Genomic DNA, 72089 nt, shown 5'->3' on the forward strand with positions numbered 1-72089 from the left:
TCGTTCTTTATACTTATTCCTATTTTACTTTATGGGTAAGGAAGAAGCTCGATTTTTAATCACGTTAAAGCGGTGTGTTTTGAGTTCTTTCAGTTAAAACAGAAAACGAAAGGAAGTAGCGATTGTTTCTCACTATTATTACTGACCCAGGCAACGCCGGGTATTTTTGCTAGTAAACAAATAAATGAATAAAATGTAATTATTATGTGGGACAAAATGAACAAGTGAATAAAATAGTGAATTAATGAATAAAACAGGGAATTATTAAATGAAGGGATGTAAATAAATTAATTAATAAACGAATATGTAAGTGATTTAATAAATGATTGATTAAGTAAACAAATAAACAATTTCCCTTTGCCCCGCGCGCACTTAACTAATTGTGCAAATTTTTTTAAATGAAAATAACCTTAATCTTTACTAAAAATAAAGCTGAAAGTCTCTCTGTCCGGAGGATGTCTAGATGTCTGGATGTCTGTAGGATGTCTGTGACGCGCATAGCGCCTAAACCGTTCGGCCGATTTTCATGAAATTTGGCACTAAGTTAGTATGTAGCATGGGGGTGTGCACCTCAAAGCGATTTTTCGAAAGTTCGATGTGGTTCTTTTTCTATTCCAATTTTAAGAAAAAAAATATCATAAGAGGGACGAGTAAATTTCGAAATTATCATAACGTGGAACCGTAACATGGGCACAAGCCAATTGGCGAGATACGAAATTATCATAACGTGGAACCGTAAGATGGGTACAAGCCAACTGGCGAGAAAATTCACCATACATTATTTGTAAATATACAGGCGAACCAAAAGACCTTTTGATTTTTCTATTACGGGCAAAGCCGAGCGCGTATCACTAGTATTAAATAAATAAATACTGCAGCGAATACTTGTAGGCTTCAATTAATATTAAAAATGTTAGTAACAAGAACTTTTATCATTTTAAAGTAACAAAAATAATTTTTTACTTACTACAGAATGTTGCAAATATTAGTTATCTTAGTTTTATAAATAATATTAGTTTTTTTTTTTAATTGCTTGTATTTTCATATGCTTTGATCTTAAGAGATTACTTTTCCTAACTATAATGCACTACATGTGGTACTATTGGTTAAAATATTACCTGATACGTGGCGCTAGAGACAGAGTAAAAATTTCTCCCTTTCACTTTGCCCCTCATTCCATTATATCGCTTGCATCTCGGTGCACTATAAATCGTATTTTATGTTGCCTCTTTCTTTTCAACAATATAAAACAAAATTTTTAAACGCAAGCTAACAAATTTTTATGTATTTTGAAAATAATAGCAGATAAAAACGAATTGAATCTTAGTAATGCCTTTAGTATGCTTAAAAGAAAACAATAGAAATTATTTCATGCGAGAAAAATGAAAGATAAAAGAATGAAAAAGAAAATTACCTCTTTGAGATCTTTCTTCGCTAAATATGATAAAAATCTTTGTCGTTAAATTGCTTTATGATTAAAACCTGTAATTTAATCCATTGAAGCAATCACTTTAAAAGCTTCCTCAATGTCGTTGCCAACAGTTTCGTGAAGGGAAGAAATATCTCCTCCCTGTTTTGTTTATTCTTTCTTGCTGGCATAAACATTCGAAATAATTATCTGATACAATTTTAAAAAGCAAATATGAAATAAAAAAACACGTACATTATAATTTTTTATGGTTATCACACTAATGCCGTTAATCGATAAAAAAACGTTTTAAAGAAATAACAATCAATTTCATTTTTCATCAAATTTCTGCTTAATTTGTTTTTAATTTCATTTCACAATGTCACGTCAATTCAATTTGAAAACCGTAAGGCACAAATGCGTCAACAAGTTCAAATTTATTTAATCACAACAAATCAATTTTAAATGAAACGTTTTTATTAAACGATAATTGGTAATTAAATCAGTTTTATTGAAATTGATTTCACAGAAAGTTGTCTTTTAATTCATAAAAGTCGGCTTAAAGTGTATGTGAAGATTAAAAGAAGCTATTTAGAAAAGCTTTTAAAGCTCAAATTCTTAATGTGTTTTATCACATAATTTTTTTCGAAGTTATTACTTTGCAAAAATTATTGTATGAAAAGATATATTTTGCAAAAAGTATGTTGAAAGGATAAATTTCAGCTGAAAAAAAATTGTACTCTTTTATGAACCACGAATGCTAAAAAAAAAAAAAAATGGTTTAGGGTGATACTTTTTCATTATCGGTATATCACGTATAATTTTCAGCAGTTTTCACCAAACTAGCCAAAATAAGATGTTTAGTGGATGGTCAATCGTTCCCTAAATCAATGTTGCTGAAACTTTTAATTTGTCAATTGCAATCTTTTAAATTGTAATCTTTTAAATAAGACAAATAGTTACATTGAAATGGAAAAATTCCACCCTAAAAAATGAGCTAAGCCATTAAATATGTGAAATTTGGATGATTCAGAAGGTCTATGTAATTGATGTACTTTCGATTTATTCTCTTTGTTGCATTCATTTTATTTAATATTTATTTATTTATTTATTTATTTTTATATATTTATTTATTTATTTATTTTTGAGCAATCACGAATTGCTTATTACTCTCACTTGACAGCAGTTGACGATGGTTTGATTGTTCAGATTACCACGACGTCGGGAATAAGTTTAGCTCGTTGCTTTTGATATTTGTTAAGAGGAATTCGGAACTCCAGCGCTCGAATACGCTACCTTGCGGTGATTTACAAAACTGCCGATGAAACTAAAACATTGCCACGTTGCGTTCCACGTGTGTCTGTTGACGCAAACACAGGCAGTTTGTTCTGAGTATTTATTAACGCAATCGATGAGTCTTAGTTTACTTTCAGCTACAGAAATTAATTCGTCCCTTAGTAGTATTCTCGAGCTTCTCAAAATAATGTTAGTTTTCCTTATTTCCTTCTAAAATATGAGTTGATTGAAAATGGTGAAAGCGAAAACTGGATTAACAAACTTGGATAACGTTATACAAGGTAAAATTTTTTATTGTTTTGTATGAATTTGTAAGAATATGAGTTTTTTTTAATCTTAAATTAATTTAACTAACCATCTTTTACAGCAGCATTTAGTTCGAAGGAGGGTATGCAAAATATTTTCTTGGATATATTATCGTAGAACAAAATGAAAAATGTTTCACCGAGAAAGAATTTACTTTATTCCTTTTATTCTCAGCTGAAAGGTTTCGCCAAATTTGTTTAGGGTTATAGTTTTAGTATTGTGCGAGCAAAGTAGCCTTGGCGAGATTTCGCGTTTTTAGTTAAACCATTTTTAATTTTTATCATGAGTGGAATTTAATGGTAGTAAGATTACAGAATTCGATAAGTAAAAAGAAATAATGGTCAATCAACTGAATAGAAAACTACCACCATATATCCGTACGAATTTTGCTGATGATTTCCATAGCATGACATAATTAAATCATAACTCAGAAATTAGAAACATCGAAACAGAAAAGTTTTTAATTAACCGATTCGGGAATTCGAGAGAAATAACTCAGCAACAAATGCAAAACAATAAGCGCTAGCCAAGCAAGGCAAAGAAGTATCATCTTCTTTCGATAATAATTTGTAATGTCATATTGAATTTTCTAGCATTAATTGTTGTTCTTGTCAGGCCACAATTATTATTTAGTTTTATCAAGAATTGATAAATATCGAATTCAACATCGTGGAAATAGCTGCTTAGAACTACGAACTACGTAGTTTGCATTAATCTTTGACGTTTAGTAATGCTTCTTGAATTCTCATTTCTTTCTACGTGGGCCAGAATATCCACAAGACTTTGAAAATTAATTTGAAAAGAATAAAGCGAAAAATATCATACATATGAACAAAAATCACAACACTTTTAGCATTTTCTTCGTTACCACATGCGTTTGTTTTAGTTTTTAAGTCGGCCATTAGACAGTGACTGCAGTGCCCCCTATAGTTCGTTGGAGTTGCGAATAATTTTCATCACTATGATTACAAATCATTCGTTCATTCATTTTTTTTACCAAGGCTTAACTCAAGCAGATTTTGCATTAGAAAACGGGAAAAGGGGGGTTTAGGTGCAAAATTATGTTTTTTCAGGAGAAACATCTATAAAGCTGAATTTAAATGGCCGAACTTCATGTATATATACTTTATTTCCAGTTTACTAACTCCTATCATTTCAGATTAATAAGAGCAATAAAATATCATAACGGTTACGCGTTAAATATAATCTTTATGATAAGTGTACGAGTGAAAATTGGCAGTAACAACTATATCTTAATTACCGTCTCCTAATTACTGTTTCTTTTTTAGGGACGTGCATCGTATCATCTAATCTAGAAAATCACCAGTCATAACATAACGGGTGCGAATTTCTTCTACATTTCCATTCCATTTGCAGATACAAGAAACACAATGAGTAGGGGCCTATCGCATTTCGTGATTGCAGAAAACATAATTTGAATTCAAGACGTTAAATTCAAATGATTTTTTTTTCTTTTCTTTTTCTAATTTTCGTAACAACGAGAGCTGTTGCTGCATTGTTAAAATTAATTTCTCAAGACTGCTTTTGAATAACTAGATTTATTTTAGGTGAATTCCAGGAAAAAGGAGACATGACACTTGAATTTTAAAAATTTATCTTCTGCCACTTGTCGTATACCATTCGATTCAGAAATAAATGAATTTCTTGAACCTTAACCTGTTTTTCCCAAACAGTTTGATGGCTTTCAGAAAATCAAGAGCAAAATCAAGTTTTCTCTTTATGTTTTTACAGAGCAAAAAATTTGTTTCGTTACATACTGTAATTGAATAACCTTATTATTAGCAAATAATATTTAGGTTAACATTTATCTTTGAAAGTCTAGTTGAACTTTTAGGTAAGAAAGTTCAAATTTCTTTTATTTCAACTGCGAAATACTAGGTCCATTTCTGAGGTGACAATTTGATGTCTTTCCGTTACGGAAATACTACGTCTCAATTAGTTCACCAAGAACCTATGGCGTATAGATACTAATGTTTTTTAATGCAAAGCAGAATTTTGTCCCTTGTCAAGGAGTTATAGTTAAAATTTTAATAGATATTTAATTCATATGGTTTTTAATAGTAACGGAAGGACAAAAAAATACGGTAACGAAGGACATTTATCTATAAGCTGATACAGGGTAATATTTAACAATGCTAGTAGAAAACAAACTATTGTTTAAAGTTAATAGTCACATTTAAAACATATATAAGTAATATTTGAACAAAAATTACAAGTGCCTTTATTTAAAAAATAAACTTTTATTTAAACTTTTTAAAAAATGTTTTGTGATTTTATTTCTTCTATTTTATGTGATGAAAATCACGAAAACTACCCTTAAAAATTCCGTAGCATGTGAAAATTATTTTGGTATGACATGTTTGTGATATGACAAGCCAATTCAAGCAGAAACATTTGCTTACAAACTTGAAATTTATATTGGAACAATACAATATTTGAAACTGCATTCAGATTTGTTGCCACAAGTCACAGTTAATGGCTGTTGAGAGCACTGGTTTAACTGTTAAAAGTACTACGAAGAGATCAGTAAATTTAAAGATCAACTTTCACAAAGATGGATTAATATTCATTCTTATCCTGAAACACAAAATATGCACTATTTGAACTCTGTAACAAGTTATGTTATAGAATATAGTAAGTACTTCAACAAATCTACTTCAACAAATCGAAGATTTTACTTCAAAGTCAACAGACTGAGGACAGTTATAAAAAAAAGAAAGAAAATTAATTTGAATTCTGAAATTTTGATTCCAAATTATGTTTTTCGCAATCACGAACTGAGACAGGACCCTACTCATTGGAGTGATTGTTTCTAGAAACGGCTCCTGTCTCCCCCAAGCCTGCCTCTGCTCCTGGGCGGTTACGTGTGCACGCATGCATAGTTGTGTGTGTGTGTGTAAACCTGTGTGTATGCACGTAGGTGTGTGTGTGTATGTGTGTGAACGTGCGTGTGTGTAGGACATGGACGCTTCCGATCAGGAGATCGGATAGCTCAAAACCGGAGCAGCCGCGCCGCGCCGCCAGCAGAGGACGGTGGACGGTGGTGCTGCAGGGCTTCTGGTCCAAGTTGAAAAAGGCACGGACGCCAAAAACGGTCAAATGATAACAATAAGCAATCGTGATTGCTCAATAATGTTAAAAATGAAATTGAGTCAAAAAACACTAAATCATAAAGAATATGCCAAATGATTCATTGACTTTTGGACAAGTTTTGTTAGTTGGATGGAGGGGAACGAAACTATCAAAGATTTATATTGGACTGGTACTTCATATAGAAGATAAAGGAATAGAAATAGCTTGTTTGAGAACGCATAATAATGTGGGAATAATCTTTGCATGTCCTGAGAAAGAAAATGAATGTTCTATGGATTCTGATAGAATTATTGAGTATTTAAAGAATTTAGAATTGTAACAGATGGCTCATTCATTAGATATCATTGTTTCAGACTGCTGTATTAGCTGAATAAATGTTTTTTAGTTGAAATTTACCAAGTTTCATTGTTTTGGACTTCTTGTCCTTCCGTTACCCTTAACAATTGCATAGTTTATACGCTTAAAATAATTATTTTTTAAAACTAGAGGTGAAATTGTGATGATTGAACACTCCCGTATATGCTCTAATTTTTATAAAATTTTCCCTTTTATAGTTTAGCTGAACTTTTGGGGAGAACATGATAGCGTGAAAATCATGTCCCAAAAATGTCCTTCCGTTACCATTTTTTAAACTTGATTTTTTTAAAAATTTACCAACGAAAAATTCTTGGCATTGACTTTTTTAGCAACTTACTATGGATGTCTATAAAAGTTTATGCATCAGTTTTAGAAAACAATATGTATTTTGATGTGCTCACACACAGAAATCCGTCGATTTTTTTGTAAACACCGGCGGTCCTTCCGTTACCGGTGGAATTCACCTTTATCCTTAAGGTTTCAGAGACATTCGCAAAACCTATGAGTAGAGGGTAACTACGTCAGAGTTCAGGGATAAGCCACAATGTTTTTGAAAAAAAAAGGTGGAATCATAACCTTAAAAACAATAAACACACTTTAATCGTGATTGCTATTCCACACATTAATAATGAAATTTCATTGCAAACATTATCATAAACTTCAACGTATGAACTAGAGTGTAAATATTTGTTTATTTGTGCACATTTTTCCAATAATCAATTGCAAGTTCTCCATAAATTAACAAAAATGTCATAAAACTTAAAACAAAGACCAACGAGTATAAACAATAACCGAAATAATAGGAGAAACAATCTAGAGCGTATAAAAAGACGAAAGTACGCACAGGGAATTGAAGAAGAAAGATATTCTGGTAGAAGGAAAAAATTATTTAATGTTAAATTTTTATTTTTACCTCCCCTAAGTCTTTTTTTATTGCAAACGTAAATTTAATTTTTTTCACCATAAAGACTTTACAAACGTTTCTTGTTGCGTCTTTTTTCTTTTCTCTCTCCCCTTCCCCTTCCCGAGTACCTTTATTTATATTTTTTGGTTTTAATTATTATTGTTATATTTTTTTTCGGAAATAATAAATTTCTCAAGCTTTGCTTACCTTGATTCTCTAAAAAAAAACCGTTCTTTGTTCTTATCTCTTAGGCAATTTATCATTCTCTTAGGCAATTTGTTTTTAAGAGAAGCCGTGGGTGTTAGACAAAAAGGAATTTCATTTTTTAGCTTTCATATCATATAGATTTTATATAAGAAGCTGTAGGAATCTGTCCCCTCTCCCACAACAGAAATCTTGAAATCCTATACAGAGATGAAAACGAGGATTTTATCCAATGAGTAATCATTTAAAATTACCACAGTATCTGTTTGCCGCAGAGAATGTAGAAGCCCCACAAGCAGCTAATTAGTTAAGTGGTGCGCATTGGATGTTACTAATAATACTTTATCTTCCATTTCCTAAACTCGTAGGACCAAATAGAGCTATTTTTGTTGCTCTGGTTAAACCATACACTTCCTTTTTCTTTTTTACATTGTATTAACTTTTTTGGCCGCTTAGAGTAGATAATTACTAATCCGTTTTTTTCCCCTACATTTATTAAAATTTTGATATTGTACAATTGATTTTACTCAATGGAAATTAAATCTTGTAGCAAATTTGTACTAAAAATAATATTTTTTTTGTACTAAATTTTATTTTTAGTATAAAACATTACAAATACATTTAACTTTTGTATTCTTTTTTGTACTTTTTATTATTTGTACTAATATATATATATATATATATATATATATATATATATATATATATATATATATATATATATATATATATATATATATATATATATATATATATATATATATATATATATATATATATATATATATATATATATATATATATATATATATAATAGCGAATGATCGAGTAACGCTGACGTCATCAACAATGAAACTCGCGCCACAACATGATAATTTGATAATATTTTTTGTTAAAATTTGACATGCAGGGAAATGATTTATTTTGACAGGACTGAACTGGATCCGGTAACTTGACTGTTTTACTGGTAAGACTGTCATTTTAGGATATTGAAGAAGCGTAAAAAAAGTTCAACAATGAACGCTATATACTGGATTTTAGGGTTAATCGACTAAAGCTAGGTTTAAGATGTCAACTATCAAAATATCACTAAACAGGCTGTTGCTTCGTTTAAATGTAGAAGCAATTTTCACCTGTCAAACCATGACGGGCGATTTTCTAGTATTAAATAACCATTCATTTTTTAGTGCTGATTCAGCTATAAAGATGCCTAAATGCAGCCTATAGTAACAGTGAAATTAAAGTGATTATTACTGGTGTTCAGGTTTATAAAAACTCTTTTATTAAACAAAATTACATGAAATTAATCAAAACAATCTTTATTTTCGTTTCATAGAGTTTCTTGGGTTTAAAATAAATATTTCAATATCGTATCTCCGTCAAATTTTCCGTATCAATAACCCATGAATAAAGAAAATAAAAATTAATTCATATTTTGTCACGAATAATATTTCTTTTTTATCAAATTTTAGTACAAATTTGCGTTTCAGATATTACATAAAACTCGCACTAAATTTCGTTCATAAAATATTCCCTTTAAATGAAATATAGACTATACATTTTTAATCGAAAAATTAAGATTTAATTTCCATTGAGAAAAATCAATTGTACAATATCAAAATTTTAATAAATGTAAGAAAAAAAACCTTTATGTGTAAAAACAAATGAAGGAATATACAGTGGCTTCCACAAGTGTTCGTACACCTACGACTTTCAATGAAATAGACCTCTATCCATTGGTTAAAACTAATATTTCGGAAAAGGTATTTAATTATAAGATCTGTGATCTATTTTTAACAAAACTACATGAAAAATTTTAATAACACATTAACACTTATTTTTTAAAAAATCAAAAACCAAAAAGTGCCGGAAATTTTATTTCACAAAAGTCTTCGTACACTTTAAAAAATGTCTATAATATTATTGAACGATCTAACTTTTTATTAAGTTATTATTTAGTAGAATGTCATTCAACATTCACAACAACATTTGTACGGCTGCAAATTTCAATGTTTTGTTTTCTTTTTTTTTGTGCAATTTCTGAGTAAGTGTTCAACCACACTTCGAGTCTTACTGTTTCTAGCTCTCTTTTCGTTTCAAAGCCGTATTTTTGTAATCTAGCCTCCGGATATCTCTAAATATGTTACATTAAGCTTAAATCTAGGGATTGAGGATATATTTCTAAGCTTAAGAACAATTTTTGAGGCACCAGAAACAACCTTTGAAAACCGTGTTCTTCTTACCGTTATCTTGACAAAAAAAAGTTGCTTCCGATAAATAAATTTTGGGCTAATAGTTTAAAATTGTTTTTTTTTTTAATATTTAAATGAACAGCGTGATTCATTATTTTATCAAAAAATTCCAAACTACCAAGTCCTGATGCTGAGATGCACTCTCACACCAGAACACCTTCACAGTCCTGATTAACTGATCCAACTAAGTTCTTAAGATTAAATTTCTCATTTTTTCTTATGTTTGCAATTATACAACAATTTAACCAAAAATGTTGAATTTGTTTTCGTGTGTAAGTAAGACGTTATTCCAAAACGTTTTGAGCTTATTTTTCATTGATTTTGCGACGAAAAGCGAAAGCTTTGTTTTTCGCACGAACAAGAAAATTTCTGCGGGAGGAGGTCCCATGTAATACAGCTAATCAGAGAACTTGGAGAACAATTTTAGGTAAAAATTAAACGTAAAATGTTTCAATAAATTCTGCAAAAAAATTTACAGCACTGAAATGTGTATTTTTCATAATTGTTTAAACTATAAATCTCCGATCACGATTTGTTAACTATGCCGGTTGACCTTTTCTTACCTTGTTTTCGATCCGATTCCTTTGTTTAAAGCATTTTATGAAGCTCTTCACCATAGAATGGTATAAATTAACTAATTTAGAGACATTTCAAATCAATTTATCGCTACTGTGAGAAAATAAAATCAAATTTCGAATGTTGTTTGTTGTTTTTTACGAATAACAGCCATTTAAAAATAATAAGCAGATGATTAGTATATAAATAAACAAAAAATTCAAGTTAAATGACTTTGCGGTGTCAACACAATGCAAAAATAATAAAAAAAGACATGTGAAAATTTTAACCATGAATTTATACGAAAATATTTCACTGAACGATGAATTTTGTGGCGTATTTTTTCTGTCACTTCGTTTTTTGACAATTTTTTTTTCAATGTTTTGAAAAAAAAAAACAAAAACTACTGAGTTGTATTAAGAATGGCATAGGAATGATGGGGAAAAAATTAGACTGTGTATTCGAATTTAGTTTTTCTACAAAATTTCAAGGTGTACGAACACTTTTAGGAGCCACTGTATATCCGTGAGAATTTTGTTGATGATTTGCATAGCATGACAGAGTTAAATCATAATTCAGAAAGTAGAAACATGCGAAACAGAAAAATTTTTAATTAACCAATTCGGCAATTTGAGAAAAATAACTTAGCTACAAATGCAAAACAATTAGTGCTAGCCAAGCAAGGCAGAAAAGTATCATCTTCTTCTTTTGATAATAATTCGTAATGTCATATAATTAAATTATCCAGCATAAATTGTTATTCTTGTCAGTCTTATGGCCACAATGAAAATGTATAGTTCCTTCAAGAATTGATAAATATCGTATTCAAATGGTTCAATCGAATTCAAATGGTTGCTTAGAACTACGAATTACGTAATTTCTGACGTTTAGTAATACTTCTTGAATTCTCATTTCTTTCTATGTGGGCCAGAATATCCACAAAACTTTAAAAATTAATTTAAAAAGAATAAAGCAAAAAAAAAAAAAATCATGCATAGAAACAAAATATACTAGGTTTATTAGCATTTTCTTCTCTGCGGCATACGTTTGTTTTACCTTTTTCATCCGCCATTAGACATTGACTGCAGTGCCCCCTATAGTCTGATGGAGTTGCGAATTGGAAAAGGGGCCTTCTTTGTAAATACAAAGCACATGTATTCAATAATTGGCAACCTTCATGCTTTATTAAAAGTTTTTTTTTTTTTTTCTTGAAAAGTTATTTTCTGCGCAAGGTCTTTTTTTCTTGTATTTTGCAGATTTTGTCCTCCGCTAAGTTCTTCTTTTAGTTTAGTGCAAAGATTTTAGCAAAACTAAAAAATAAGACTGAATTTGCAAAATATACATTAAAGTAAAAATATAACTTATGAGATAAACCCAGGGAGGTCAAAACTTGTTTAAACGTTAAAGGATTATAGCTCTTTCAATGGTATTGTAAATATTTAAAAATGCAGAGCATAAAAATAAGTAACCATTAGACAGTGACAGTACCGTGACTGATAATGCTGACGACAAAACATTAGAGACAGTAAAAATAATTGTTTGTTCTAAATTACAAAAAAAAAAAAAAAAATCCAAAGCAATTAAACACAGTCATAAAATTATAAAAAAATGTTGTTATGTGCGACGGAATTTACGTATTGTTTCTAATTTTGAACCACGTTAAAGTCTGCAAATAATGCGCCATGTGCTGAATCTACAAAGTCTGTATGATAATTAAAACACTTGGAATAACTGTTTCTAACGAAACGAAAATGAAAAGGTTCAACTCGAATCGCCTTAAACCATTAATGGATCTATGGAGCAATCCAAAAAAGAAAAAGAAACTGAATGTTCCTTTTCCTGTCAATGAGTAATATTATGTGCTTAATCATGTAAACAAATATGTTGCCTTTTAACTACTCTGTGAGGCGGAGCCTTATTGTAAAATCTTGCATTGTTAATATTTGTAAGCCCGTTTTAAAATTTAAAGGATTATCTACTCAAAGATCCAACATTCTCACCAACCATATAAATTATGGGTAATTATGTTATACCTATGATCAATCTTTTAGGTTTACTCCTTGCTTCGCCGAATATAAAATTTCTTTACCACTTTTCAAAAAAATTGAATGAGAAAAGCTTAAAAGGTAAGGTGACTGATGGGAAAAAATAAGTGGGAGGGAAGTCTAACGTAGGCGAAACGGCGGGGCTAACATCTTTTAAGCTTCTTTGAAACACTTTTGCGAGTTTGTATTTCGGATGGCGGCGGTGATGATTTTTTTTTTTTTCACACCTATGTAGATTGAATTCCTTCTTCAAATTACCTACAGATATCTGGTACTAAGATAATTAAAAATACATGAAGAGTCGATTTTATTTATTCATTCATTCATTTTAAAAACATTTTGCTGTTTTGTGTTTAGAATTCGGTAAATGCTAAATCAGAGATATTCGTAGTTTGTGATTTATTCTGAACCACCGCGTTAATGATTCAGGACCTTTGTTTAGAAAAGCAGCAGACGAAGCATTTTCTCACAGCAAACGATCAAAGATAATAAAAATGTTTGGTGACTTATTTGTGACGCGTCAAGCTTTCTAATCTACTCCAAGCGTTCTCTGCTTGCTCGAATGAACAACTTAAAGGAATACAGCACGCGGACTACTAAACCCTTTTATTATCGAGTGTTTCTGGCCGCTTCCGATAAATGTGCTCAGGGTTCGTTAAGGATATCCTATTGAGTGCCCTCAAACCTTATCAAGCACTATATCACTTCGCTTCGGCCCTCCGTTTGCAGCGGCTACATTCCTCAGCCGGGCTGTACTCAGGTCGTATCGTAACTAAACGGCTCAAATGACCGAGTGCAAAGAAATTCTTCTTCCCTATCTTTCGGCCTATCCGAAAAGTGATGAGGGAAGGGGTTGCCATGAAGGATATAGCAGCGCCGTTTGGAGATAATTTTTAGGAGGAAAAATTCTGAGTGATCATGAAATAAATTGAATTTATGAAATCGACTTTATAAAGATTTACATGAAAATAGTTTCAAAATTACTTTTTTTGATCTTAATAAAAACAAAACTGATCTTTTTCACATTTTTGAAACATATTTACTCCTTTTTAAAAGAAATAAATAAAAATAAAAAGAAAATTAATTTGAATTCTGAAATTTTGAATCCAAATTATGTTTTTCGCAATCACAAACTGCGACAGGACCCTACTCATTGGAGTTATTGTTTCTAGAAACGGCTCCTGTCCCCCCCTCCCAAGCTTGCCCCTCCTCCTGGGCGGTTACGTGTGCATAACTGTGTGTGTATGTAGGTTTGTGTGTGTGTAGGCTTGTGTGTATACGTAGACCTGTGTGTATGCACGCAGGCGTGTGTGAGTGTATGTATGTGAAGTCCTGTGTTTGTATATGTGTGAGCGTGCGTGTGTGTAGGACATGGACGTCTCCGACCAGGAGAAGCGGATAGCTCAGAACCGGGGGACAGCCGCGCCTGCAGAGGACGGTGGGCGGTGGTGCTGCAGAGGACCCTGATCCAAGATGAAAAAGGAACCACAACATCAAGGACGGTCAAATGAAAGCAATAAGCAATCGTGATTGCTCAGTAATAGAATTTTAAGTGCATTTGATTTTCGTTGAAAAGAAAGGAGTTATGTCTTATAAAGGTTCTATTCATTATTACTTTTTATTTTTCAAAAGTAAAATAACTTAAAAGTTTGTTGTGAATTAGTTAAAAGTAGTAAAAATAATGCTCATTTAGAATCACTAGAAAAAAAGATTAATGCATTTCAAATATTATATTAATTATATTTCAGAATAGAAAAATTGCGTAACATTAACTTCTAATCTAATGAGGTTGATGTTCTGGAAATTCGCTGTTTCTCTATTGATTCTGTTTAAACTGTAAAATTCATTTATTCTCTGATGCTTGTCCAAAAATAAAGAAGCTGGTGTAGAACCCTCAAACAATGCAATAAACGAACTGTTACCTTCACACACGTGGCCAAAGTGAACTTCACAGAAAACGACCATGAAATGTGAAGAATAGAAAGTTTTGTGAAAGTTTCTGTTCCATGAGCAAAAATGAAACGAATCAGTTAGGGAAATGTGTTTAACGCTGCTTCGAGGCGATTTTTGTTAATGTTAATTCGCTCCTTATTAACGGTGTCCTTTTATGCTTTTAAAGCTAGTCAAATTTATATGATAAAGTTTGATGAAACAAAATAATTTTTCTTACAAGTGCGGATACATGGCGGGGGGGGGGACAATGGGGAAAAGTATCACCCTCTGAAAGTCATGTTAATAAAGATTATACGAATAATTAGAAAATAGTTTATAAATTTCCTACATCAGGACGAATCTTCCAGGAGATAGCTAAAATCATAATTAAATTGCCCCACCTTAGTAAAACCCTGTATTCACCCTTAAGCGATTTTTTTTTTTTTTTTTTTTGTACCAAGTGAGCAAAGATTTAAAAAAAATTATAACCTCCTAAAAAATAAACCACACCGGAAATGACCATTCTCTTCGAACAAACCACATTTACAGCACCTGATCCATATTCACCTATCGACAGAGTATTAAAATACAGCTTATGAAATATCCTCCCCTGTTCTGAGTCATAAACTTGGCACTCCTTGGAGTGACAAAAGACGCGGCTCAGTCTGGCAACCCGTCTCTGTCCTCCGCTTCACACTCAGCCGCGTATCAGCGTCCGGCGGAGCACGTCAATAAGCCGACTTTATGACGTCCTAAATCGGCGTTTACGAGTCACGGTGTCAACCGGACAACGCTGCTTTATGACGTCCGAGGACCGGCCACGCTTGGACGGTCTCTTTCTGGGCAATATTTACATCGCCCGAGTTGGGGTACGGTTGGATGGAGTTTTGGAAAAAGGAAGATTCTTCGAATTTCATAGGAGCAATGGAGAATCGAATGTTTTTGTTGGGGCGAGGCATGTAGCTTAATTTCGGGGAAGTTTATATGTCCAGTCGTTTTATGCGGTGCAAAAGAATGACACATTGTTACGAAACAGATAATCGAGAAAGAGGAAGTATTAGCTCTATGCACTAGCGCAGCCAGAAGGGTTTTTTTTTTGATCAAAAATACATTCTGGAAAGGGTTTTGATCAAAGAAATTGTCTACTGTTGGTTTTTTTGATCAAAAATACCTTCTTAAGGGAGTTTCATGATTATAAAAGTTCTTTCATATGATTTAACTACTGTATTAGAATACGCATTTATGTTAAAGCTAATGCCTCTGGAGGGTGCTTTTACCCCTGAAATCCCCCCCCCTCGCAGCGCCACTGGCTGCACTAATCCAATTTAAGAACGTAAAAAATTATAACTCAATCACGAAAGAAATGTGAAACACACAAAGAAGTTTCAATTGATTAACTTAAGTTTTCCTAAATTAAAAATTATCTCAAATACTATTTCTATAAAACTACATTTCTCAACTTAGGCGAAACATATATTTTGCAATATTTTTCCCCCTCGAATTGGGGCAGCGTTCTAACGCTTATTAAGACTTTAGCAGACCTAGTGCGATTCCCCGATACGGCATCCAGTCTTTCATGGGCCACCATTAAGGCGCAGGATGTCAATGGCACGGAAAATTTGGATGCCCAGTTTTCACCAGATGGAGGCACCTGGACTCTTTTTTGATGCGAAATTGCATTAGGATTTTCATTCAGCCGAGGGATATTCTAAGCCAAACGAATACCCAAGGGGTCTTTTAGATGCCGCATAATCACACGACATGGGGGCTGATGATTTTCTGCCTCTCGAAAATCCACCGACTGGCTACCCTAGATCAGAACATGGATCCACAGGAGTAGAAGGACAGGGCCTAACCATCACGCCACCAACCGGGCTATTTTGCAATATTTGGCAAGTGCTAATTTTTTTTTGGAACGCACTTTTAACTTTTGCGCATGTGAGTGATGTGCGGAAACTAACCAATAAAAATCGATACTCTATGCTTGCTTATCACACAATATCATTTTTTTTTTTTTTTTGCAGTAAGTTACCGTCCTATAGTCAGGGCATGGGCAGAAATACAAGAAATACGCCGCCAGCTCAGTCATTCCTGCCGAGGACTGCTGTTTCATGCTTATTAGCACTCATCAGCCCGGCATAGGAAGTGACTGAGCTGGAAGTGGAAAAACCTCTTAAGAAAACCAAAAATTCCAAACAAACTGGTATAACAGTGCTAACATATAGAGACACACACTGACCAGACGAGTGACCGAAGCAATGGTTCGGTTAAACTCGAAGATTGAAGGCAAGGTTTGGATGGTGTTTTCAGTAAGTTGCCGCTCTATAGACAGGCCTAAAACAGAAATAAAAGAAATACACCGCCAGCTCATTCATTCTAGCCGAGGACTGCAGTTTCGTGCTTATTAGCACTCATCAGCCCGACTTAGGGAAGTGACTGAGCTGGAGGTGGAAAACCTCTTAAAGAAGCCAAGAATGCCAAACAAATATGGAATATATAAGTTTCGGAACCCCTGTTTTATACTTTGTGTGCGGAACTGATATTTAATCTGTGAAGTAACTTATGCTGTACAAAGGGTCATACACCAACGAAAGCAAAACAAAACACAAAATCGAAAGAACAAATAAGCAGTTTTACGCCGAACGGTAAGAGTCAACAACAAATGAAAGAAAAGTTTTTCAAGTTAATCTTAAAGTATTTATGAACAAGAGAAAACTTTGAAATTACCTATTTATTGCTCGCGCATTTTAAAAATAAATTTCTTGTACAATGTGATCACATTACCAACAACTTCAAACTAAGCACTAACGAGATTTTACTCTGTAAAATACGTTTTGTTGTGCAAAGAGCCTTACGGCAGCGAAAACAACACAAAGTGCTAAACCGATAGGGTGAATATTAACTCCACGCGGAACAGTTAGTATCGACGGAGCTCTGTTCACAAGAGAAAGACATGTTTTTCAAATTGGTCTTACGATCTTTGTAAATGAGAGAAAGTTTGAACATATCTATATTCATTGCTTGCGCATATGTAAAATTCATTTCTTGTAAAATTTTCGTGTATTTCTTCAACAACGTGTACAAGTCAGCATTCTGAGATTTTTTTTTTCTACAATGCAGTGTCAAGGGTTTTAAGCAGCGAATACAGAGAGCACTTAGCCCCTATAACACTGATTTTTAACCGTTGAGTCCGACGGACCTGCACCGACCCGTTTAAAAATTTGACCCGCCCTCAGAGATTTTTGTTCGTTTTAGTTAAAATCCTTACTCAATAAAAATAATTATTAATGACAGAAACAACAACAACAAGAATAATATGAGCATTCTGAGCCAGATGTTTTATGTGAATTTTGTTATTAATTTTTGCGATTTTCTGTGAATTTTCTCAAATGTTTATTTATTTACTTATAATTAATACAATACTTACTTATCTTTACATTTAAATATCCTTTAGAACGAAGTAAAGTTTTATTTATTCATTAATTTATTATCATTACTTTTTTTTCCAAAAAGAAAAAAATGAAAATAAAGAAATCCTCACTGGTCTTCGGATTTTTTTCACACGAGTTTCAAAGTGTCCGAGAGCCAAAAGGTTTCTTTCTTTCTTTTCTGTTTTCCCATTTTTGTTTCTTTCTTTCTTTCTTTTTTTCCCCTTTTTCTTTCTTTCTTTCTTTTTTTTTTTTGGAAAAAAACCCTCTAGAAAAAAAAAAGAAAAAAAGGGTGGGTGAAATCTCCCGAGTTTACTTTCTAAATCGGATTTTTCTTTCAAAAGTTTTATTTGCCCCTGCAAATATCCCGTTAATGCCGAATATTCGATCCCGTAATTTCTATAAATAAAATAAAACTTTAAAATTATCTACTTATTGTTTGCACACTTTAGAACTTAATATCTTGCTCTATACTCTATATAACGTACTTCTTTAATTTTGTATCCTGAAATTTACTCTGTAAAGTAAGTCATGCTGTGTAAAGAGTTTTGCTGCAGCGAAAAAAACATTAAGCCGCGGTAGTTAAACTATGAATTTTATGACGATTGGTATGTCCTTAAAATGCAATATAATATATAGTACTATATTAAAAACATCGTTTTTAGGAGCGGAGTAGAAAAACAAAAACAAAGTGGTTGACATTTCTTTACTAATCATAAAGCTGAAAGTCTCTCTGTCTGGATGTCAGGATGTCTGGATGCCTGGACCTCTGTGACGCGCATAGCGCCTAGACCGTTCGGCCGATTTTCATGAAATTTGGCACAAAGTTAGTTTGTAGCATGGGGGTGTGCACCTCGAAACGATTTTTCTAAAATTCGATGTGGTTCATTTTCTATTCCAAATTTAAGAAAAAAACTGATCATAAGATGGACGAGTAAATTACGAAATTATCATAACGTGGAACCGCAACATGGGCACAGACCACTTGGCGAGAAAATTCACCATACATTACTTGTAAATATACAGGCGAACAAAAGACCTTTTAATTTTTCTATTACGTGCAAAGCCGTGCGGGTACCACTAGTATAATATATAGTACTATATTAAAAACATCGTTTTTAGGAGCGGAGTAGAAAAACAAGAACAAAGTGGTTGACATTTTAAAAATAAACGGCTTGGTAATAACTAAAGGTATTTAATTTATAACGTGTGAGAAAGAAATTGGTGATGCATAATTTTCAAACAAAATTCATGCAAGAAATATACATTTTAATTATTCCCTGGTTAATAGACACAGACTGAAATTTATTTCAAAAATACTTTCTCAGTATTCTCGTGAAATTTACGTCACGTGCAAAGAAATTGATAAATTGTAAAAGATGGAAATAAGAAACCAAACACTATCGTGTAACTCCACACTCAAACTTATAATTAATGTTTTTTTCATCCATGGTCAAAAAGCACCGAAACTCAAACAGCAGCGTCTGAAAGATAATACCCACCGAAATAGCATCGCTCTTAAATTAATTGATTAGCACGGATTTTCTACGCTTAAAGTCATCAAGCTGTGGAGTTAAAAAGCAGTCCAGGGGAAGTTCAAATAATTTCATTACGTTTTACCCCGCTTTTAGTAACTTAATCTTGAATTAGGGCCGGATGCAATTAACAACTAATTACAGTTTAATTTATGCGCCTCCAAAAGGGTTAACTGTAAATATTCCGGGGTATTTGTTTCACAGTTTTTGCGCGGGATGAACTCAATCGCTTGAGTTGTGTTTTCCTTTGTTCCTACCTTATGAAAGTGAAGGTAACGTCATATCTTGTTTCACTCTTAAGTCCTGCTTTTGCTTCCGTTCTTTTTGATTTTGTTCTACAATTTTGTTGATGTATATCCGATTACATTACATATTTAGAATACAGTAGCAGCTGATTAACCGACGTATCGGGGCCAAACCTGCTCTGGTAATTCGAAAATTTCTTATGAAAGGGAATCCTTTAAAATGGCAAGTCAAGAGACCGCAGAAACTTTAACGTTTTATATCAAGAGTAGTGCGTCTACAAACAAGCAAAGGACAGTTGCTTAGACCGATTCAGAGGATTTTTCTGTTGGAAATTTCGCCAAATTGTGATGAGTTTAGAAAGGGCAACTGTTTGATGAAGGATGATGCCAAATTTTCAAGTTTCGGAAGACTGATAAAACCTCCTGAGCGACTTAATTTGTGATAACTTAATTATTTCTTAATTAATACTATAGTATTAACTGAATAAGTAGGAAAATGTGGGGTAAAGTGAAATAACGGAGAAAAGTGAAATGGTGAAATATTTACTCTGATCTTAGCACTACCTATCTGGTAATATTTTAACTATGTAGTAGCACACGAAATCTCTTCCAGTCAGGCAAAAAATACCGCCGAGGATTAAAGCATATAATAATACAATTGATTTTCAAAAAATGATGCCTTATTGTAATATTTAACGCAAATCACAAACTATTTTTGATGTAATAAAATAATAAAGTTCTCGTTAATAACATTTTAAATATTAATTGAGACCTTCTAATGTTCGGTGCATTTATTTACTTCGTTAATATTAAGCAATAAACGTGGTTAAGTTGTTTTTAATATTTTTTACAATGATTCAAAAGTATGTGGAGAAAACTGGATGGGGAAAAGTCAAATAACTCTTGCTTCGTTTACTCACTCAATCATTTACTAAATTTCTTACGTATTCATTTATTGATGAATTCATTTACATTCCTTCTTTTAGTAATTTCCTTATTTATTCATTCATTCACTAATTTTCTTATTCATTCGTTCTTTTACTCACTTTATTACTTCTCTTCATCTATTTATTAATTTATTTATTTAACTATTCGTTTATCGTTTCATTACCTTTTTATTTATTTATTCAGCCTTTTTACTGATTCATTTGATCAAAAATATTTTTTTAATCGAGTAAAACATTTTTCATTGGAAAAGTATTTTATTTTTCACTTTGCCCCATTAAAAAATAAAGTGATTTTTTTGGAGCAATCACGATTGCATATTGCTTTCATTTGACTGTTTTAATGTGCTATCATTTTATTTTCCCACCAGCACCCTCTGCCAGCATCACCGTCGACCGGCTCCTCACGATGCTGCTCCTATAGAGAAAGCCGTCTCCAGGTTGGATCCATGTCCTACACACACGCGCATACATACACAACTACAAACACACACATACGCATACACACACATACACACACATACACACACGTACACCTACACACATACACAAACACATACACACACAAACACATACAAACACAAACACATACAAACACAAACACATACAAACACAAACACATACACACACACACACAAACACACATACACACAACTACCACACATTCAGGCATGCACACAGACACAAACACACATACACACAACTACCACACATTCATGCATGCACACAGACACAAACACATATTCCTACACACTTATGCCTTCACACAGACACAAACACACATCCTTACGCACACATACGCATACCCCCTACACACAAACAGACATACCCCCACACACAAACACACACGCTTACATACACACACTCGTGAATGCGAAAAACATAATTTCAATTCAAGAGGTCAAAATTCAAATTATTTTTTTTTTCTTTTTTTCCCCTCTTTTTTTTTCACATTACCCCACTGCACTGAACATCAGCAGATCTAAAATGTTAATTACGAAAACGTGATCACTTTACAATATCAAAAGCTATTTTCGATAACTCACAAAATATTACAATATGCGTGGAAATTTTTGAAAAAGAGTTGTATATTTATATACCTTGCTCTGTAAAAGAGTTTATTGTTTGATTGGAACCAACTTTATGTTTCAGAACATACATTGCTAGATAGGTCGGTGCCGCAAACTAAGAAAATATTTTAAAATTTCATTCTCCTACATTCTCTTACTTTACTGAATAAAATATGGATTTTTTTTAAACAAAACCAAAATGTCTTAAAACCTCACCTCAAAAAGTTGATACTCTGCTTCAATTTTCGAATTTGTAAAATTTAAAGGGCATTCTTTTTCAGCCATAGGAGGAGGAACAATCGATTTTTTTCAAAGCAATTACGAATTGTTTATTCTCCCCTTCTAACAATTTTTGATGCTATTTTTTAATTTTTTAGATTGCCATGACGGCCAGAATAAGTCTACTTGTTTTTAATATTTATTTAGAGCAGTAATGCCCAATCTTTTTAAACCGCGGGTCTCACTCCATATTAAAGTGAATATCCTGGGCAAGAACCCAGAACCCATAAAATTGGAAGTTATTTTTTTCGATGACATGGAAAACGACAAAAACTTAAATCAAGAATTGCTGATATCATTATTTGCTGGGGTTTTTTAAATAAAAAGTTTATCCTGGGTAACGTAAAAACGGCGTAAAATTAAACCAAAAATTGCTGATATCATTATTTGATGGCTATTTTATTAGCTAAACACTTATATCTGTTTTCGAGAAAACAATTTCTGAGAACTTGACTACAAATTTGTAACATTTTAGCAAATCACATGTAACAAGGAAACCAAACTGCAGGTGAGAAAAAAGTTTAGTGGCGGTTTAGTGGAAAAGTAATTTTATTGAGCAGAGCTCTGCGGGGGTTGCTGTCTGATTATTTCGCAGTTCTTTGGATACTTCCGCAGAAAGTGTTTCTTGATTCTGAACATGGAACAAAACAACTTGCTGCATAGGTCCACTTCACGGGCCACATATGGTCCGAGGGATGTAGAATGAACATCAGTGATATAAATGGATTCGTGGTGAAGACTACGAATCGTCTACGTTCATTTCAACTTAACTCAAGCAGATTTTACAATAAAAGACGGGGGAGGAGGACGTAAAATTATATGCTTTCATGAAAACGATCTAAATAGATGAACTTAATAACAGAACTTCATCTAAATACAAAATTTCCAGATTACTAATTCCCATTATTTAAGATTGATAAGAAATTAAAATACCATAACGGTATACGCTGTAAATATAGTTTTTATCTATTCCTATTCCTATTCAGAGTCACAACTAACTACAACTGATCTAAAATGTTAATTACGAAAACGTGATCACTTTACAATATCAAAAGTTATTTTCGATAACTCACAAAATATTACAATATGCGTGGAAATTTTTGAAAAGGAGTTGTATATTTATATACCTTGCTCTGTAAAAGAGTTTATTGTTTGATTGGAACCAACTTTATGTTTCAGAACATACATTGCTAGATAGGTCGGTGCCGCAAACTAAGAAAATATTTTAAAATTTCATTCTCCTACATTCTCTTACTTTACTGAATAAAATATGGATTTTTTTTAAACAAAACCAAAATGTCTTAAAACCTCACCTCAAAAAGTTGATACTCTGCTTCAATTTTCGAATTTGTAAAATTTAAAGGGCATTCTTTTTCAGCCATAGGAGGAGGAACAATCGATTTTTTTCAAAGCAATTACGAATTGTTTATTCTCCCCTTCTAACAATTTTTGATGCTATTTTTTAATTTTTTAGATTGCCATGACGGCCAGAATAAGTCTACTTGTTTTTAATATTTATTTAGAGCAGTAATGCCCAATCTTTTTAAACCGCGGGTCTCACTCCATATTAAAGTGAATATCCTGGGCAAGAACCCAGAACCCATAAAATTGGAAGTTATTTTTTTCGATGACATGGAAAACGACAAAAACTTAAATCAAGAATTGCTGATATCATTATTTGCTGGGGTTTTTTAAATAAAAAGTTTATCCTGGGTAACGTAAAAACGGCGTAAAATTAAACCAAAAATTGCTGATATCATTATTTGATGGCTATTTTATTAGCTAAACACTTATATCTGTTTTCGAGAAAACAATTTCTGAGAACTTGACTACAAATTTGTAACATTTTAGCAAATCACATGTAACAAGGAAACCAAACTGCAGGTGAGAAAAAAGTTTAGTGGCGGTTTAGTGGAAAAGTAATTTTATTGAGCAGAGCTCTGCGGGGGTTGCTGTCTGATTATTTCGCAGTTCTTTGGATACTTCCGCAGAAAGTGTTTCTTGATTCTGAACATGGAACAAAACAACTTGCTGCATAGGTCCACTTCACGGGCCACATATGGTCCGAGGGATGTAGAATGAACATCAGTGATATAAATGGATTCGTGGTGAAGACTACGAATCGTCTACGTTCATTTCAACTTAACTCAAGCAGATTTTACAATAAAAGACGGGGGAGGAGGACGTAAAATTATATGCTTTCATGAAAACGATCTAAATAGATGAACTTAATAACAGAACTTCATCTAAATACAAAATTTCCAGATTACTAATTCCCATTATTTAAGATTGATAAGAAATTAAAATACCATAACGGTATACGCTGTAAATATAGGTTTTACCTATTCCTATTCCTATTCAGAGTCACAACTAACTACAACTGTATTTATGTCAAGGACTGCATACTAAGTGCCTTGCCTCCACTATTTTATCTACCGATAGATGGCAGCACCATCACCGGATCGAACAGTTAATGAGAATTTAGAACTAGTCCAGGTACTAATAGCTACCTGGTGCTAGCACCTCCAGAGGTATCGTTTCACTTGGAGGACATTGAGACCACGAACATATTTAACGTCGCCCAGTCCCCTTTAATGACGATGGTGGGTCTTCGACCATCGAGGTTCGAACTCAGGACCCTCCGGCCCCGAATCCTACGCTCTACCGATCGGGCTACCACGGCCCCTAGTTTTTACGATAAGTGTAACAGTGCAAATTGGACGTAATATATATATCTTTATTACCACATCCTAATTGCCATTTCTTTTTTTTATGAATATGCCTTGTATTGCCTAATCTGGTAAAAAAAACCAGTCATAATATGACGGAAGCGAGTTTCATCTCCATTTCCGTTCTGTTCCATTCGAAACAGAAATCCAACGAATTGGGTCCCATCAGAATTCGTGAATGTGAAGATCATAGTTTGAAATCAACACGACAAAATTTAAATAAATGCCAGGGGTAGGATGATGGAGGGTTTTTTGAGCAATCACGATTGCTTATTGCTTTCATTTGACAGTTTTGAGGTCCTATCATTTTATTTTCCCACCAGCACCCTCTGCAGCATCACCGTCAATCGGCCGCCTCACGATGCTGCTCCTCTAGCGAAAACCGTCTCCAGGTTGCGTCAATATCCTACACTTACATGCATACATACACGCACGTACACACACACACAAACACATACACACACATACATACACCTACACACATACACAAACACATACACACACTCAAACACATACACACACTCAAACACATACACACACTCAAACACATACACACACACGCATACATACAGACACCTACACATACGCACACACCTACACACAACTACCGATACACTCATGCCTGCACACAGATACAAACACATATGCCTACACACACATACACATCCCCCCCACACACACAAACACTCATACACACAACCCACACACTCATACCTGCACACAGACATAAAACACACATGCGTACACACACATACATATATCCCTACACACAAACACACATAAACACACACGCCTACAAACACACACGCACTCGTGACTGCGAAAAACATAATTTGAATTCAAGAGTTCAAAATTCAATTTTGTTTTTCTTTGAGCAATTATGAACTACATGAAATACACCGCCAGCTCAGTCATTCCAGCCGAGGACTGCAGTTTCGTGCTTATTAGCACTCATCAGCCCGGCATAGGAAAGTGACCGAGCTGGAGATGGAAAACCTCTTAAGGAAGCCAAGAATGCCAAACAAACTGGTAATATAGAATTAGCACTGACACTAGTTTCTGCCTTAGCCCCAGCTATAGGCGGTGACTGAAAATACCATGCCTTTCCTTTTTCAGTGTTAACTCTACATTAGCTACCAATTTGTTTGGCATTCTTGGCTTCCTTAAGAGGTTTTCCACCTCCAGCTCAGTCACTTCCTAAGCCGGGCTGATGACTGCTAATAAGCACGAAACTGCAGTTTGCATGGTGCTGCTACATAAATGCTTATTACCTGGAAAAAAGGAGGAAGGATACTAAGTGAAAGTGAATTAATGCTTACGTTCGATAAGCACGACCGGTAGGGACCGGTAGTTAATCAATTGACAGCTAATGATCACGTTCTCCAATTAACTAGAGTCTCTACCAACCAATCAACTGCTTAGAGTGGTAACCGGTGCGGTAGCTGGTTGCTCATAGAACGCTGCGTTTAGTAACCGGTTACTTACCGGTCGACCGTTGTGTTTCGTCGAACGTAAGGTATGAAATGACATTTCATTATCCCGAAAAAGGCAAACAGCACTAAGACAGTCACGCCGTTTTCTTATTTTTTTACTCTTTGACAAGCTTAACTGCAACTGTGACTTTGATCCTAAAAGTTGTTTAAAATGGCCTCCTCCGAAGGTGGAAGTTCTTACAAACGAATGAAAACATCTAATGCAGAAAGGGATCTAGATTGTTCTAATGCCTCCAGAGGTGTCTGGTTGGTTAAGGTAATGTTTTTAAATTTGTTTCTAAAGTGCTTTGGAGTTATGTCTTCTAATTTACAGCTATAAAAGGCATATTTCACGTTGTGTACGTGTGTTATTCGTAACTCCTGAGCTCGAATACGCTGCCTTGCGGTGATTAACAATACTAAAGAAAAAGGTAAAACATTCCATTCTACTTGTCATCTTTGGGGTAAATTACAGGCTTCAAACAGTTTGTGATGCAATGTAATTTCAGAAGAATAGAAAAAAAAAATCTTCCCACAAACACTATGAAAAATTACTGTCATTCACTAGGTGTCGAAGCAAGTTATAAGTTACAGCATTCGTTTGTTTTAACTTTTTCATCCCCCAATAGACAGTGGCTGCAGCGCCCCTTATAGTTTATTAAAGTTGTGAATAGTTTTACAATTTCGCAAAAATACCTTCAGTTTTTGCCTTATTTTTAACTCTTTTGTGTGTATCATCGATTTTATGCGGTTTTGTTTCTTTTAGTGAAAAATGAAAAGCTAAGAATTTTTTGACGTGCAGTGGCGGATGCTAACATCTTGGGAATAACTGATATGTCATGTTTCCTTTGGAATAACACCAAAATATTTCAGTCCCATTAAGTTAGAGCCAAATTTTTGTGAGATTCACTCTCAATCGTCAAAAGACCTCAAATTTTTCTTTGAAAATACTGAGTCGTATGAGATCATAATTTGTTTTTAGAATGAAGATAGCATGAACAAATGAGATGAAAATTGTACCTAATGCTTTTCATTTAGTGTTTCCACCAGGCCTTTTTAGGAAGGCACTGCAAAATGCCCTCTCTTTTGTGTTTCTGAATGCACTCTCTTTTCCCTTTCAAAGTTTTGACACATTTCATCTCAAAATCCAAGTTTTTTGGCCTTTCGCCTTGGCAATCATGTATAGATTTAAATTCTTATTTCTAACACCGTATAATTTAATAAAGTGGTGTGCTCATCATTTCTTTGACTATTTTGATGTTAATGAATCTCATACTTAATGAGAAGGATGAAACTGATTTATTTTACTTCAGGTTCCGAAATATATTTCATCACTTTGGGAAAAAGCTCCTCCTACCAGTGAAGCTGGACGATTAAAGATAACCAGGTAAGAAAAAGAGGAGCAGTTTGCTTTAACACATTAAGCTTTATGCTCAAGCTGTAGTAAGTTCTGCATTTTCCTCAAAATGTGGATGCTGATTGCAAAAGCCCCCACTTCCCCCCCCCCCTTTTTTTTGTTTCAATTGGTGAAAAATTTGTTAATTTTTTTTTAAGTATGAAATAGTTCTAATTGTGTTTTTGCATAAAACAGCCTTACAGCTTTCAAAGTAAAAAAAAAAAAAACTAGAGGTTAGAGTTGTGGAGTCTTACTGATTTAGGGGTTAAGGAGTTGGGAGTCGAAGGTTTAGAATTCCATACAGTGGCGTAGCTAGACCCGACTTTCGGGGGGGGGGGGGTTACTTCTTTTATATATATATATATATATATAATCGCTTGGAATTTCTTCCTTTTCTTCCTTTTTTTTTCTTTCTCTTCTCTCTTCTTTTTCTCTTTTTTTTTTGAGACTAACTTTTCGGGGGGGGGGGGGTTGTCCCCAAAACCCCCCCTTAGCTACGCCCCTGATTCCATATGTTTTAACTTGTCATTTTTCTTTAACATCCTCAACTTTGCCAGTACTTTTAGACTATGAAGTCGGACTGATTTTGAGACAAAAGGTTCAAAACTTCCTGGAGTCAGAGCCAGAATCTCATTTTCCCGATTCCGCAGCCCTGGAAAAAACTGATATGAGACTTGTCAGGGGTCTGGCCAGAGCAAATTTGGGTCCGTTAACGGACTCTTTACAAAAATCTGATCAACCAAAACGGACCTTTCACAAAATCCCTATCAACCAAAACGGACCCTTCACAAAATTCTGATAAACAAAAACGGATCTTTCACAAATTGTTTATTGAAAGAGCAAATCTCAAATTAAAATAATACAGCATATTTCCTGTATAAAAACGATAATGTTTGAAACCTTTTTAAAGTTAAATTAGAGGAATCAACTTGTACAAAATCAGCTAATTTTGCAAAAGAAAAAAAAATTGGCACTCTTTTGATGCTTCTGCAAGCCATAAATAATCACAACTGCCAATAAATATAATGCCTGTTGTTGGTTTCTTTGAATGAAATTAACAGCTGAAAGTCAGTTTGGTTTATAATTTTGCTTGTTTATTTTATGCAGCGATGTTGTTGTAAACTTCTTTGAAAAAGCATCAACCTTCTCTGAATAGTAAGCACTTTTCTCCCCACTCATGATTTAATCTTCAATAATGTACAGTGAAAGGAACTTAGAACTGAAAAGGATAGTAGGGGTGCTGAGGGGGGATGTGATCGCTTCAGATAGGGTTACAAAATTCAAACTTATCGCTACGCCACTTTGCGTCTGGTGGTGCAATGTCAAACTGTTATTTTGGGAGAAAGTTATATGGGTTTGGTTTTTCGATGCTAAAAAGCATAATTAACTTTAAATAAACTTTTATTTACCGTTTTTTTTTCTATAGATGGCTTTTTGAAAAACGCAATCTTTTTACATCCGATATGAGAATCATATTTTGTTCTTTTTTTTCAATCCAGTAACTTCGCTTTATTAGGATGCAAATAAATGAAAAATCTCTTTATTTTTGTAACAAAGCTTATTTCAAGTTTTTAAAGTGGAATTCTATTTTCTTTTATGAGTCAATAATTAAAATGTGGAATTGATGGTTTATTTTTTATTTTATTTATTTATTTATTTTTCCTTCAACTGTGTCCAGATGTTAATGATATGTTTATCATAGGACTCTAAAATGCAATTCAAAAATAATTTTATCAAAAAAATTTATTTTACAAGCCGTTTTTATACTTTTAATGCCTTCATTTTAAAGATTGCAATCTCTTTGCATTCGCTGTGGAAATCTGATTTTTCGAATTTTCGATGTTTAGTACGCTTAGTTAAGAGGTAAACAAATAAAATATTTTTTTATTTTTGTAAAAATCACAGAGTTTATAAGGTTTAAACGAAACTCTGCTCTTAAACAGTGTCTTGGGTTAAAAAGTTAAGTGCTGAACCCCTGCCTGATTTTTTTTTCTTACAGTTATTTTAAATACTATACAAATAACATTTCTAGTATAATTTAACATGATGTAGAATGGTAGATAAATATTGATACTTGAGGGGTGCCCATCTTCCAGGGAGTGATGCCTCCCCCCCCTCTCCCCAAATACTAGATAAACACTCAAGAATGATATTCTTAACAGAAAAGAGAGAAAACACTAGACTTAAAGTGTCAGTGATTCAGTTTCCACCATCTCAAAAGTCTAAACTTACGTTTTTACAAAAAAAAAAAAAAAATTTTGCAAAATTATTTGATTTTTCACAAAAGTAATTGATTTTTCACAAAATTACTTGATTTTTCACAAAAAACGGACTCTCTGAAAAATCCTGGACAGACCCCTGCTTGTATTTGTTTTTTTTTAAGCTAAAGGTTCAGATAGATGCCACAAGTGGGGCTTATAAATGCAGGAGCAAAAATTTTTTAGGAAGTTGAAGACTATTTTAGGCTATCTGAGTGAGTTTAAGGGGGGGGGGGGCTGCTTCTGATTTTCTCTCGCTTAAATGTTTTGGTATTGTAGTTTTGAAAACGCCATTTTAGTAGTGTTCTTCAAATGCTTAAGAAACTGAAAGGAATTTCCAGGGTTGTCCCCATAATGTTTTTTAAATAAAGTCCAATTACTACTAGTAATAATAAAATCGAAGAAGTTTGGACTGTCTTTGGGTAATGTAAGGACAAGGAACTCTTCCCAGAAAAAAAAATCTTAAAATGATGTGTTAAAGACGCAAATTAAAACCATATTTAGCAAACTTGGAGCAAGGTGTTTAGGGTTCGCTCCCAGAAATTTTGCAAAGATTAAAAGGTCTTTAAAATATTCTTTCAGACTTCTCTTTTACTGACTGAAGGAGGAACGAAAAAGTCCGGAGGTTCTCCTAGTTTTTTTTTTTTTTTTTTGAACGGATGAAATCATAAGAACTTGGTTTTGAACTTCCTTTGGGGTCTTCAGAAAAAGATCTCTGGATTTTTTTTTCTTTCTAAGTTGTAGTCTTAAAAACAGTTTTACGCTATCTAGGGGTATTGTTTTCCTGATTTTCTCCCCTCAAACTGGAGTCTTTATAACGCAAATTTAGGGCATCCTTGAATTTAAAGGAAGGAAGGAGTGCGCTCAGAGATTTTCACCCTGAAATTTTTCAAAATTGAAGCTTTAAAACTGAAATTTTAAACTATATTTGGTGACATTCAGGTAATCTCACCCAGAATGTCTTTAAATTAAAATCTTAACGTTGAGGCAATCGTTGATGATAAAAAAAAAAGTGCGGGGGCAGTCGCCCCCAACCCTCAATCGCCGCCACTGGGTTTAGACATTTTATAAATAAATTTCGAGTGAAAGATATTTGCAGCATTCTCTTTTATGTGAGATAATTTTTAGAATAACTTTGTTTTTAGTGTCGGGATTTGCTAAATTGCATTGCGTGTCGTAAAAAATGTTACTACTTTTACTGTCGTAAAAAATGTGGCTACTGTTCAATTAGCTAAATAAGCCTTTTTAAAAAGAAGAGACTGAGTCTTTCTGTTTAATTGAATCGTCATGGTATTTAAAAGGAATTTTTTTTTAATTACCAAAACAGATCAAAACCTCCCAATCTGAAGGAGAAATACGGTCTGAAATCAGAGTAGAAAACATAAAGATTGATTTAAAAATAATATAATTTGAATATAAATCTTTGTACTAAGCAGCAAGTTTCAATCATAATCAAGTTGAATGAAATTTGTAATATTGCTATTTACATTATTTTTATTTCAGATTTTTATTAGTTTATGTTCACCAAAATTAAAATATGCAACTACTTTTACTGCTCTAATTTTTATGTGTCTAATTCTGTCTCAATATAACTACCAAATAACTCTTAAAGTAGTCTGCTTAAATATAAAAACTTCCTTCATTTCATAAATCAAGGGAGGAGAAATTAATTCACAATAAATAAATATCAGAAGATTTTTTTCAAACATAAGATGCAGATTTAAGTATTAATGTTGTGATATTTTCCTGTTTCTCAAAGAGTTCTTAAATTTCATAATTTATTATGAATATTTGCCTATTTTTTCCCTTGTAGCTATACTTCAATTAATGTTATACAGATAATGATTTTTTTTTTGTTTCAGAAATGGTAACAATAAGACAGATATTAAGTTTTCTTTGTCGGACGGACTGTTAAAATCACCAGATGGTGTAGTGAAGACTGACATACCCAAAGAACATCGTTTTGTAATATCTAATATTGCTCATCAAACATTAGCAGTTTTTGGTAACTATGAATATTATAGTCTATTTTTAACTAGCATTGAAGTATTTTGTGTGGTATTTTATATAATGTCAATTCTCTAAATTTAATTTACTTGTATTTTCTCCATATGGTAATCTAAAGTTACGACACCGATTGTAGAGATTTGAATCAAAAACATTTACGAAGACTGAGAACATTCTCTTGAATTTGAAATTTGGAGAAGAACCAAAAGCGGTCTTTTTTTTTTTTTTTCAAAAAATGAATAAATTAAAAAGAATATTAATAATAAACATCATTAATTTTATGAAATATTATTCAGTTATCATTATCAGAGCATGAAAATATAAAAAAATGTTTTGATTTCAAGATAAAAACATGTTTTGATTTCAAGATAAAAACATGTTTTGATTTTCCGACCCTTTAATTCTGACTTCAAATAGGAGAATTTTCTCTGAACTTTAAAAGATTTTTGTCAATACTGAATGCTTTTCAATAAAAGTATAGTTTTAAAAAAAATCTTTAAAAAAACTTGAAGCAAGAAAGATGAGCAAAAATGACTTTTTGTTTTGAATCTTGTTAAATACAGTTAATTTTTGATAACTTGAAGTTCTAATAACAATTTGATTTATAGAAACGTTCTCCTGCCTTCTCAAAAGTTTGGCACTTAATGGAAACTTCAAGATAAAGTAATATTTGAGTTATCAGAGCGTTGAATGAAAAAAGAAAGCAGAAAACTGTTCATAAATGCTTAAATACTAAAGGAAAGAATCGTTCGACACTCTAAAAATTCAAAACTTTCACGAGATCCCTCCAAAATTAATTACCAATAAAAAAAAAAGTTTTTATCAGAGTTTTTGATAGTGAATGTTTTAAAAAGAAAGCAAATTAAATGTAAGAAATATGTTTTTGAGGTCAATATGTGGTTTTAATACTAGTGCATGAAAAGGGTTAGTTTATTTTTGTAAAGGTTTCATTTTTGCAATTACAATATTTGTTAATGGTTGCTTCTGCATTGTAATAGTATCAATAAGACTTTGTTTTTTAAGTTCTTGCAGCTTTATTGCAGTCTTTTTTTTTCTCTTTAGTAACAATCTTTGGATTGTTCTTGACGCTATCAACTATACCGAAAATATACTAATCTGGTATTCACAGTTTCCGCATGTTTTGCAACTCTCTTATGCTCTAGCAGGCTTTAACTGCCACACAATAAAAAATTGTACCAAAATGCATCAGTATTCATTTCTTAAGCATTTAGATGAAACAAATTACGGAAAACATGCAAATTTTGTTCTGGAAAAGTTTTTGAAAGTTTTTCTCCCTATGTGTAAAGTGACCCTCCAAATTTGAACTTCGTTTTAAAACTAAATTTCTTGAATTGTACGCAATTGCATACAATATTTATGAAGAAAAAGTACATATATTTTAAGGTGTTTTGTAAAAGGCCTGGCTTTTCAAAAATTGTTAAAACTGCATTTTTTTTTTTTTTTTTTTTGCAACAGCAGAAGACAAGCAAAATTTTCTTGGTTTCCAATGTTCTGGATTCCAAATAAAACGTTCTGTAGTACATGTAAAGACTCTAATTCCAGGAGAAAGTTCTGGGCTTTTAAGACCAATGCACATGGAATGATTTTAGTTCTATGAACTAACGTGCTGTTTTCTTTTACCTAAAAAACTGCATATATAGGAAGTTTTGAAACCGGTAGTGGACATTAATAATAGCTTTCAAAAATTATGCTAAAATATTTTGTAAAATGATTTTTTTTTGTCATTTACTTTCATTTTACTGTGTTAGTGTATTCAATACTACTGTGTGTAAATACATTAATTTCAAATTAAGCATAACTGTTTTATTTTGTTTTTAAGGAAAAATAGTTAACTCTTTTTTTTTTTTTTACAATTTATTTTATTCTAGGACTTTGAAAGTTATTTTTGATAACAGAAATTAAAAATAAACTACTAATTTTTAGCAATCATTTTAACAGTATTTTGAGCAGAATGAACAAAATAGTAAACCCTGGCGACTTTGATATATGTGGTGAATTTAATCCCTTTTCAATACACTAGGAGGTTGAATATAGGTACATAAAAATAAAACTAACTTGATAATAAACGAAAGGGGTAAACTGCTCAATTAGTACATCTCTCAATATTTTGCCATGAAGCTGTCAATCTTCAGAAATTACCCATGCTATGATTTAAAAAGTGGCCAAATTCACTTCAGATGGCCAGTTGATAAAAATACCCTAAAGAAATATATTGTTGTATCAGCTGTATTATTCAATTTTTATAGTAATATCAAAATTCATTTTCATAGTAATATCAAAATTCATTTTCCAGGTCCTGAAAATGGAGATTCTGGTGGATCAAATGATACTTCAGGTATTGTTCTATAAGGTTGCTAACAATGATCTTGCTTGTAATGGAAATGTATAAATCATAAAGATACCAATTCATATTTTACTGCTTCAGATAACATTTGAAGCTAGTTGAAGATATATAGAAGAAGGAGGGGGAAAAAAGTAACTCCATTAACAATGTATTAAGTAGAGCAATTGCTTTGTTTTACATAACATTATTACACATAATCAAAATTTATCTTGACTAATTCTTTTAAAATGCAATGATGCAAATTTAAGATTTTTTTGAATGCAGTTAAGTCCCGATCATCGGCAGGCAGCTTATCCATGGCCTTTCACACTTTCAAAAAAAAAGATAAATATAAAAGTACTGAATAATCTGTAACGATACTCAATGTTAGTAAATGCACACATTTTAACTTAATGAGTGTGAAATCTGACATTCCTATTTATTTCTTCCTCTGCCTTCCAACAATATCAAACCTTCCAAGATCACCACAATGTGACTAGTTTAAACCTGACTTTTAGAGCTATGCCGTATATACTGAGTTTTAGATCTCCTCTACTTACTGAATTTTAGATCTAGTTAAATCAGGGTTCGTACTTCCTTAAGAAACTCTTAATTTCATCAAGCAAAATTAAGGTCCCCTAAAACACTCTTAAAAAGTCCGTAATTTTCTGAAAATTTCCTTAATTTTTTTAAATTATATTTAATTTGGTCCCTGTTTTCTTATTTTTTCTATGTTTTTACCCCTCAAATCTTTATCCTTGGTGATATCTGCCAAAATGTATGTTTGGGAGGCATGCCAACGACGTCAGGCACGTATTTCGCCGAAAATTGATTTGTTTGAAATTTTTGAATGTTTTTGCCTCCTGGAAATATTTTAATCCTTTTAAATGTTGGAAGGTTTTTTTTTTGCCATATATCTACTTTATATCTGCTTATTTAATTCATTATTTCAATCATATTTTTATTTCTTAAAATTTATTTTAGAACAAATGCAAAAGACAATTTAAAAAAAACATGTAGTCCAATTCCCAGTCTCGGATTGTATTGAAGCTTGGCATGGTTACTTTTTTTATGTATTTAAGAAACCATTTCAAATATTTATGGTGAATCTCTAATAGTTTAGGTTAAGCTTTACAGCCTGTAAATTTTTTTGGAACTTCATGATTAAATGAAGCAACTTCAAGTTTTTTATTATTTTATTTTTTAATCCTGAAATAGTATTATGAAGTTTTTAAAACCAAATTATGAGTTCTAGTGCAAGGAAAATGGATAATCAATTATATATTTATTTATTTTCAATTCTTGCTGTGAAAAGTATGTTCTACTATATAAGGAAAATGGGTTTTTTTATTCTGCTGTAAATTTTTACTTTGCAATCATACCTAATTTTAAAATTTACGTTCTCATTTTCAATTCCTTAAATTCAAAGATTTTTGTTAAAAGATATTTTTCACTAAAAAAAATTATATTGTTGAGTGATGCAGCCAAGATTGAATGCTGGCTCCATCAACCCCTTAATTTGACAACTCAAGAGTTAATAAAATGCTGCCTCTCTTTCAAAGTTTAAATTTATATTGAAATAACAAGCTTAGAGAAACTACGCAATATAGCAAATTTATACAAAATGGGATTTTAGTAACAGCAACAAGTGAAAAGCAATAATAACAAAACCATAGTTTAAATATCTCGAAGAAAAAAAGATTTTAGTTCTTTTCTTTCAATTTGCCTCTCATTCCAATAATGTATGCTAATAAAATAATGCTTTAATATACAACTAATTTTCTACAGCTGTCCCCATTTCCTGATCTTTTTTTTTATAACTGAAATCAGAGAAATAAATACAATGCTTTAAGAACTCTGTGCCATGTATTGTATTAAATACTATCCAATCATTTCAAGCATAATTAATAAGAAAAAAATTCGTAACTTTGAAACTGCTTAATTAGCCTTTTTTGTTGAATTTTTTGTCTTGTACTCAAGGGGCTATTTTGATCTCTTCCTTTTTCTGCTTGATTTTAAGAATCCTTTTTTTTCAGGAGGGGGGGGGGAGATTTTTTCCTTTTTGCTTTCTGACCACTCTCATCCTTGTGATGTATGAAATTCTAAAATTTTATTCACTGATAATGGGGCATCCCAGTTGATAGTGCCTCTTCCTGCTTTTTTGAAACAGTGTTATGCAGTTGTGTATGTGTCCATGTAATATGTATCAAGTACTTTGCCCCAGAAAGCTTTGAAATTGTGTACCTAAACTTATCTAATCATTTCCGTTGAGTCCTTAAAATTTTTTGTGAGTCCTTAAAAAGTCCCTAATATTCCCTTTTAAAATTGAGTATGACCCCTTACATACGCCCATAAATGAGTGACTGGACCAGTCTTTAAAAAATTCTCCACCTCTCCGATGTGCGTTTTTGATGCGAACTAGTTCCATCTGTTGCAGGTAATCCATTTACAACAATGAGAGGTCCTTTTTTTTTCTTTTACATGCTTTTTATACATGCACTGTTATTATTTTAGATATAAATGAAATGTATGTGTATGTTTTTAAGCTAGCATCGGTGAATTTGCTTATCTGCAGTTATTGTACCACACTGTTCCACGGATTATTGGTAATTTACTACATATATAATTTGTATCTTTTTTTTGGAAAATAGCCAGAAAGTTTTTAAAACATGAATTTTAAGTGTACAACTTTCTATCATTTTCAACACTGCTTTATATTTCAATAAGTTTTAAACTGTCAAGCGCAAAGCATTAAGCATATGATATAAAACATAAGTTTGCTATTCATTATTGTTGAAAACAAGTTAAAGAAAAAAATGACAAATACCCTACAAAAAATTAACCTTAAGTAATATTTACTTTGCAGCCGATTCTTTTGTTGGAATCATCTGTGCCTGCAATTACAAAAGTTTGTGTTAAGTCTTTGATTTGTCAGGAAGTGCTGAAACATATCATTAAGCATTTTCAAATTGGAAGTTTTAGAAATATGTGTGCATTATTACGCTCATTAAAAAAAATGTGAGTAATTTTTGCATAATGTTTAAATAAAAAAAAAAGCTTTTTTCTTAATATCTTTGGAAATTAGTACTTTTCCCGATTTGAGATGAAAATAAAACTTATACAGATGGTTGTCAAATCAACTTATGCTGCTAATTATGTTTAAGAAATGAAATTATTGCAGGGGTTTGAAAATCAGTGCGAAACTGCGCCAGTTTTCAATTTCTGATACAACCTGACGCAAAACTGCCAAACTCGCAATTTTTGCTCCAAAAATACGATTTTATTTCCGAAAAATTTTCACAACAACAAAACAAATAGTTGCATTCATTTTTCTTAGAAAGCTAATAAAAAGGAAATAAGTAAAAGATGAGGTAAAGAATTCTTAACATTCGCCGAAAATTGCGTGCTGTGCTTTAAGTTTAAATCCTTTTGCATCCTGTAAATTTTTCATTCATTTTGAAAAATGGAAGTTATTTTGACATATGTAACTTTAAATTGGCCTATTTTATTTTGTATATTAATAATAATTTCATGTTTTGAATAAAATTAAGATGCACTTGTAATTTAATAGTATAGGTGCAGAAAAAGTGTCTTTAAGATTCATAAAAATCTTAAAATTTGTTTTCAAAAAACTGAATTTAAGTAGTTTAATCTCTATTACACATACATGCATCCATTTCTTTAAAACATTTTTTAAGAAAATAGTTTTTTATTCTACTCTTATACACACATTATTTACTTGCCGCCATGCATACCTGCATCTATTTCATGTAAATTATAAAACAAAATGTAGCTCATTTAACATATTATCCACCAGTTACTACTGATGTTTAGTTAGAAAAGTTCTTCTGGTACCGGGTGTTCAAACTAATCAAAAGTAACGCATCAACATTGAGTGAAGTTAAATAAAAAGCAAATATGTGATAACGGCAGGTAATGTGTAAATCAACATATAAAACAGCAATATGGGGGCCATCCTTTTTTTTTCTTCAGCCAATGAAATGCTACTCCTGAAAATGAACTGATTTATAAAGTTAAAAGTAATCTTAAATTATTGCCTAAAAGAATCAGTGAGCCCCCCTTTTGTATAAATATTTTTTCTTTAAGTCTTTAAAGTTTGAAGAATTTTTTTTTTGTTTGTTCTCTCCCCCCCCCCCCACCCAACATTTTACTTGTCAGTGCAAGGGGGACCTATTCATTAAGTATTAAAAGCAATTTTTTTTTTTTTAGTAAATAACTTATCAATGTAATGGTTCCTAAATTGTATTCATGAAGTGTCAAGGTATAAAAACTTTTATTTCTTATCCCATTCCCAAAAAGTTATTTTTTCATAACCAAAGTAAAAGAGAATCTCACATCTTTATATTAGCATCTCCCCCCTCCCCCCTGTTTTTTTTGTTTTTTTTTTCTGAAAAAATTATAAATATTTTTAAAGGGCTTTTTTTTCTACCTTTGAATGTAATGAACATACGAAATGCATTTTTTAAATTTAAGTGCTATAGTTGTCTATATAATGTAATGCTATAAATAGAAACGTAATGAATGTTTGCAACAAATGTAATGAAACAACTAAATTAAGATTCTCGTTAGGTATTACTATAATAAGTAATAAATTTACCAAAATTAATTTTTGCATAATTTTTTTTGAATGACAATATTGCTACCAAATTGAGTTTTAAAATTTTTTATGTGTTTTTTTTTTCTACGAATGTTTTGTATTAGCTTCAAACTGTTTAGTGATCTTGTACAAAATTAAATACTCTGTTACAAAATCACGACTTCACCTGATACAAAACTGATCATTCTGATACAAAGCGGCGTTTTACTGATACGAAACTGTTCGTTCTGATACAAAATTGGCATTTTTGCTCGAACAAAGCTGATACAGAAACAAATACTTTGATTTTCCACCCCTGTTATTAACTACAGAAAGCTTAACAGTTGTTAATCAACTCTTTTTTTTTTCTCATTGTAAATGAAGTAGTGAATAGTTTTCTCTACCTGAGAAAATAGTGGAATTTGCTCATGAGTTCTAATATTTTTTCTAGTTCATTTGTACAAAACAGAAAAGCAGAATATATATTCAATTTGTGCTAGTGAGTCTTTGGTTGATTTAATTTTTGGTAACCGCACAAACCTTTTTAAATTAATGTTGATTGAAGCACTCGTTCTTTGATATTTGTCTTAAAATGAAAAAAGATTTGTATTTGTTTCATAAAACTTTGAATGCTTTGTATTTTTTTTTTTTTTTTGTATGATTTTCTTGTGTTATATTTATTTCCTAATTATTTCGTTTAGGTAAGCTCGTACTTGGTGGCCATGTGCTACAAAAAGGGGAATGCCGACCATTGGCAGATCAGCGCTATATGAACTTAAAAAGGTATTTTTTTTTAAAAAATGGATAAAATGTTTGTGTAAGAATTCTCATGATATTTATTTGTTTATTTAATTGGCATATTATTTTGGTCCAGTTAAAGTAAACTCTAAAATACAATCTCCAATACATATAGAAATAATAATTTCATTTCTGTATAACTTATATATAAGTGGACCCATCTATCTGACAAAGATAATATCCATGTGTATGTCAGCCCCTAATATTCAGACAGAAATCTGGTATGCTTTGCAACAATTTGTGGAAGCAAACATTTTAAACAGAAAAAAATAATAATGTACTAAGCATCTTTAAATATAAATATGCAATTTTCATACATAGGTGTTAAAAGGTATCAATTTTTGTAATCGCAGTTTTTGTAAAAAAAAACGGTTTGTTTTCGCATGTAGGATTTTTAAGGAACTGGTGCCTTTATTCTAGATTGAATGTCAATAAAACTTTGCTGTTTGTAGCCGTGCAATGTTTTTAGCTGTTTATTTATTTATTTATTTATTTATTTTTTTTTTTTTTTTTTGTAAACCTAGCTCTAATTTTCAACGGTGCTTCAGATGGCCAGCCTCTTTCACTAAAATTGATTTTACATGTTGACAAATGAGCTGCAATTTATTTCTAAAAATTTTCATTTGTTCTCAAAGAAGAGAAATAACGACAAAATGTTTAAAGGCTGCTGTTGAATACTTTATAAAATAACACATTAAAGAACAAACAGGAAAACAAAAAGTTTGACTGTATTTAATGCTCGAGCCAGCATTTATTTATTTATTTTTTTGTATCTTGTTATTTGCAAGGGCATATTCAACTCATGGGCTGGGGGAGGGGGGTAGCATCATTTGTATAACTGTAGACTCAATTTTCCTCCCCCAAATTTTGGAAACAATTATGCTTTTGTTGTATGTACTTCGTTGTTTTCCCCCAAAAGATGCATTGAGCGTGTACATTTTCCTCTTCCCCTCAGTCGCCCACCAAGGAAAATTTGGAAAGCCTGGGGGGAGACACTTTCCTAAATTTTGACCTTTTCCTGGTGTTTTGGGAGAAGTTGCGTGCAGTAACACTTTTGAAAAGGAAAGAATACTTCTTAGTGGGGATTTTAGAAAAGGGAAGTGTTTTTGGAGCTCCATTTACCTTCTTAGTTTACATTCGACGATCTCGACCGGTAGCTGCCGGTTGGTTGATCACGTGACAGCTAATGATCACATGCTTCAATCAACCAATCAACAGCTTAGAACGGTAACTGGTGCATTGACCGGTAGATCACAGAACGCATGCGGTTAGTAACCAGAGAGTCGCCAGTCGACCAGTTGAGTTCGTTGAATGCAACCATAGAAGTATTGCTTCTCCCCCTGAGCTTTCAAAGAAGAAATGTACACTATCAAAATCAGAACTCATCTCTAAATTTAGAAATTGAAACAGCGGTCAATGAATCAAGTTTTTGAAAGGTTTCATTTTTTTAAAAAATTTCATTTTGGAAGAGTGGCAGCTGCCCTCTTCTGGATGCACCCACTGTAGATTAAAACATCCTGTTGCCTTTTTAGTGCAATTTGTTGCTCTGTTTGTGTGATTTTTCTCAAAGCAAACCACACAATTTCTAATACACTTGCTTTTGAAGAGCAATTTTTTGCCCTTTGATAAAACTTATTTTAGTAAAGTACCTTCAAATAGTTTCCCCTTCAGTGCATGATTTTTAGATACACAAAAATAATTCCTATCAACATAACCCCAAATACAGCTACTAAAATAACTATTCAGCACGGCAATTTTTCTTTCGTTTCCTATCAGTTTTACTGCAAGATTACCCACTTTAAATAGTGGGGTTATGATGCAAGTCTTTACAAGGCAATGCATGGAAACATGAGGTTAAGTTTCAGAATGCAATGAATAATTGAGATTTTGAGTAAAAGAAAACTATGAACCCAATTGGAGGATTCCTCAAACAGTTTACCTTCCAATTTAACTATTAGCCTAAAAATAAAGGGTTAAACTTGTGCTCCTTAAAATGATTAAGTTATCTTTATTCCTTTACTGCTCTGCTCAAAAGTCAGTCTTGATATGATAAGCGATTGTGTTACTTTTAAGCTGTCCCTTTATATTTTGCATTTATTACATTTTTTTATAAGTTCTTTTAGATAGCATATCAATTTATTGTGTTTATGATTAGAACCTCGTGTTCTGTTCCAAAGAAAAAAATTTGAATCTTATTTAAGCAAGTTATATATACAAGAGTCTAGGCCTCCTGTAACTGTTATAGTGAGCTTTACACAATTTATATCTGTGTACTTACAATATACTCACCTATAAATTAGAGTAGAAGGTTTGATTCGACAGAAAGGCAAACTCCCCCAAATTTAAGTTAAGGAAAATCAAGTTTCTTTCTCTCTTCTCACAAAAAGAAAAATTGTTTGGTTATTTTTCTCTGTATTCAATTTGAGTCCGTATCCCCATTTGAGTCGTGGTATGCCATTTTGTGGACATAATGTTTGCAATGACGACTGATAAGATTTAAGGTTTGTGTTACCTGAAAAAGAACCAATCTACTAATTTTTTTAATTTTCCATTTCAAAATGCGACTTGGTGCCTAAGAGACCCTTACACATTTTGTTTTAATTAATTTATTGGGTTTAAATGTCATGTAAGCCATGGCATGTGAATCATTGAAACCTTCAACATTTCGTCATAGTGTTGAACGGGAGAGAGAGTCTGCAGTATCCTGCACCCAAGGTAACTTCTAACGACCGAACTTAGGACTTTCAAACCACGGATTCTACAAGCATGTACTTCGAATGTTCTTGGTGGGTGTTTGACACCGTTGAGCACAATGTCTTTTAGCCATCTGTTAAAGATGTGTTTGAGATTTATTGTGAAAAACCCTGTAATGACCTATCACACTGTTTTAAAACTTTCAAATGTAAATATATTACTGATTAAATAATAAGGAAGTTGCAACTTATTGAATGTTCATATTTTGACTGTTGGATATTGTTAATTAACCCTCAAAAATAAAAAATTCACCATTGCCAAATTTTAAAACACCATGATTGATTTTGAATGAATTTTTAAAAATCCACGCGCAAAAGTGCTCTTTTCTGAAACGTCACGAGCTTACGTCACAGGGCACTAATGGGCAGCCTTCCACCGAAGATCCCTTGTTTTTGCTACGGACATTTTGAGCGCGCTGATATTTTTATTTTTTAGAAATTCAATAATCCTTTTGAACACACTATGGGGGTCGGATTCGTTAAAGCACAATCTAATAATCTTCCTCAAGTAACATCAATGATGGTATTCGAATATTTCCGAGAGGATGAGAGGTTTAATGTTCCCGAAATGCGAGGAGTTAAATGCAAGGAGGTAAGCTTCGCGTTTTGTCTCTGAAGTCAACTGTACGTCCTTCAGCTTCTCTCACGGCGGAAGAGCACATGACGTCACTTCCTGTGCCATTTGACGTCACAATCGCTTGAACTTTAAAAATTAATTTTAAAAAAACTACTTATCGTATCGCAAAAATTTTTTCACCTATGATGTTCATACATGTTACTCTATCATATAAAAATCAAATTGAAAAATCGAAAACTTCCCTATTGTAGAACTATACTTAGGTGAGGGGTCAATGGGAAAAAAAAAAGTTTGGGAACCTCTGGTTTACACCAATGATAAACTCATAACCAGTAATGTTCCCATCAATTTTTCTATACTCCCAGTAATCCATTACGCACAATTTTTGTATGTGATCATATACATAGTATGTCAAAATATGAAAATTTATGAAGCTTGAGGATATGCGCTATATGTCTAAAAAAATGTTTGAGAGTATACGTCGTATATGGAGTATGGGAACATCATTGCTTATAACTAGCAAACATTAAATTCTATATACACTCCACTCAAAGTTTTAAAACAACAGCAAAAACTACACAAGGAATGGAGAGGGGTACTTTGTTTACATTAATTTTTTATTGTTGACTAAAGCAAAATCTATATGAATTATGAAAAATAGTTTGAATCGAAATCTTGAAAAAGATCATTGTTCACTTTGGTTATTATGAGTGAAAGAAAAATTAAGTTTGGCAGTTGGATTTAGTAATTTTATTTTAAAAACCTTCATTGTGTTAATTGGGGTATAAATGAGATATTATCAATATTATTCTCCTTGTACTTGAATGAAATTATAATTTTTTTCTTCTTTTCAGGGAATCCATTCTAAAGGCCAGTCAGCCTGAAAGACAAGTTAAACAATTGGCAAAAGCTGTTCAAAGTTTCAAACCAATATCTGATCACAAACACAATGTAAGTTAATTTGGAGTGTACACTTTCCATTACACAAAGTGCATCCTTTGTTTTCAACAATTTATAGTATTTTATGTATTATTTATGACCATTTCCAGCTTAGGGTGTGTAACAATCTTTTCCATTCCAGTGCTTTTCTTTTTTGAGGGGAAAAATTACTAATATTTTTTGAAAGCTTACCCTAAAAAGTTTGTAAAGATTTACATTTATATTGATTTATGAAGTATAAGTTATTCTTTGCGAGTCTGTTAAAGTTCTTATGAAATAGAAGAGTGTGGGGCAAAGTGAAATGGTAAAATATTTTCAGTTTGCAGTGTTATCTATTTAGCAATATTTTATGTTCTGAAACATGAGTGTGATTCCAGTTAAAAAATGAATAGCTCTAAAGATCAAGGAAAAAATAATGCAGGTCATTTTCAAAATTTGAAACAGATATTGTGAAGTTTTGTGGTTTATCAAAAATATTTTTTGTTTTAACGAACTGATGTCCAGTGCAGTATTTATTTAGTTAATATTAGGCATGTTTTGATTTTTAAATATTTAATTCCATTTGTCAGGTACAAACGAGGCAAAGTAAAATAATTCATTTCATTCTTTTGTTCCTTTATTTATTAATTCACTTATTCATTTGTTCAGTAACTTATTATATTTATTTCATCATTTGTTTGCTCATTTATTTTTTCTTATATGTTATTCAATTTAGTTATTTATTGTTTCTTTATTTAATGATTTATTCATTCTTTTATTTACACACTAGCTGCATTGCCCAGCTTTGCATGATGTACCTTGAAAGTAAAAGTTATGTAAAATGACTCATCTTCAACAAGCAGGCTTCAATTAGATTTTAAAAAAAATTCAAATTTTCCGTCAAAATAGTCATTCTCAAAGAAAGAACTGCAAATCAAAAATTCTCAAATAAATTAAACACAACCCTCCTTAAATACAACTAAAATCCTAAAAAAAAAAGATAAATCGCCAAGTAATAATCAAAAGGAGAAATTTTTACCTCAAAACAAAAACAAAATTTTATTTAGTCACAGCCGAGAAAAAAATCTGGCAACCTTCTAAAATTTAATTTAAAATGAGATCACACAAACGATAGTTTTTCGATATGAAAATAGAGTTCCATTAGGCTTAAAAGTGCTTTTTAATTTTTCTACCCAGTGATTTTACAACCTTTTTTTTTGGAATTCGTAGAAACTGAGTAAACTCTATGGGTATTTTTTGTGGATTTTTTAATGGGACCTGAATCAAAGAAATCGGATAATTTTTTCTAGTAAAAAGAGCCATTTAATGCCATTTTTGGCCTTTAAAATTAAAATTCGAATGTTTCAGTTCTTTTTTGGCATTCAAAAACCCCTTACGTTTCTTCTCAGGGCCCCAGTACCTCCCTGCCAAATTCGGTCCAGATCAGATGTAAACTGTAGATTTGTATAGGGAACATATATACATATATATACACAAACATTTATATCTATTCTTTGTTTTATTTAGAAAGATTCATTTGCTCAAAAATATTTATAATAATCAAAAGAAAAATATTTTATTTTTCACTAAGCCTCTTAAAAAATGAAAATTTTCTTTTTCTAAATTTTCTTTTGCAGTCATTCTAAATCATGTTAGCTATTTCTTAATTTTCTATAAATTTTTTTCATTGACTGACAGGTATTCATGATGGTTCAGTAGTTCATCACAATCGCTTAATAGTAATAGATTAAAATGTGAAAAATTCTGCATGTTTAATTTCATTTCTTTATTTTAGATTGAATATGAGCAAAAGAAGAAAGCTGAAGGCAGGAAAGCACGTGATGACAAAGATAAAGTTATGGAGATGCTGTTTGCTGCATTTGAGAAACATCAGTATTATAACATTAAAGATTTAGAAAAGATTACCAAGCAGCCCGTTGTAAGAAATTTTAATGTTGTATTTTAGTGTGGAAAGTTTTAAATTTTTGTTTTTAGCTCCAAATGAAAATGCTGTTAAAGTACTTTATTGTGAACTGTTTACCTTGAACCTTTTTGTGTGTTTGTGTGCATCTATGCTTTTAATTTTTGACAGGGAGATAAACTTTGAAATTCATTTGCTTATTTATTCTTTTATGTGTTTGTATGGGGGAGGAGGGATCCAATCTGAAGTTACAGTTTTCATTTGAGTAAAATTTAAGGTTTTTTTTTAATTGTCTATTTCAAAACCCTTTATAGAAAAGAAAGTGAAATCTTTTGAAAGAATTCAGTCACTAATTACTTGAGTTAGCATGTAAGGATCCAAGATAAGAAATAATTAATATTTAAGAAATTAAAGCAAACTACAGTAGAACCTCGATTAACCGAGGTTTCTGTTAACCGAGCCGATAGTGAAGCCTACTTTTTGTAGATAGGTAAGCCCTAAGAAGGATAAGACGTTTCATTTCTCTGTTGTTCAGGTTTTTTATGCCTTTTTTTATAAACAAGAATGAATGTACATTTAATAAAATGATGAATTTTTAATTAGAAAATAAAAATAGTTTTCGGAAATTTCTGTTTTTTTCTGTATCAAACTTGATATTGTAAAAATATTTAATTAAAATTTTTAAAACTCGCTACAAGTTATTTCCACTTTTAGTTTTTTAACTGTAAAACATTCCATTTTATAAGTTCATTTTCATCTTTTAAGAATATTCTATTGTGTTTTTTATTGATACTTTTTGAAATTTGCTATCCTGACAAGTGTTTGTACCAAGTTTCTATTAACTGAGATTTCCGACAACCGAGGCACTAGCGATCCCAATTAGCTCGGATAATCGAGGTCCTACTGTATTACGTTTTGTGTTTATTGTTAAAATTGAAGCAACCTTTAAAGTTAATTCTTTTTGTAACAAAAGTATTTTTTGTTGTAATTTTTTTTCTAATGAATAAGTTGGTACTTTATATTAATCTTTTACTCTTTCAGCCCTACTTAAAAGAAATACTGAAAGAAATTTGCAACTACAATGCAAAGAATCCTCACAAGAGTACATGGGAGTTGAAACCTGAGTATAGGCATTATAAAGGTGATAATGCTGAATGAATGTATATAAAACCTGTTTTGTATATATATAGTTATTTTTAAATAAATGAAGTTTTATTTTATAGTTAATGCTTCCGTTTTTGAAAAATGAAATAGTAAAAATTCAATATCTGATTCTGCATTGGATTTTGATTAAATGATACTATTTCATACTTTGCAATCGAAAACATGTTATTAATGGTTATGGGAAATCAAATGTTTACTGGACACATATTTTTAAAAATTCTATCATCTCCTTTATTTTTATCTATGTTTTTATTACTGCTTTGAATGTATAATACCTATCCATCCATCTCTCTCCATATGTGTGTAAAATTTAAGTGTTATTCATTTAAAACTTGCAACACTTTTTTCCATGTTTCATAGCTAGGCCTTTGCATTTTTTTAAAAAATTAATTCCGAAAAAAAGTTTGAAAACATTAAAGAATGATAAGTTTTGATATTTCTTTCCTTAATGTTTCCTCTTCAGAGAAAGGAATTGCCCACTTTTTTTAAAACATAGCATGTGCTTTGGCCATGGTGTTTTTAACTATCCCTAGGGTTTTTCTAATTAGCTAGCTCATATTTACAGCTAGGGTTTTCTTTTCATGCATAAAAATACCCCTTGACATATTTTAGAGCAGTGAAATGGGTTTTATATAGAAAGCAAATATAAAACAGTAAAAATGATCAATTCCATTAGAAAACAAATCGGAAGACTGTAGGAAAAGAAGAAATGTACTCTATTTTGATTTTTAACATTATGAATATTTCATTGTTTTGAATTAAAAAAAAAAGTTTTAATTTCCCATTGCTTTTTCTGTTATTTTCTACTACGCTAATCTTTGCTATTCTTAAAGATTTGCAATAAAATGATTAAAATATAATTTGTACATTTTTAATGCTCTTTTCCAATTTCTAATGCATGAAACTTAATTTTATGAGCATCAAAAACCTTTCTAGTTTCTAGAAACCCAAAATTATTCCTTAGCCTAAAATATGTGTGCTCAGAGGTGCCACAGTATTTGAATGCCCTCGCATTTCTCTGACATTTTCAAAATTTGAAAAGTATTACTTTGAAAAAGGATTTTTTGGTTTTACTGTTGAAAAAAAAGCACTAGTTATTAAATATCTCTCATTAAAAAATACCCATAGGACATTTTTATGCTTGCTAAATTTTGATTGACCACCTCCATTTGCTTTAAATTCAACACTTAGTCCAGATTAAATTTCCAAAATCTGCAATCACTGAATTAAAGTAACATTTTTGATTGACTTTTGCTGAAGTCCTTCGTACAAAATATGTTTTTTCAACTTCCATTCATTAGATCACAATTAAAAATTCTTTGAGATTGTATTGTTTTCAGCAACCACTAAAAATCAGTGGCATACCCAAGAGGGGTTCAAAGGGTCGTATGCACCCTCCAAGACTGAGGCACTATTACGGGCAGTGGCAATTAATTTTTTAAATCCGTGAAATGCTCAATTATAAAATATGGGAGGGGTTGGAAAAGAAAGTTAAATTTCAAACTATAACTTTCATGAAAATAGTTCAGACATTCTTATATACTTGGTGAAAACTATCAAACAATGTTATATTAGGTGTTTTTTTTTATAATCATTAAGTAAAATTTGATAACATATTTTTTAGTGTTGAAAATGAAAGAGAAAAATATGAGGAGTTGTGTGTGTTTTACTACTTATTAACATTTTGCACAATACTCGGTCAATCATTAAAGCAATCTCTGGCGTTGACACCACTGGCGTTGGAGGGGGGAAAAAATGTTTTTTCTTTGGTGCCCAGAATTTGAGTTTTTAGAGACAGATTTTAGATATGTTTGGGGCTTGAAATCGAAATTAGTTTTACTCTAGCAGCTCTACTTTTTCAGATAAGTGCTGCTGTTTTACCCAAAATATGCAGTTTTAACTCCTTGTACACTTCTAAAGCAAGTATAGGCTTCTGAAACAAGGATTGCTTCCAGCATATTTGCTTTTTAGTCTGTCGGCAGTCCAGTTACGTTCAGGAAAATTCACTACATGGAGGAATTATCTGGCAAGTTTAGTAACAACCCTTTAACAAATTAAGGTCAACTTTGCAAGTTCTTGTTATCATATATTCGCTTTGCCTGATGTGTGATGAATTGGATCTTTGTATATAATATTTTTAGGGCCCAATTAATATAGTGGGCGACCCTTAATAAACATTTTTTTGTGGTCCTCTGCAGTCAAACCTTAATAACATAAGCATTAATGGAGAATCAGGAGTGATGGTTTCAGGGTTGTTGAGGCATTGAACCACTTATTCAAAAATACTTGTTGTTGAGAGCAGGGCTGCAGAGTCGAAGAAAAATGGCAGACTATGACTCCTTTTGGATTTTGAAGCGTCCAACTCCGGCTTATTTTGTTTTTATTTTATTTTTTCAACTTTCCTCCTCAACAGATCTATCAACAGATATTGAAATATTAATTCCTTTTTATGAATTTTCACATTGTATTTTATTGTAAACCTAAAACTCATACAACGTTAAAAATTCAATTTGAAAATCGAATTTTCCATTAGTTACAATTTTAAATATATTACTTAAAAATCCCCCTTTTTTTTAATTGAAATTTGCTCCCCTTTAATGTTTTTAGAAATAGATATTGATCAAATCGTATGCTTTTAATTTTTGAAAGTTTTGACTTGAGAGAAAAAAAACTTGCAAATTCAAAAACCTTGCTTGAGAGGGGGAGGTCTACCCCTGGTGATACCCCAAGTTAATTTCAAAGTTTATAAAAGATATAAATGCATTAATTCTGAAACATTTCCGCAATAAATCTTAAATTATATTTCACTTATAAAATTCGAGTGTAATTAGGGCACTATATTACAAAGAGAGGTCAGGTACATGTACGTCTTGAGCAAATTTTACACAAAATGAGATGGTATACAGCTTTGTAGGAATAGTTTTCACTATAGGGGAGACTGTTGTACCATGAGACGTTTGTACCAGCCATGTTTTTGTAATCTATAATAGTAACCTTTGCCACTAAATGGTGCCACAATAAAAATCGTCATGAAATGAGTAAAATTAACGATTTTGAGAGAGAAAAAATTTTATGACTCCAAAGTAAATATTTTCTGCATTTTATTTCATTTTCTGAATTTGTAAATTTATCAACTGAATTTTATTTTGTTATAATTTTAAATATTTTGCGTATGAGACAATAATGATAGTGCATCTTGATTGACCATCATTTTGGTTTTCCTAAACCACGTTTTGATTGTAGACAGCCAAACATTTTGTACCTTAGGACATGTTCCAAGGTACTACATATGCAGGGTTCGTAATAATTAAGATATGTTTAGGAATATGGAACAATGTTCTAATCGTATGTAGTCTTTTAAACGCATTTAATGTTAGATAATAATTCATTATTCATAATTAATTATTCATGGTTTAATTCACTACCATGATTTTTTTTTTGTTTTCTGGCGCAAAATTTGTTCAAGTATATGGCTGTTTCCTGAATTATGAAGACTTTCCCATAGTATAACAGGGTGTGTCCAAAGGTACAATAGGATGTTGTACCGTGGAACAGCTTGGAACTTTTACTTTAAATGGCTGGGAATATTTTATTTTCAAACTGTCTGAATTTTTAAAAATATATTGCATAGGAGTATGTTGGGGTATTTTAATGTGACTTTTAGATTTTAAATTTGATTCAAATTAAAATATGAAAAGTGTCCCAAGGTACAACACTCTTCCCTAGGGTTGGTTGAGGGGAAGTGGGTCACCCCCTCCCCCCCAAAAAAAACTGAAATATATATAAAGTTCTCAAACTTTTTTACACTGATCATGTTAAATTTCATCACAGTGATTAATTTAGCATATATTAGGGTTTTGTAGAATTTTTTTCTAGGTTATAGCACTTAGTCCCAAAAAAAAAAAAAAAATTGCGAGTTCAAGCAACATTTTTCAAAGAAGTGTTTTCAGGTTATGATGGTTATTATTTTTTATGACAATTCATTTTTCATGCATAGTTTAACTTTAAGTTCATACAGCAACAATATTTTTTGTATATGATAAGAGGAAGGGTCCCACTTATTTTTGCTAGGAGTAAGTGGTTCCTCCTATAATAATGAGGATTTCAAAACCAAAAGCAACTCTGATTAAATATTTGTATTTGTGAAATATAAGACAACTATAATGACCCCTAGTAGAAATTGATAGTTCAGCTACAAAAACTGCTAAAGCTGGTGATTATGGTTTACTTTGATGTAAGTTTAACAAATACATAAAGTATTGTATAGTTCTAATTTTGGAAGTTGATGATACAAATTTAAATATATATATATATATATATATATATATATATATATATATAATACTGTTACAAAGAACAAATAAAAATGGCTAGTTTTTATTGGACTGGTACAGGGGATAATGGAATTATTATTGAGGATGAAGTCCAGTATATGATGATAGTTCTTCCTTAGCACACTTTAAACAGACGCAGACATTTAGTGTTTACAATTTCTTTTTCAGTCTATAGTTTTGGCAAATTAACCGAAATCGACCTTAATAAACTTTATTATGTTTACTGAACACACTATCATTTATTAAAAGTAAAATATGTACCTATAGGCTTTCAATAAATTTCAGATGTAATTGTTTTTGGTTTAAAATTTTTCTGTCATACAGATTTTTAAGACAGTAAATACATGCGATTACAAAAAATAATTCATACTAAAAAATTTACATACTTTATCAATTAAAACCTTACCCCCTTTTTAGATATGTTTGAATTAAATTTAAGTTGACCCACTTAACCCTTATTATGGGATGAGTAAGACACCCATCTGTTTTTTTTTTTTTTTTTTTGAGATACAATCGTTAAGAATATTTATAGCATTATTTTAGAAAATAATGATAAACTTTAGTTCATTAATAGTGTTAAAGATATAATAAGTTAAAATTTTTTTGTTTCAAAACTTTTGTATAAGGTATCAAAAACGAATTGTTCTCAAAAAGGGTACCACTTACCCATAGCAAATCAAAATTTAATAAATTTAATTAGTAAGTTGTACAATGTAATCATATATAAAGTTACGAGGAACAAAATTACTAAAAAAGAAAATCAAGTTGTGTCACCAAAAGACTATCATTGTAAACGTTAGGAGATGATCCTGATTTTCTTCAAGAAATAAAACAAAACCATTCGGAAGCTTTTTTTTCGTTTGAGTAAAAGGGAGGTTTTAGTGTGGGATAATATGCTCATTTTTTTTCTGTCTTTTAAAAGATATAGAAAAACACATTAATAACAGAATAAAAATTAACTGCAAGGCGGGTGATATGAAAAGTGAATGGGGGAGGGGCTAAGGGGGATAAATACATTTTGCATTCCAATTAAAAAGTCATGGAATTTAATTAATCTTAGTAGTGCTATGCGAATCTAAGCTATGAGAATTATTCTTTAATATTTCATTCAGGTTTACTCCACTTTCTAGTCACAAGTTACTCAATTCCAAAAAGGAGCACTGCTTCCATTTAAAAGTTAATGAAATATAACAAAATGTTCTCTTTATAATCAGATTATTCATCAAGATGAATCCAATGTCCTAGGAATTTATCAAAATGGATGCTTTGGAACAGACAAGATGTTATTCAACATATATACAAAAACTAAATCTTCCCTAGCATTTTTTAGTCATGTGGTCGACTCTTACAAGAGTATCTATACATAGGTCTAAGGCAGAGCTGCTTGAATTGTTTCACAGAACCCTCAGATTCCATGGAAATTAATTACGGGTTCTAAGGCTTTTTCTCCTTCAAAACGGTTGCTTAAATCAGATAGAAATGAGTAAAGCATTCAATCAATATTTTTGGAATGAACACGGTGGGAAATGTGAAAATGAATTGTGCAGTAATAACTATTGTAATTTTATGACTTGTGAATACGTTAGAACAAGAATAAGAAATGTTTATGGAAAAAATTTACTCTTCTGATGCCAATAAGTACTACTTAGAATGTAGATTTTGTTAGTATTGAGAGTAAACCATTCAAACTAGCCTACTGAAGATAAAGCACAAGTTTCAGTAAAAAAAATTAATATAAGAAAGATTCCTGCTATTTAAAAAAACTAAGAAACGCTGGTCTAAGGTATTGCCTTAATCACGGCTTAATTGACATGGGACCTCAATTTGAGCACAGTTGGTCAATTTTATATGAATTTCTATCTGTTAAAGCAAGTTTCGGCTACAATAGGACTCGCACTCCTGATAGAAATTATGCCCTGGTGTTAGTTATAATTTAAATTTTTAGCTAAAAACAATCTTTCAAACTCCATACTACTTTTACAACTTCTCGAAACTTGAATGATTAAATTTAGTTGTAGTAGTTTCATAGATATTTAGTAGTTACATGTGCAAAAATGAATCCACATTGAGAGACAAAAACACTCAAGTAGATTTGCAATAAAAATTTATTAAAAAACAAAATTGAAAAACAACAGGTGCAATTTACTCTTGATCTATGTCATGATTCACAATTCGAACAAAAGGCATAAAATCAGGGTTGAAATAAGCTTCAATTACTCGACCTATCATTTCCGATATTAGACCTTCATTAAATCCTAATTGCATGACGCAAGATGCAATAGCACTTTCAAAGGCATTATTCTCCCTAGCGCCTTGAAAGTACTCAAACGGAATCTTTACTTCCTGCCTATTGTAGGAATCATCATTAAAAAAGAACGTAAATTTCTCTTCTCCTTCCAAATTGCAATACATGCCAGCAACAGGCTTTTTAGTATCTCGAGCAACAAGGGTACGGAAATTAAAAACCAAATTCCTCTTTTCTGAAACTGTGATATAACTGGTAAATTTTTGCCCAATATATATTAAATTTATCCAACTATTAATCTTTCCATTTCTTGTTTCTTTAACATGCCATAAAATGTAATTTCCCTCAATGGAATAGTTATACTCTTTTTTTGATTTTGCAGTCTCGCTGAGAAGGAACCATCCTGTATTTGGATACATGCCGTCTGACATGATAATAACGGGAATGTTAACATGATAACCAGGATCCAATACAATAAAACCCTCCCTTCCCTCAACCATAACTTTCAATACCACTAGGACATGCTCTTTAACACTACCTATCTGCGAAGGTGGGGAAAAGCTAGTATACTCATCAACATTCATAACCATTTCCTCACAGGAGGCAAGGAATAGAGCAGATTTCAACCCAGAATAACAATTTTCGAAAGTAGATTTCATAATCTCAACCAAAGAACAACTCAACCCAACGCAGGATAAACTTTCCGGAATGATTGTAGGTTCGTAACTTTTATAAAAATCCTCCAAAGGCTGCGCTTGCTTCAGAAAAGCTTCATAAAACGTCAGGAAACTGCCGAACGTGTTGTACTGATGACTCTCCAACTCTGCCCCGAGAATGAGCCGTAGTTCTTGCAGGAAGAACTGGAATGTTACGAGGGACGAGAACTCCAGGTGTTCGGGTTCACTCCCCCATTTCGGATCAGGCAGAAGGTTGGCATCTTCGTACTGCGGACTCTCACTGAGAAAGTCAGTTATTACCTAAGGAACAAAAAAGAAAAACCATAATTAATACAACATATTTTACTCATACACCGAAAGTTTGAGAAATTGTCAGACACTTTCAACATTATGGCCTCTTTCAATTGTTAAATATAACTACGATTTTCTACAAGGTTATGTCTAAGAGAAGTTAATGCTGTTCTAGAGGAACTCAAGTAAAAAGTCACAGCTGCAATTCAGTCCATAGCAACTATAATATTTTCCAATACACAAAATAAAACTATGAGCCACCAAAGGAGCTGCGATTGAAATCTATTACCGTAAACCGGGGTTACTTTGATACAGGTTTCGCATATTTTGTATTGTAGTACCTTCATTTTTCAAGATATTTCAACAATTCTTGAACCAAGCGATAGCTTAACATCTCAGCTTTAAATTGCCGTTTGAAATTCTGCGATACATTGAATAGGGAGGGAGGGGGTCATTTTTTTTAAAATTAATGTTACCCCCATCATCCGGGGATACTTTGTAACAACGTGTTTTCTCCATCTAAAACGACTGTTTCGGTGGTTTGTAATAAAGTTACCCCATCCCCACATAAATCAGTGTTGCCAAAACCATTTTACTGTTTCAATCAATTGGCGATGTCAGCCCACTCTGAAAAGTGATTCTTGAAACTCTGAGACCACCAGGGGGTCGCCAATTGTAAAACTAACCCCGCCAGAACGGTTCAAAAATAAAAAACAGGTTTTTATAAAGTTACCCCGTCAGTCTAAAGTAACCCCGGTTTACGGTAAATATTCTCTAGCCCTCAAGAGAATGATTAAATTTTAGTGGCATTCCTCCAGACTTGTTTTTTTTTTTTTTTTTTATATACAGTAAAAACTTGTTACAGTACTTGACTCAATTCAATTTATTGTTAGCGAGAGATGTTTTATTAAGGTGATATATTTTAAAATAAAAGTATGTTTTGATAGATTAATGACATGAGAATGTAAAAAAGAAAATGATAAATTGTTAAATATGATGTAGTATATGGACATCGTAAAGAGATATGCAAAAGGTTATCTGAAAAATTCTTATTTAATCAAATCCATTATTTTATTGTTTTTTTTTTTTGCAATTAAAATCAACTACCAATGCATGCACAAATGAAATTCTGAATCTTCTTACTTCAAGAACTCACAGAAAAAAATCAGAGCATTTCTGGATATTTTAAACCTTACACTTGATAGGCATCAAATCTTTGATTTTTGTAATATTTGTTATTGCTGTGTTATGTCAGAAGCAGTGCTAAAAACATTTCAAAAGGAAAATTAAAAAAGAAAAGAAACAGGACAGTCGTATAAGCTACCTAGAACCATGCGGAGAGAGCTCATCGAAGAAAAGTAGTGCTCAAGATTTTCGTGTAACATGAAGGAACTGGGAAGGGACATGAGCTCAATATTTTAAAACTAGATTGATATTCACTTATCAGAGAAAACTGTTTTGCATGTTGTGGGAGAGAAAAATCCTTCCTCCCTTGGAATGTCAGAATTGTCATTGAAGTAAATATTGTTCTTGTAGCAAACACTTTATAGAGAGTTTAAAAAAAAAATTGTTAAATTGAAGGGAGATTTTCATTATATAATACACAAATTGTGGGGGCCACAAAATATTATCAAGTATTGTTACAACAAGCTTTTACTGTATCTCTTTCATAAAATGTCCAACAATTTCCAAACCGTTTTACACTAAATTACAAAACTTTGTACAAAAATTGAAATGTAAACTACTTTCAGAAAATAGGAAATGAAAAACAAAATTTGTTAATTTGATACAGCTAATACATTTGTGTGCGGATCCTTTCATGTTGGTTGTGTAAGCAAATAAGTGGTAAGAAAATGTAATTTATTGAAGTATAAAATTAATGTAATTTATTGAAGTATTGTGCTCCATAAAAAGCAATGTGATGCAGCATATATGTTTATGAAAATTAATGAGGTAAAAATTATTAAAGTTAAACATGTAAAAATGAAAAATTAACGCAAGATTAATCCTTTTTAAAAAGCTGCACATGTTTACAAGTTTAAAATGTGTTTTAAACTTTAAACCTTGTATCTCGGCAATTTGGTTTGAAATGAATATTTTATAGCCATGTCTGCAAATATGTTGCAAGAAGTTAATCATTGTCAACTGGAAATTTTCAGTTATCTTTTCAACACGGGACAGAAAAAGGTTAAAAGTTTTATTCATATACCATTTTTCTAAATTCTATTACCTTATTACTCGAGAAGTCTTTCTCCCTAATTTTACCAGTGTTTAAAATTGATGCTACTAAATTAATTTTATTTCTCATGTAATATTTGTACATTTTTCTAACTTAATCTTTCTTTTTATGATAAGAAGCACAAAAAGCATAAACAAAACAGAGTAAAAACATAATTTTAGATGTTAAAAACTCCTATATTTCTCAATATTAAGCCTACATGTTTCAGAAATATTTTGTAACTTACCTCTTTTTCCTCATTCTTGAGGCTCCAGGTAATGTCAGGTAGGATCAAGTTTGTTCCAAGGTCCAGGCTTGATTGCCTGAAACAAAATACATAAACATGAAAAAAGTTATCCAAAAAAGGAGTTTTAAGAAATTCAACAAAACATTTTATTTTTGCATTAACATTCAGATTATCTGAAGCTTTAAATTGTTACACTTATAAAATATATAAATAAAAAAAAGATGACACAAATAAAAATATACTTTAATGCAGTTTGTTTTATTGAATGCTTGAAAAAAAAGCTTAATCATGAATTACCAACTCAATAACAACGTTAAACTGCACAGCAGCAACAAAAATTGCGAACCAGTATTTAAGGGAACGACATGAAACTCCCTTTTCAATGCAAAAACTCAGCTTATGGATGAAAAGACATCCCCACAAAAGATTTGAATTCTTATTACAATTTTAATGCAATCATTATAATATTTTTTATTAATCATATAAAGACATATGTATTTTACTTATTTTTATAACTAAAAATCTTTTCGAAAAATAATTACTAAAACCAAAAAAAAAAAAATCTTACTCATTTGATATCTTAAAATACGTATTTCTTCTGTGCGGACGTTTGTCACCATGAGGCTTTTAAACGGCTGGACTGATCTTGATCAAATTTTTTGTGTGTAATTAAGTTGCGTCAAGCATGGTTTAGAAGCGCAATGGATCAAATTGGAAACTTTTTTCTTAATTAATTTAAACATTGGCTGGTTATATTTCCCAAATGATTAATATTTATTTTAACCTATTGTTCAACGAGAACTCAAATAAATATTTAACCCGTTGCCAAAGGACAATAAGAAAACCAGTTCTGCTTTTTGTAATGAAATTTCCTACTGTGATACATCAATTAAGAACAGATAAAACGTACAGAGAGAGAGTGAAGTCTTAATTTCTTGAAAGCAACGATTTTAAGTCCCGTGATATACTATTTTAAAGTTAAGTACTGGAAGAAATCAGGTTTCTTTCACTAACCAAAAGTATTGCACCAAGCAACATTTGTTTCTCGGCTCAAAAATCCATCCAAGTTTTGGCACCAATGGCAAGAATACTTAAAGGATTATCAAACTAATCAGTAGGTTATTAAAGGAAAAGACGGTGAAATATAAACATGATACAAATTTTATTTTCGTCCAGAAAAAAAACAACAGGATAGTTCTGTGCACAAAAGATCAGTGCAGTGGAAGATTTTTATCTTTGGTGGAACGAACAAATTTGGCAAGTCAGTCTTTTTGTCTCAGATTAAGTAAATGAACTTTTTTCTTACAGTAAAGTGAGAAAGATCTGTAGGTTTAAGTCTTCTTGAAAAGCACTACTAGCCTAACTATGTGATAAAGATATATCGCGTGCATTTAACGTTTGATTGCTGAAGAATTTTCTTATAATCATGCAATAAGTGTGGAGTAAAATGCATATATTGAAAAATAATACAAGCGTCTATGTCCAAAATATGCATTTACTCTAATGTTTACACAATAGGTAGTTTTTAACAAAACAAATACTTTTTTGCTCACTTTCCACAAGAGATTTTCTTCACAAATTTCATAAATTCCTTAGTTACATAGAGCGCAAATTAAGTTACATGGTTAAATTCTGCGGATTTCTTTTTACTGCGTAAACTTCACACTGCAAATATTTCACCCACGAAAATGTTTTATAGTAGCAATTTTGATACTTTCTGTGGTATTTTTGGGTTGCTAGCTATTCTTTCCCTTTTTTGACAATAAAGTTTGAAGTAAATTGTAGAATATGTAGTGTGAAAATTATAGCAACAAACAACAGCGTGATCTCACTTCTATGCGTTTTTGACACAACACAAGAGCAGAGCGATATCTCTTTCTCAATCTCAAATCAATGGTATAGAAACTAAACATCGAAATATTTTAGACGCTCGCATATTCTATGTAGTATTTTCATCAAGTTTAATCAATCTTTCCGATCAAAGGCTTCTGAAGCAACGAACGCTTTCAAATTATTTCATCCGAAGACATTAGCTTCTGGGCTATCATTCTCAAATGGAAGCACTAAAACCGGCGCTTTGCGATGACAGACTAAATTATTTAAATGTATAATATGTTGAGAAGTACGCAAATATTTTCATGGTAAGAGTATCGGATGTGTGAGAGGCAAATAAATAAAAAAGTAGCAAAATATACTTGAAACCGTTTGAACATGAGACTTCATCAGAAACAGGCATGTTAAAACTCCGCCATTACAATATTTTCGAGAACCCCCTGAAAACTTCTCGTGAACCCCTTAGGGTTCGCAAACTACCGATTGGGAAACGCTGATCTAGTGTATAAAATATATGATATTTATAAATGTAAAGTAATTAATATCTGCATTTGTTAAAGATTTTTTTAAAAAATCCAAAAAAAAAAAAGATTTAAATTTTAAAAAATCTGACTTTTTTAATTTCCCACCCGTTGGGAACCGCTGGTATAGATCAACTTGCATGGAAAAGAAATCCTCATAATTAAACAGGTGCATGATATTTTCTTTGCAAATTTGTATCAAAGTTAAAGGAGTTAAAACCTTACTATATTTGCAATGTTTCTGACAATGCGTGAAATCTGGCCTTCTACAGAATGACACGATTTCATGCATTACCAGTAACATCTGTACACATTATAAACTAATCAAGTACTAGATTTCAATACCTGAAAAGAGGGGCATATTGAATTTGATCCTCGAGTCAAGATGGCCATTCTGAAGAAAACTTCTCAGCTATGCTAAATGTACAACTTTTCAAATGCTGCACATGTGATCGATTAGAATTTTCGTCCAGTGTCTCTGAAAATGAAATGATTTATTACATAAATATATCAGATTACAAAAGACAAACAATAAATAGGTACATAAATGACATAGCCAATAGAAAACTGGAAAAAAATAGGATCATTTTCTCTTTCAATAGAATCAGTTCACCCTGTAATCCCCTTTGAACACTCGAGTTCTTAGTCCATTAGTGCCAGATCAAAGTGAGAGCAAGCCAGACAGCAACTTCTGAGAGGAACACATTCACCTTATTGCAGTTTTTTTTTTTTTAAATTCTACATAAAACTTGAAAGAAGATGGATTAATGTGGCAGTTTCAAGTAGCAAAAACACAACCTTTACTATCAGCCATTAAAAAAATCCCTTCTTACCACTATAAGCTGGGCTTAATTTGTGTAAAAGCCCAGTTCCTGCACATATTTCTAATTTCATGAGAACACTAACAGTATTGAACAGAATTTAGATGATTTACGCATTACAATAAGCTCAAAAGACTATAGAGCTTTCATATTTCTAAGCACAGACCATAAGAAAACGAGCTGATGTGTGCATCACATGACTTCCTTTTACTCCAATTTAATGTCATTTCCCCATTATTGGCAGTTTTAATGTGATTCAATTGTTTACTCTCTAAATATCACCAACAATAGCCAAATTAAAACCAAAGTTATATAAAAGAAAAAAAATCGCCAAATATGTCGCCAAGTTGGTGACAAAACTTGGCGACCAAAAGACTGCCGATATATCGCCAAGTGTCCGACAAATTATAACACCACTTGAGTTTACATTGAAATTAACAATGATTTCCCCCCCAAAAGGGGCAAAAGACCCCCTTAGGAACATTCAAATGCAACCTAAAGGGAAGGTGCACAACTAGACCCCACTAGGAGTCGAACTTACCAAATTTAAACTTTCTAGGACATACCGTTTTTGAGTTATGTGAGATACATACACACATACATCACGAGAAAAATCGGTGTAATTAACTCGGGGGTCGTCAAAATGGATATTTGGGGTGTCAGTACGTTCCTAGGCACTTATCCACGTGTGATCAGGTTGAAACAAAACTCAACATTTATTCAGAGGTGAGAAAAATGGAAATTAAGGCCGATTTTTGAGTGAAAATTTTCGCGAATACTTCCTTTTTTGTAAAAGGAAATAAAAAGTAGAGCAGATCCAGACTTAGCTTTTAGCCCATATAAAGTAAACATGCTCTATATAAACTAGATTTTTTCAACCTTGCATTTTAGCAAATGAAAAAAAAAATTCAAAATGTCTCTAAAGGAGGTAACTTAAAGATTTGTAGATAGTCCCCCAAATAAAACTAAAAACCTAAAACCAATACCAAATTGTTAGGGAGAAATGTGTTGCAAAAATTTGAAACAATGCATGTGCAGAATGCCATTGATGATAACTTTCTTGCATCCGCACTTCTATTCTTTCCCTCTTATCTTGCAAAAATGAATGGTGATCAAAGTGAACACTTTCATGAAGACATTAAACTTATAGAAAGAACATTACCAAGGAAAATGGAATGTAAAAATGTTGGGCGACTTCTGTTAGTTTCTAACTCAAAAGGATTTCACTGTTCACAGAAAGGTTACTGTTTCATTATTTTCTTTTATAACATGTGGCCAATTTTTCTACTCAATAATAAAACCTGTGCTATTTCTCCTCACAATGTATGAATAAATACGTATTTTTTCTAAATTTGCATTTAAACTCCAAATGTAAGAAGACAAATATGCTTAGATTACCAGGGTTGCATACAGGGGGGGGGAGGGGGGAATATGGCGCAAGTTGTGCCATCAAAAAAAATTTTTGTGGGGGGGGGATATTTTTTTTTAATTAATTTATTTGAATTTATTTATTAATTTAAATTATTTATTTTATTTTGTTTACATTTTATTTTATTTATTTATTTAGTTTGTGTGTGTGTATGTCATTGGCGAAACACAGAGCTTTTCGAATAAAATAATTAAAAACAAAAAATATTCAAAAAATAAATAAAAAATATTTTAAAAAAATAAAAAAAGATAAAAAATAAAAAAGGGAAAGAAGGTTGAGAAAAATGGGGGGGGGGGGGGGATTTGCGCCATTGAACTTGGGGGGGGTGGGGGTGGACACCCCTGTAGATTACATTTTAAATTTTCAGTTTGTAGCCATTTATGGAATTGAAATTTGCCGTAACTTTAAAATGCTATGTTACAAGAATTTAGTTTAGATATTTATATGTTTAGCAAACCCAACTTAACATAAATCAGCAATTGTTCCCAGTATTATAGAAAAAAAGTAAAATTTGGTCTGGTCACAGTTATTGATGAAATACTACCTGTTCATCAAACACTCTTGTTTCAAGATTGATTTTCAAATAGCACTCCTAAATTGCATTGCAACAGGCAACTAGTTTCTGAATTTTAGCCTTGGAGAACAAGCTTACAAGAAACTAACTGCAATGGAGTTACAAATCATTTTGCAAATCAAACAGTAAAGAGGTTGCCTTAAAATAGGCTTGCCAGATGTCCCCGGTTTTACCGGCAAAATCCCGGCGTCTCGGTTTACTTCAGGTCCCGGAAAAAGATAAATTTAATCGTATGACCAAAAAATCATAAAATGATTAACTGTGAAGGATTATTTTGGGTAATTATACTGTCATTTGAAACACAGCCTTGTAAAATTAATATCGAATCAGCTTGTGAGGATTTTTACAACAACATTCAAACCAAAAAAGAGTTTCTAAAAAAGAGTCCTAGCGAATGAAAAATACATGTAAATATTGTTCAAGTTTTTACTCCTCATTCAAAGTATTTCTTCTTAACTGCTAGTGTCATTCATTATTACCCCTGGTTTAGGTTCAAAACAAGTATTTTTTCATAGCATTGAGAATGAACTACCCTCTAAAACAGGCTAAAAACCAACCAAGGGTTTGTTCCCTTCAGGGGTGTTTCTAATCCGAAGTTTCCAAAACTTTTGGGCTGACAAGCTCATTCTAAAGCTGAAAAATTATTTTAAAAAAAATAATAAAATTTTATTTTCAATAGTTTTTATTAGCATATTTCAAAAGTTTTTACGGAGTGGGGGGGGGGGGGGGGTCTGGTGTCCCGGTTGAACATTTCAGAAATCTGGCAAGCCTACCTTAAAATAAGTTCAATATTGTGAATGTGCATAATTTCAATGCATGAAAATTTGGTTTAGATGTGTAAAATTCTGTGTTGTGTGTTTTTCTTTTTGAATTAATTAGCAAACAGTCTTCCTGAATTAAAATTATGATTGTTTGTACAATTTACCCTTTTGGTAATTACTATTACGGCACTTAAAATAAAATTAAATTTTCTAGTAAGAAGTTTTGATTTTTCTTCCTTTACTTTCTGTTTCTTTTTTTTTTTTTTGAGAGAGAGGGTGGTGGGATAGGGGAATGCATGATTAAAAAACAGACTAAGGGCCCACCTTGGCTCTCTGCAGCCCTGGTTTCCAAAGTGGGCAACTCAGGGTGCCCGCAAGGAGAGGCAAAGGGCACCTGCCTTGTAGTATCCACGATTTCAACATATAAATAAAATAAAGGTAGGCAGAGAAAAAATTTTAATTCTTTGAAAGAGCTGCACATCTGAAAACTTTGGGAACCCCTGAACTGGTCCAACTGAAGAAAATTACCTCATATCATTTAAATTGTACACTAAATTTTCCAAAAAATGAAGAATGCTAGGTATGACATGAAAACCTGAAATTATTTCATATGCTTTCTCCCTAAATTGCAGGAAACTAAAGATTAAAAATTACAACAGTTATACTAAAACAGTGTAATATCGAAAATATGCTATTAATATCATTGTTTATGATTTATGAAAATGAGGTGCTATTTCAACTAAAAGCTGTGTGTCACAAAAAAAAAAAACTTTTTTTAACAAGTCTCCCAAAAATTTTTACTTTCATTGTTATTTATTTCACGTTAGGAGAGTTTCCCCATTCAAATCACCCGAACTCTAGGAAACTTGCAAAAGATGTTGCACTGAATATTACAATTTTACATTTAAATTAACACTATTCGCTTTCATCTCAAAACCTTAAGAAAGGAAACAATAAGCCAACAATAATTTTGAAAAACTTTGAAAATATGTATGTAAGCTATTAAAATATCGGTATATTAACCGCAAATGTAAGTTGCAGTTTTCTTCAAAATTCTGAATTTCTACAATTATTTTTAAAAAAACTAAATTAGAAAAACTGATTTTGAAATTTCTTCAAAAAGAATGTGCTTCAATAATAATTCAGTTATCAATAGTTTTCATCAATATGGGAAAAGAAGCTGCGCATGAAATTGTCGTAAACAACCATTATTTCGTACGCAGTTTCTTGCAACCATAATTCTTGTGTGCACTAATATACAAAATTGGTTGTTTCAAAATTGCTTCTTTTGTAACATATTTTAAGACTATAAAAGTTAACATCAGACTTATATATTTGTAATGTGATACCGACTATATGGGACTCGAATTTGAAAGGAATCTCTTCCTACGTAGAAAATCAATTCACATTTACTACAAGTAAACTACAGGCAAAAAACTAGCGAAATAAAAAAATAATATTTAATAGATAATTTTACATCCATTCATGTAACAATATTCAATTTATTATAGAGAAAATGCAACTATTTTTTAATGAAAACAAACGTTTCGATTACAGCTGCGGCATGAGCATGGCAGTATTTTTGACGACTATCACGACAAAAGGCTAGTTTTTTCATAATTTTTTTCAAGAACAGAAAAGAGGGGGTCGAATTCTGACAGATCATAGACTAAAATTGCAGAAAATTGAGTTTATTTTAGCACAAAATGGGAAAGAATTGATGCGCTACTCACCCATACAACGTATGCTTACGGTGGTACCAAGGCGAGTAGAGGGCACACCTCACTCTAGCGGAATGACACACTTCTCGAGCGGAATCGAAGGAAAATGTGGTTGTGCGCCTGCGTTTGCGCGGTGGAGTGAATAGCTGCGCCTCTATCTGTTGGCGATATTTATGGCTTTGCTGGCGATAAATAACAAAAAACCCATTCTCTAATCATTAATGTAAACTTGAGAAGTTCAGCTGTTTTCGTTATCATGCGCAAGCTATATGACGTAGGGAGTGGGTTTCGCAATATTTCGCAGCATCAATCAATGAATATAATTACACAACGTGTGTTGAATTTATCATGTTAAGATCACGTGCGTATAGTATTTGTGAAATAGAATTTGTTCCTTTTTGTTTTTGTTTTTTCCTTGCGAGATTTATCTTCATGATGCCTTATGCATATTCATATCAAGATTTTCCCAAGAAAAGGAGCATAGCCATGAATTAATTTTATTCCGGAAAATAGTTGAGCTCGAAAAACAGAAACAGGTTTAATTTTTTGAAAGGTATTTTTTTACATTTGCTGTCACACATATCAATTTTATGAATTTTTTCTCACTTATTACGTGTGCAGCGCTCCACGTCAAAATGCTGGGAAAGTCCCGCTAAAAATTGCTTAATTCATAAATTGCATGTAGCATGTTGAAATTGTGTTCGAATGGTGTCAAGAAGCGGGGAAAATCACAATACTGAAAGAGAGGGCGAACATTAAAAGAAAAATCATCAAAGTTTTTCTATTTTTTACTGAGTTAATTTTTTAACGAAATAAATGGATGTGTGAAAAAAAAATTGAAAAATAATGCAATTGTAATATAAGTGGCGCCAAATGTTTAATAAAACTAGTGATTGGGTGCTCAACAGATTCGACATCTTTTCCAGGGAAGGGGGGGGGGTGGCTAAAGATGCTACAAATTACATCATCCACTTGATGTAATTTATACCTCAAAAAACACGCCCAATTGCAAGAAAACACATTAATTTTCCAAAGCCTGTGGGGTGGGACGCAATGCCTCCCCCTCCCCCCAATCCCACAAAATGACAAACCCTAGAAGTTCAAAACAGGCTGGGGGCCTATTGGGTGACTGAACGGATAAAACCAAACTGCAAACGATTTGTAACTATGATAACGAAAATTTCCGCTATCATATAAATAACTGTCGTCATTTCAATCATTAATTTTCATCAACTTCGTCAAAGTAACAAGGGCGCCCATATAGGGGGCAAGAGGGGGGGCTCGAGTGCCCCCCTCTTAGAAATTAGAACTTCCTTGCTTTTAGTACTTTTTTCTTTTCAAAAATGTAAAAAGATTTCTTCTCCAGTCTTTAATGAAAGAGATATTAAAAATTTCAAATTTTAGTGACTCTAATCTGTCTTGAAATCGGTTTCCATGGGGAAAATAACCTAGCTAAACCGTGGGGGAAATTGCTGAGCCCCCCCCCTCCCCAGGGGCGTAGCTAAGGGGGGGGGGTTTTGGGGACAACCCCCCCCCCGAAAAGTTAGTCTCAAAAAAAAAGAGAAAGAAGAGAGAAGAGAAAGAAAAAAAAGGAAGAAAAGGAAAAAATTCCAAGCGATTATACATACACATATATATATATATATATATATATATATATATATATATATATATATATATATATATATATATATATATATATATATATAAAAGTAACGAAAGTCGGGTCTAGCTACGCCACTGCCCTCCCTTACAATTTTGCATATGGGCGTCCTTGCCATGTGAGGACATAAAGCAATTCGTAATTAAGATAAATAAATACCTTTGTGCTGAATAGTAAGTCAGACCAAACAACGTAAGTAGAAGCACAAATTTATAAATTACAGCAGACCCGTGTTTCGGCGTTACAGGGAACGCCTTTTTCAATGCAAAAATAATGAGCTTATGGATGAAAAGACATCCGACGAAAGCCCCGACCCCTCCTTTCGTTTTTTTTTTTTTTTTTTACAAAACGCGCAAAGAAAAGCAAGATGTACATAATCAGTAATCTATTGATAATACAGTCGAACTAACTCATCACGAGCGCGAAGATACCCCGATACCCCGATACTTGATCGTTAGAACCGAGAGTGCTAGTAAAAAACGGGTTCGTAAAAATCCTAAAAATTCAAACCTACTTGCTTTGCCAGATCGGCTTTGCTTTCGTCGGATGTCTTTTCATCCATAAGCTCATTATTTTTGCATTGAAAAAGGCGTTCCCTGTAACGCCGAAACACGTGTCTGCTGTAATTTATAAATTTGTGCTTCTACTTACGTTGTTTGGTCTGACTTTACAATTCGTAATTGCTCAAAAAAAAAAAAAAAAATCTGGCAAAGCAAGTAGGTTTGAATTTTTAGGATTTTTACGAACCCGTTTTTTACTAGCACTCTCGGTTCTAACGATCAAGTATCGGGGTATCGGGGTATCTTCGCGCTCGTGATGAGTTAGTTCGACTGTATTATCAATAGATTACTGATTATGTACATCTTGCTTTTCTTTGCGCGTTTTGTAAAAAAAAAAAAAAAAACGAAAGGAGGGGTCGGGGAGCTCCTGAAATGGAAGTAAGCTGGTGATATTTTAACGTTTTCCACTAAGAAAGGAAAAGTGCCTCGTGCGTCCTTCCGTTTTCGATGTAAAAGCTCGTTATTTTTCCGTTTTAGGAACCATTTGCTGCAGATGTTTTGCTTTTCAGTTTTCTGGCATTTACTCTATGAACTCATTCATAACTCCGACAGAAGTTTACGATTCGTATGTACTATATTAGGGCGGTCCTTGTATGAAAGTTCAAAAAAAAAAAAGATAGGGCATACCGTGGTTTTAATCCATTCTAAAAATTTAAAAAAAAATGTAATTTTTGTAGATTTTCAAGAAAAATGTTAAAGGTCACTACCATAGCTGGAAACTTCGGAATTTCTGGAAAAAAAAAAGTATGAGAGTTTCAACAAAAAAAAAATGAATTTTCGATAGGGCATATCGTGATTTTAATCCATTCTAAAAAAATTTTTTTAAATGTAATTTTTGTAGATTTTTAAGAAAAATTTTAAAAGTCACTACCGTAGCTGGAAACTTCGGAATTTCTGGAAAAACGAGCTGATGTGTGAATCACATGACTTCCTTTTACTCCAATTTCATGTCATTTTCCCATGATTGGTAATTTTAATGTGATTTAATAGTTTACTCTGTAAATATTTCCTACAGTGGCCAAATTGAAACCAGATTTAAAACTTAAAAAAAATCGCCAAATTTGTCACCAAGTTAGCGACAAAACTTGGCGATCAAAAGACTGGCGATATATCGCCAAGTGTTCGCCAAATTATAACACCACTTGAGTTTACATCAAAATTATCAATGATTTCCCCCAAAAGGGGGCAAAAGACCCCCTTAAGAACATCTGAATGCAACCAAAAGGGGAGGTGCACAACTAGATCCCACTAGGAGTCTACGTACAAAATTTCAACTTTCTAGGACATACCGTTCTTGAGTTATGCGACATACATACGCACATACACACATCCGCACATACGTACATACGCACATACATACATACGTACGTACAGACGTCACGAAAAAATTCGTTGTAACTAACTCGGGAATCGTCAAAATGAATATTTCGGGTGTCTATACGTTCTTAGGCACTTATCCATGTGGTCGATTTGAAAAAAAAAAAAAAAAACTCAACATTCATTCGGGGGTGAGCAAAATGGAAATTAAGGTTGATTTTTGAGTGAAAATTCTTTCGGGAAAATAATACTTAAGTAAAAAAAAAAAAAAGTAAGAAAAAAGAAATCGTTTGTTTTTCCCCTGTTGCCAAAAAATAATTTTGAAAATGAATTACTGTACTTTCAAAAATAAATAAAAATAATGTGATTCAATGATTAACTCTCTAAATATTTCCATCGGTGGCCAAGTTAATACCAAGTTATTTAAAAAAAAAAATCATCGCCAAGTTGGCGAAAAAACTTGGCGACCAAAAGCTTGGCGATACGTCACCAAGTGTTTACCAAATTATAACACCACTTAAGTTTGCATTGATATTAACAATGATTTCCCCCCAAAAAGGTGCAAAAGACCCCCTTAGGAACATCCGAAAGCAACCAAAAGGGGAGGTGCACAACTAGACCCCACTACGAGTCTATGTACCAAATTTCAACTTTCTAGGACATACCATTTTTGAGTTATGCGAGATACATACGCACATACATACAGACGTCACGAGAAAGTCGTTGTAATTACCTCGGTGATGGTCAAAATGGATATTTCGCGTGTCTATACATTCTTAGGCACTTTTCCGCATGTGGTCGAATCGAAAAAAAAACTCAACATTCATTTGGGGGTGAGCAAAATGGAAATTAAGGGCGATTTTTGAGTGAAAATTTTTTCGCGAATACAATACTTCCTTTTTTGTAAAAGGAAGTAAAAACATAGATTTTTTCTAACTTCAACAAAAATTCTATTTATAAGCATTTCGTTCAATTAAAAATTAATCAAATGTATGAAATCGGAAAAGACATTAATAAACAGATCTGAAAACGCGAGTTAGAGGAACCTTTCGGGCAGTAAAATGCAAGAATACGAATATTTAAATTTACTTCTATATTGCTTCACTAGCAGCAACAAGTATTGCCTTTGTTTTTCGTCTTTTTTGTAACGTTTGTTGTAGTCTTCCATCATTGCCAATCCATGCTTTGCTATATTATTTACAAAGCTTAATTAAAAATGCCCTTGTAAGAGCGATGCTCAAACTCTCTCTCTCCCCATCCAAAACATATTTAGAGCTGGGGTTCTCAAACTTTTTCGACTCGCGGCACATTTTGAAGATTTAGAATTTTCTTATGGGATCCTAGCTCATCTCTATTATGTAAACAACTAATAAGTCGTTATTTTCAGAGTTTTTTACTTCCTTTTACAAAAAGGAAGTATTGTATTCGCGAAAAAAATTTTCACTCAAAATTCGGCGTTAATTTCCATTTTGCTCACCCCTGAATTAATGTTGAGCTTTTTTTTTTCACCCCGACCACACGCGGATAAGTGCCTAAGAACGTATAAACACTCGAAATATCCATTTTGACATTCCCCGAGTTAATTACGACTTTTCTCGTGACGTCTGTATGTACGTATGTATGTATGTGCATATGTGCGGATGTATGTCGCATAACTCAAGAACGGTATGTCCTAGAAAGTTGAAATTTGGTACGTAGACTCCTAGTGGGGTCTAGGTGTGCACCTCCCCTTTTGGTTGCATTCGGGTATTTCTAAAAGGGTTTTTTGCCCCCTTTTGGGAGGAAATAATTGTTAATTGCGATGTATACTCAAGTGGTGTTATAATTTGACGGACACTTGGCAATATATCACCAGTCTTTAGGTCGCCAAGTTTTGTCGCCAACTTGGCGACATATTTGGCGATTTTTTTTTTATCTGGTTTCAGTTTGGGCACTGGTGGTGATATTTAGAGAGTAAACTATTGAATCACTTTAAAATTGCCAATAATGGGAAAATGACATTAAAATTGGAGTAAAAGAAGGAATGTGTGCATCACATGATGCACAGATCAGCTCGGTTTTCCACACCTGCGCACAGTTTGTGCACAAATGTGCAACATATACAGTATACACAAGATCAGGATCATATCCTCCTCCCAAATACTCCGGTGTTATGTTATAAGGGCAAGTGTTAATAAGATGAACCATGGGTCTATCGTACTACAATTTACTTTTCAAGACTATCAGATCTCGGGGGAAAATGACGGCACACAACGATTTTTCTTTTAGAATTCGTCACCTACATAATTAAGATTTCAAGAACAGTATGCTTCTTTTTTAATTCTAGTTAAACGTCAGGGAACCAAGCAGAAACAAAATTTACCATAAAATAAGATCAGTTAGTTTTCAAATCACTATTCTGAAACAACTTTTGCTACACTGTTGCACCGTTATCTGGTAATTAAAAAAGGCTTGCTGATAACGCTTTTTCATCAATTAGACTTTTTGACGACGATGAAATAGGAACAAGTGAATTTTGGTTATATTGTGTCAAAAAATAGAGGATTTCCTTAGAGGACATTATTCGACGCACTCACCTTACATATATATATATATTGATATCACAGAGATTTATCCCGCGTTCGCCTTTTCCGTGTTCGCCCTCTGAGAGCCTGAACTACTCATGCGTGAAATGCGATTAAGCACTGAGGTGGAAAAGCCAAGCTCCGCCATTAGTGGTCCAATTTCTTATGCCTCCATTCGTACCCACCTTCTTATTCAGCCATTTGTGGTCACACATTCGCTTTTATACAAGGGTGAATCAGAAATCCATTTTAGTTAGCTTGAATGATTTTATACCTTAATAAAATTGCAACTTTTTTCTTTCTTTCTTTTTTTTTTTTGACTCGTTTGCAAACATTTCTTCCTTTATATTTTAGCATTGAATAACTTTTTGTTGTTCTACATTTAAGAAAAACAGATCAAAAACGACAAATTTGTACTCATCCGTAGGATAAAAAATTAAGTATAGTATATTTAAGTATTTTCTGCATAAACAAAATTTTCTGCAGAAAAAAATAAAACCGTTTGGGAGCACAGAATATTGATAGAGATTGCCGCCTACCGTACTTGATTAAAATCAAAAATAGTACGACACGAAAATTTGTTGATTTTATATGGAATGACTCAGTAGCAAATTTCACATTTACTCTGCTCAAAATAGCTCTACAGTTTGGATCAAAGGGAAATAGTTCATTTTTTTACTTATTCATTTATTAAATATTACGTATTTCTTCATTTATAAATTCATTAACATTCTTTTACTTATTAATCAATTTATTTAATCATATATTCACTTATTTTCTTACTCATTCCCATGGATGCAAGACCTTCCGTCTCAGGACGGATTTCCGTCTTGGACCGAATTTCCGAGACGGAGGTCGGGACGGAAAGAAATTCGATGGCTTTCCTCCAGTTTTTACTAAAAAAAGAAAAGTTGCCAGCCCCCCCCCCTTGCCACCTTTTTCTATAATATTTTCGAAGATCGCCCAATATTGTGATTTTGGGACTATCAATTTGAAAAAATTGATGTAATAGTCCGAACTCCTCCTTTCCCTGAACTTTACAAAAATGGTCTATCAATATGTTTTTTAAACTTCAATTAAAAAAAAAAATCTCCAGGAGAGGCCCCCCCCCATTATTGGTGGTTTTCAGGTTTTTCAAGCTACGATATCATAACGCTTAAAAACTAGGTCCAAGTTGTTAGAAAAGTAAAAAGCAAAAAATTCAAAGTAAACACAGATTCAAAAACTGCCATAGTCAAAATCTACAACATTTATGTTCATACATTTTTCGTCAAGCACGTGTAATATTTTCCATCTTGAACACATCACCAAACTTGCACCCATGCTCATTCCCTCACTCATTTTTCTCATATATTAATTAATTAGTTTATTTATTCGTTTTTTTTTTTCAATTATTCGTTTATTTAAAAAAACACGATAAATTACTGCTAATCATCAACATGAAAATTTTTCATTTAAAAATACCTTATTTTTCACTTTTCCCCTTGGTTTTTTGAGGTGAAAAA

At 32.2% G+C, this 72089-nt stretch overlaps 2 protein-coding genes across 2 annotated transcripts; one reads left to right on the forward strand and one right to left on the reverse strand.

The window, feature by feature from the left end:
• The first annotated feature begins 26246 nt into the window (after positions 1 to 26246).
• On the forward strand, positions 26247 to 46855 carry LOC129221095 (general transcription factor IIF subunit 2-like). The gene is made up of 8 exons (XM_054855540.1): positions 26247 to 26352; positions 27389 to 27462; positions 31592 to 31734; positions 34051 to 34092; positions 39379 to 39460; positions 43660 to 43756; positions 45519 to 45662; positions 46686 to 46855. The coding sequence occupies exons 1-8, from the start codon at positions 26248 to 26250 to the stop codon at positions 46800 to 46802; spliced, it is 804 nt and encodes a 267-aa protein (XP_054711515.1). The 5' UTR covers position 26247; the 3' UTR covers positions 46803 to 46855.
• A 6374-nt stretch (positions 46856 to 53229) lies between these two features.
• On the reverse strand, positions 53230 to 63292 carry LOC129219821 (uncharacterized). The gene is made up of 3 exons (XM_054854126.1): positions 63288 to 63292; positions 56821 to 56896; positions 53230 to 54364 (listed from the first exon to the last, which is right to left on the reverse strand). The coding sequence occupies exons 1-3, from the start codon at positions 63290 to 63292 to the stop codon at positions 53285 to 53287; spliced, it is 1161 nt and encodes a 386-aa protein (XP_054710101.1). The 3' UTR covers positions 53230 to 53284.
• Positions 63293 to 72089: the final 8797 nt, after the last annotated feature.

Source organism: Uloborus diversus, chromosome 4, assembly GCF_026930045.1.
Source record: "Uloborus diversus isolate 005 chromosome 4, Udiv.v.3.1, whole genome shotgun sequence".
Lineage (NCBI taxonomy): Eukaryota > Metazoa > Arthropoda > Arachnida > Araneae > Uloboridae > Uloborus > Uloborus diversus.

What these genes read in the sequence shown, in the direction of transcription:
- LOC129221095 (XM_054855540.1), top strand. Translation starts at nt 26,248, where the DNA reads ATGGCCTCCTCCGAAGGTGGAAGTTCTTACAAACGAATGAAAACATCT. An exon ending in GGACGATTAAAGATAACCAG is followed by an intron (nt 27,463 to 31,591) that starts GTAAGAAAAAGA and finishes TTTTTGTTTCAG; the next exon opens with AAATGGTAACAATAAGACAG. An exon ending in TATCTGATCACAAACACAAT is followed by an intron (nt 43,757 to 45,518) that starts GTAAGTTAATTT and finishes TCTTTATTTTAG; the next exon opens with ATTGAATATGAGCAAAAGAA.
- LOC129219821 (XM_054854126.1), bottom strand. An exon ending in TCAAGAATGAGGAAAAAGAG is followed by an intron (nt 54,365 to 56,820) that starts GTAAGTTACAAA and finishes TTTGTTCCTTAG; the next exon opens with GTAATAACTGACTTTCTCAG.